The sequence below is a fragment of the Engystomops pustulosus genome, chromosome 6 (genome assembly GCF_040894005.1).
Source record: "Engystomops pustulosus chromosome 6, aEngPut4.maternal, whole genome shotgun sequence".
NCBI classification, from domain to species: Eukaryota; Metazoa; Chordata; class Amphibia; order Anura; family Leptodactylidae; genus Engystomops; species Engystomops pustulosus.
This window is the reverse complement of record NC_092416.1, coordinates 123,959,295-124,031,383: the sequence shown is the minus strand read 5'-3', so window position 1 is coordinate 124,031,383 and position 72,089 is coordinate 123,959,295. Positions and strand designations below refer to the sequence as shown.

The 72,089-nt window shown below is 43.5% G+C and overlaps 1 protein-coding gene, 1 long non-coding RNA gene and 1 pseudogene across 2 annotated transcripts; 1 reads left to right on the top strand and 2 right to left on the bottom strand.

The window, feature by feature from the left end:
- Positions 1-1,121: 1,121 nt before the first annotated feature.
- Positions 1,122-2,756, top strand: LOC140064207 (ammonium transporter Rh type A pseudogene; annotated as a pseudogene).
- A 17,411-nt stretch (positions 2,757-20,167) lies between these two features.
- PRPF6 (pre-mRNA processing factor 6) lies at positions 20,168-43,323 on the bottom strand. The gene is made up of 21 exons (XM_072110880.1): positions 43,091-43,323; positions 42,544-42,709; positions 39,868-39,986; positions 36,113-36,191; positions 35,724-35,900; positions 35,380-35,535; positions 34,859-34,953; positions 33,821-33,977; positions 29,673-29,835; positions 29,468-29,586; positions 29,094-29,312; positions 28,837-28,959; positions 27,815-27,936; positions 26,164-26,302; positions 25,967-26,086; positions 25,323-25,499; positions 25,087-25,220; positions 24,323-24,414; positions 23,595-23,709; positions 22,746-22,872; positions 20,168-21,109 (listed from the first exon to the last, which is right to left on the bottom strand). The coding sequence occupies exons 1-21, from the start codon at positions 43,255-43,257 to the stop codon at positions 20,957-20,959; spliced, it is 2,919 nt and encodes a 972-aa protein (XP_071966981.1). The 5' UTR covers positions 43,258-43,323; the 3' UTR covers positions 20,168-20,956.
- A 12,372-nt stretch (positions 43,324-55,695) lies between these two features.
- Positions 55,696-71,453, bottom strand: LOC140066056 (uncharacterized). The gene is made up of 4 exons (XR_011848092.1): positions 71,410-71,453; positions 71,093-71,167; positions 69,336-69,956; positions 55,696-56,037 (listed from the first exon to the last, which is right to left on the bottom strand). It is a non-coding gene; the product is annotated as an uncharacterized lncRNA (long non-coding RNA).
- Positions 71,454-72,089: the final 636 nt, after the last annotated feature.

Below are 72,089 nucleotides of genomic sequence, written 5' to 3'. Positions count from 1 at the left end.
TCCGATCGCGTGTGCCAAAATTCTGGGGAAATCGGCGCAAATCGGAAATACGTCGGGAAATGCGAATCGGGTCCTTAGTAAATGACCCCCAATGTGTTATTGCCCCCTTTAAGGGGGCGTTAGTGCTCTGTTGTTGGGTTCTCCTCCCCCTCCCTGTTGTTTTCCCCTCCCTTTGGGTTTATAAGCTGGGTGCCTGGGCGAGCTACTTCCTCTTGCCCGTGCCACTGGTGAAGCTGTCCCTCCCTCCCTACGGTTACTTGTTTTGTGTTTTTTGATAACACTCTTTTGTATTACATACTGTAAGTCACAGCTGGCGGTAAAAAGGAAGAGATTTGTGGAGATGTGGAGACATTGATCAAGATTTGCCCGGAAAACGCAGTGTTGGCAGGGAGTCCGGCCGAGCAAACCGCTTCGGGCGGCTGTGGTTTGGCACCAAGAATGAACATCTTAACAGTGCCGTATAAGTTTTGGAGTTTTGTTAAAATAAATAGCTGTGACCTTTTTACACCCAACAGGAAGCCTCATTGCCTTTTTTATTCTTGTGGGGATGTTTTGGTAGAGTTTATAACTCTGTTTAATATTACGGGTCTGTTTAAAGTGCCTTATTACGAAATTTGTGTTCAAGTTTACTACTTCCCAGTCCCTCCTCTCCAGCATGCCCGCCTGGCATACGGCCATGTGAATGTACCCTTAAATACATGTATATTGTGTGTGATATTGCAGCTTGGCCCCATTCACTTTACATACCTGAGCTGCAGTACCAGACACAATCCATGGACGCGTGTGACAGGTGTAGAAGAAAGTAGCGAGCTGTTTTTAATAATGCAGTTCTTCATGAGCTGTGTTAGAGTGCCTGATATTCAATACTGTGAGTCCCAGATAAATAAAGGTCTAATCTGATTATTTGGCATTCTGGTGTGTGTTCACAGTGAAGCAATGCTTGGCTACAGCCTGGGGCTCCGCTGCTCAGCAGTGCATTCATTGCCAAGGTCTAAATGTAAACACAGCCTGTAACATGCTAATAAAAGGTAATATTTAAGCAATGTATATTACTACTGCACAAAGGTCACCGCACTTAGATTCACAGAGCTATGATTGGACAAGACAAGCAACCAGTGAGTGAGAAGAGCCTTTGGGCTGTTGTTGTGCACAGGAATCAAACTTATAACAAGCTGCTGATGAAAGAGGAGCACATCCATCTCTGTCATATGTATAATGTCGATTGTCTTCTCACCAAGCCTACGATGTCAACTACCTATTCTCCTTATCCTTCTAGAAGGAACCTTCATAGCCATTTTCATCTTGTTTTTCAGCTTTGAAGACCTTTCCAGTAATGCAAATCCTGCTAATGTGACCGCAACAGACAGAGAGAAAGACTTCAACGTCATATTCCCTCTCTTTAAGGATGTCCATGTTATGTTATTTGCTGGCCTAGGACTTATGCTATCCTTTCTGAAATTCTATGGCTTTGGAGGAATTGCCATCAACTTTTTGATTGCCAATTTTGCCATTCAGTGGTCCATGATTGTTCAAGGCTTCTTCTACCATTTCAAACATGGGCAAATCCTGCTGGGGCTAAATAACCTTCTTGAAGCCGAATTTGCAGCTGTCACAGCTCTTATCTCAGCAGGGGCTGTTTTGGGAAGGACCAGTCCTGTTCAGTTAATTCTCCTTTCAGCCATGGAAATCCCACTCTTTGTGGTCAACGACTGGCTAGTCAATGAATATTTTCATATTATTGATGTAGGTGGCACAGTAGCCATACATATCTTCTCATGTTATTTTGGCTTGGGAGTATCTCAAACCCTATACCAACCATCCCTACGAAGAAGGCACATTAAGGAGGAGACAACCTCAAACTCTGATCTACTGTCCCTATTGGGGACTATATTTCTCTGGATTTTCTGGCCAAGCTTCAATTCTGTCCTGGCAAAGACCAGTGAAGATCAGCATCGCGCCATTGTGAATACCTTCCTGGCATTAAGTTCAGGGACAATTACTACATTTGCCATGTCAAGCCTTATTGACAAACGGGGCAGGATAAGCTTAGTACATCTCCAAAACGCCACCTTGGCAGGAGGAGTAGCTGTGGGAATTTCGGCAAATATAATTAACCCAGGAGGGGCATTTAGCATTGGGTGCTTAGCCTCCATGGCCTGTACACTAGGCTTTCAATATCTAAGCCCTTTCCTTGCCAAGAAAATCAAGTTACAAGACCAATGTGGAATCCATAATCTACACGGCTTGCCGGGTATCATTGGTACTGTCGGAAGCATTGTGGTCATAATGCTTGGACCTTTTGATAGCTATGGATTAAGTCTACATGGGACTCTCTACAGCAATGATCTGAAGGGACAACAGCCTGTTTTGGAGATTCTTGGAAGTAGGGATACTTGGACACCACAGGGTCAAGCTTTACAGCAGGCTGCAGCCCTTGGTGTAACCTTTGCGGTATCCCTATTTGGAGGTTACATAACCGGATTAATGATGAGACTGCCTTGCTTTGTTCATCCATCCAAAGATGACTTTTTTGATGACCAATTGTATTTCCAAGTGACTGAAGACACAGAAAACAAATGGATTTCAAATGACAATCTCCAGAAGCACTTGCTTGTACCACTAAAGCATATATAATAGCCTCACTGTATTTGCTGTCTGTCATCCTGTGACATATTTGAATAATTCTGCACCTCTCATAGTCAATAGTACATCTTATTATTACTTTTATAGACTAAATAGAGTATTTTGGATCTGAAGCTAATATTTGTACTTTAGTGTTATTGGACTTTTTTAGTTGCATCATTGACATAGAAAGAACACAGTGGTTGCCTCTAGGTCTGTTGAATTTTGGGGTGTAATGACAGTTTATTTTCTCTGTTAACACTGCAAGATCAATTTAGCATAAATTGAGGGAAAGTGGGTGGGAACTGTTTGATTTTAACGTATTATAATACATGGCAGCCATCAGGTAAGCATTACATTGACAAACACATTTAATTTAATTTAAGAGTCTCCAGGTGATTCCTTATTTTGACCATGAATACATGCAGATGCAGATTATATAACATTAACTTTAGCATAAATGCTGTCTCCTTTTTATTCTACAATTTGTTGAAATATTTGTCTGTCCACAAACAGTCAGAAATTTTCCAATTTGTATTCAATGTCATCAGTTATTCTTGTGGATGGTCCCCGTACAGAAGAAGTTTTGTTTCTAGACCGCTTTTAGATGCTGCAGAATATATTTGTTGTCTGTGGGAGCAATATTGAGTTAAAAAATTAAATATATACTACCACACTTTAGCCACAGCATAAAAACTACAGATTGTGTCCCCATATTACCTGGTCATGTCCATTCAACCATATAGTTTATGATCCGATAAGCATAAGTTTACTGGTGACCTTGATTTATACCAATATCGCTCAGGATATATTGTTAGCTGTTGATAACTGTAGTGATACCCAGATAGCATTCAGACAATGGTAACAACTTTCTGTTTATTCAAAAATTACATAGATTTAACTGTGTGTTAAATCAGTAGTGGATTATGATATAGGCGGTAGCCTGGGGCCCAAATCACCCACCAAATTTATACTGAGAAGGACCTTCGCCAATGAAAGAGTAATTTCAGGACCTTTGAATGTTCTCCAAAGGTTCTGAAATTGCAGATTGAAAGCAGGGAGAAGGGACACATCCTCCAATCCCCAAGAAGCTTGATTCTAGTACCATATGTAGGATTTGTATGGGGGTTTAAAGGAAACCTACCAGTTAGAATGGCAGGGGTAAGCAGTAAATACCGACCACCAGCTCAGGGTGAGCTGGTGCCGGTACTTACTTTTGTTAGTGTTATTAACCGCTGTATCGTGGTTTTAACACTTTTTAAACTTTATAGCAGAAAAGGCTTCGGCTTTTTACTACATAGGAAATGCCGGAGATGATGCGCGCGCATGGTCGCGCGCAGCACCGAAGCCTCTTCTGCTATAAAGTTTAAAAAGTGTTAAAACTGCGATACAGCGGTTAATAACACTAACGAAAGTAAGCACCGGCACCAGCTCACCCTGAGCTGGTGCTCGGTACTTACTGCTCACCCCTACCATTCTAACTGGTAGGTTTCCTTTAATAATAATACAGCCCATAGCCCATGGTGGTCTTACTGTGCATTCACATGCGGTATGCCGCCGTGCGGGCATACCGCCGTGTGCTGGAGAGGAGGTGGCCCCTCCATAGGAAACAGCGGCTCACAGCCGCAGACCAGGGAAAAGATAGAGCATGTTCTATCTTTTCCTGGTGTGCGGCACGGAACGGTGCCTCACATGTATGGCACCGTACCGCCGCAGTGCCGCCATTGCCGTCTATGGAAACATATATGCATGTACGTCCCCGCAGACGGCCGTGTGAATGAACCCTTATTCCTCCCTCACTATAATCCATAATCATGGACTTTCCCACCATAAAATTTTTTATCACCAGTGTCCTCATTAGGGTCCTATGTTACACGTGCTTTGTTAGAGGGAAATTCTCAATGCCCACTTTAAGTGTTTGTATAACCCTTAACCAGCCAACTCATTTTGCCAATAATGTTGTAAATCTCAGTCAACATAACCCCATTACTCAAATTCTCCTCAAAGCAAGCACCAAATGTGCATGACTGAGGCTTAGGAAGAGGGGAGGCCAAGTCAATGGGACACATGTAGCTTTTATTTTGCTTGGCTTTTTCTCATTTTTGTGACTTTTTTTTGCATCAAAGCAATTCTTCTTTCAAAGTTCCCCATTGGTGGGTTTTCTGCAGTGTTAGTAACCTTTAGTAACTACCTGAATTCAGATATGGAAGCTGCAACTTTTGTAAGAAGTCACAAATTTTAACACAAAACAATGCCCTCTCTTTCCAGCCATAGCATATAGCTTAGAGTTGGTTTGTTTGTGACTTTTTTTATTTTTTTTTTCACTCAAGCCACTCTTAACACAGATATTTTAGAAGTAAAAACTCTTAAGACACAGCAGAAAAAAAGAAAAAATACAGATGCACAAAGCCAAAACTATGGCTCCATGCATTAGTCCACAAATAACGGCCATGAGCTAGCTGCTAATACGCCAGGTAGCTCACAGTCACCATAGACATCCTATTCCTGCCCTGATTTGCTGTGCAGCCGCTCAGATTCTTATGGAGAGGGGAGTAGTGAGCAGCGCTTACCCCCTTCTCCCGCTGGCTTGCATATCATGGCAAATGTCTGCTCATGATGTTTGCATGGAGCCTAAGATACATGTGTCCAACTGCCTTGAACTATTCCTTAACCCCTTAACGACTTGGCCTTTTTTAGTTTTTTCACTTCCATTTTTCACTCACCAACTTCAAAAATCTATAACTTTTTTATTTTTCCACATAAAAAGCTGTGTTATGGCTTATTTTCTGCGTAACAAATTGCACTTCGTAGTGACGGTATTTAATATTCTATGGCGTGTACTGGGAAGCGGGAAAAAAATTCCAAATGCAGTGAAAATGGTGAAAAACCACATTTGTGACGTTTTCTTGTGGGCTTGGATTTTACAGCTTTCACTCTGCGTCCCAAATGACATGTCTACTTTATTCTTTGGGTCGGTACGATCACGTGGATACCAAATTTGTATAGGTTTTATAATGTTTTCATACATTTAAAAAAATTAAAACCTCCTGTACAAAATATTTTTTTTTATTTTGCCATCTTCTGGGACCAATAACTTTTTCATACTTTGGTGTACGGAGCTGTGGATAGTGTCATTTTTTGCGAATTTTGATGCCGTTTTCATTACTATAATTTTTGGGACTGTGCGACCTTTTGATCACTTTTTATTAATTTTTTTATATTTTTCAAAATGGCAAAAAAATGCCATTTTCGACTTTGGACGCTATTTTCCGTTACGGGGTTAAACATAGTGAAAAAACATTATCATATTTTGATAGATCGGGCATTTTCGGACGCGGCGATACCTAATGTGTTTATGATTTTTACTGTTTATTTATTTTTATATCAGTTCTAGGGAAAGGGGGGTGATTTGAATTTTTAGGTTTTTTTATTATAATTTTTTTTTTTTAAACTTTTTTTTATTTTTACTTTTACTATTTTTCAGACTCCCTAGGGTACTCTAACCCTAGGTAGTCTGATCGATCCTATCATATACTGCCATACTACAGTATGGCAGTATATGTGGATTTTGCTCCCCATGCATTACAATGTGCAATTAGCACATTGTAATGCATGGGTTAAAAGGAAGTAGCCTCGGGTGTTCGGAACACCCGAGGTTACCATGGCGACGGATCGCCGCTCCCCGTGACGTCATCGGGGAGCAGCGATCCACAACAAGATGGCGGCGCAATGCTGCCGGCGACGATCACGGAGAAAACACCCGCGATCGGTGCTAGCAATATGCAGCAAAGACTTACCGGCTATGGAGAGGGCTCAGCCCGTGAGCCCTCCCCATGCACCGGGACCCGGCGCGCGCCGTACTAGTAGGGAAGGGGTTAATCCACAAATCATGTTAGTTAGCTGAAAGAGTCCACTACTGTTAAAGGACAACTAAAGCCAGGATGATGGATTGTAAAGTGAGCATACTGACATACTGCGGTGTCTCCCCTGTGGCAACATCTGCTCTTCTTTAAGCACCCAAAAAAAATTTTCCTGTGAGAAACACATACCATATGGGAAAAAGCATAAGAGGAACAAGAAAAAAATAATGTGGTTAATTAGTACTGTAAGGCGAGCAATAAGCAAGAAAGATAAGGTGTTTAAGGTGTTAAAACACAAAGCTAGCGATGAGGCGTTACAGGATTATAGACAAAAAAATAAATCCTGTAAAAAGCAGATAAAAGCCACAAAAATAAAGACTAAGAGAAATAATACCAAGGAGAGCAAAAATAATCCCAAAATATTTTTCAAGTATTTAAATGTTACAAAAATAAAAAACAGAGAGTGTGGGCCCCCTGAGGAAGTAGGTGGGGGTCAAGGTTGAAGGAGATGAGGAAAGGGTCAATCCAGTTAATGTCGCCTTCTTGACTGTCTTTACCCAGGACTATCCCATGGTGGAAGACATGAGGGGAAATTATGTAAATTCTTTTAGGAATGTCAACAGTTTAACCCAGGAAGATGTACAGTACTGCCTCACAACCACTGAGATAGACAAATCACCAGGACCAGATGGCATACACCCCCGGGTTTTGCATGAACTATGTACTGTGATAGACAGACATAATATTGAAAATAATGAAGATTCCCTGAGGACTGGAACTGAGGTCGCAAAGCATACATGGCACTAACATACAAAAGAGGATCAAAAAATGTTCCTATAAACTACAGACCTGTGAGTCTAACTTTTCTAACCTGTGTGTTGTGGGGAAAATATTTGAGAGGTTTGTTAGAGATGCTATCCTGGAGTATCTCCAGGGGCGTAACTTGAGGGAGTGCAGAGGTTGCGATCGCACCTGGGCCCAAGAGGTTTAGGGGGCCCTTATGGTGTCACTTTCCCATATGAGAAAACTATTACTATAAACCATACATTATAGTCGGGGGCCTGGCACAGACTTTGCACTGGGGCCCATCAGTTTCTAGTTACACCACTGAGTATCTCACTATACATAACCTAATAACAGCATTTGTTTATGAGAAAAAGCAGTCTGCAGGTGTTCTGTCAGTCCGATGTCACAGGCTCTGACGTCAGCCGCTGCAAAAGTATTTTGTATGCCGGCAGTGGACTCTCGCATCGCATGTAAGACCTGCAGGGGGTGTCAATTAATCAATTGTCTGTACAATGGGAGATGGAAGGGGGTTATACAATGGGGCGGGAGGTCGGCTGTAAAACTGGGCGGGGCTGGCTGTACAATGAGATGGGGGGTGCAGCTGTATAATGGGGCAGGAGGCCCAGCTGTATGATGGGTGAGGGGGCTGCCTGCATAATGGGACAGGGGACTGCCTGTATAATGTGGCTGGGAGCTGCCTGCATAATGGGACAAGGGGCTGCCTTTATAATGGTTGGCTATATACTGAGATGCAGGGGCTGCTGACTATATACTGGGGGATATGGGCTGGCTATATACTAGGGAGCGGGGTCTGGCTATACACTGGGGAGGCAGGGGCAGGCGTGCTATATACTGGGGGGAGGCTGCGACCAATGCATTTCCCACCATATGGTTATACTCGAGTCAATAGGTTTTCCCAGTTTTTAGTGGTAAAATTAGGGGCCTCGGCTTATACTCAAGAATATATGGTAATAAGTTTTCTATAATAAAGTAAGTTACAGACTGAATCTGGGGGACGCTGTGAATGTTGTATATCTGGACTTTGACATTTGACACAGTGCCGCATAAAAGGTAGGTACATAAAATAAGACTGCTGGGACTAGGGGAAAATACAGGCGGTCCCCATCTATGAGGTTTTCTTAGGTTAGCTACAAACGGCCCTCTGGATATTGGTAATTTACTGCACTTTAGCCTTATGCTACAATAAACAGCTACAAACCTACAGAACCTTGGGACCACATCTTTTTAATAATTTTATTAATGACCTTGAAGTGGATTTACACAGTTAAGTCAATATTTGCGATGATACTAAGCTGTGTAAAGTAATTAATAGTGAGGTCAATAGTTTAGCATTAGAGAGGGATGTGCGGAAGCTTAAGGATTGGGCGGAGAAATGGTTGACGAGGTTTAATGTAGATAAATGTAAAGTTATGCACTTGGGCAAAGGAAACAAAAAGTACAATTATGTTCTAAACAGTCAATTACTTGGTAAAACAGAAGCTGAAGGAGACTTTGGTGTATTGGGGGATGGTAAACTTAAGTTTAGTGACCAGGGCCAGGTGGCTGCTGCCAAAGCAAATTAGATTATGGGATGTATCAAGAGAGGAATAGATTTTCATGATAAGGACATAGTTTTATCCTTGTGCAAATCACTGGTCAGACCACACATGGAATATTGTGTACAGTTTTGGGCACCAGTGTAAAAAAGGATATAGAAGAACTGGAACGGTTGCAGAGGAGAGCAATGATAGATTACAAAATTTGGGATTATTCAGTTTAGAAAAAAGACGACTGAGGGGAGACCTAATTATAATGTACAAATACCTGAATGGACAGTACAAGGATCTCTCCAAAGATCTTTTTATACTTAGGCCTGTGACCAGGACAAGGGGGCATCCTCTACGCATAGAGGAGAGGCGATTCTACCATCAACATAGACAAAGGTTCTTTACTGTAAGAGCTGTGAGACTATGGAGCTCTCTGCCGCAGGAGGTTGTTATGGCGGACTCTATGTACATGTTCAAGAGAGTTTCTGGAGACCAGAAATATTGCGCATTTGTTTAATTCTTAAAGGTTGGACTTGATGGACTTGCGACTTTTTCAAGCCTTATATACTATGATACTAAGCTTCCTATGCCCTTGTTTTTACGGAAAAAAAGGTTTGAAAATTATGCAAAGGGTCCCAATTTACATAATTTTAAAATAATATAATAATATAATATAATATAAATTTTTTTGTAGAAACCAGGGCATAATAAGCTAAAAGAAGAGCAAATCCTGCCAGAGGGGACTAACACCTGACTGTCATTGTTCTGGGTTTACAATCCTTGTTACTGGTGGTAAATGTCCTTTAAGGACATAAGGGGTGCACTTGATGGCAGACTGGTCAGAGCTTCTATGCTGACCTCAGTGCACAGCACAAAATGCTTACAATAGGCATGTGAACATCAGAAGTGAACAATGAAAAGGTGATTGGTGTTTGTCCGTTTCCCAGGACCCAAGGTTTTCCAGCAGTAAACTTCACCACTGTACCTTCTTCTTTCCAAGGTAATTTACCCAGCTATTCACTTGATGTAAAAAAAACCTGTTGCATCAGACCACTCCGCTGTTACATCCCTGTATGCAGCGGCATGCTGCGCTGGCGTAAAACACTTGTACATTATAACTAGTGTTCTGGGCAAGAACGCCCACTCAGCCTTCCAGCACAGCTATCTACGCACCTCCTCCATGCCCACGCGTGGTGGGGGAAATCATCACAATTCCTGGCGTTACGCAAGGAGTTGCGATTATTTCAGAAAACAGGCGTACAATTGCTGATAGATCTCCCCCTATATGAGATTATACTTTAATATTTAGTACACCTCTGTCTGTTGCTTGAGTGCTCCAGCAATACTAGGCAGGTGCAGTGAAGAAATCCAATGGTGCCCCATACCAGGTGACGGCCTAGTATGGTATGGCATTATGCAAGAGTTATACAGTCTCTTGCCGCTGAGCCCCATACAAGTATGGCAGCACTGCACCAAGTACCTGCATGACTCTTCAATAATGCTTCTCCTTTCCCGCCATTGCCTATTTATGGTATGGAGTGCTATTGGAGTTTATTCTCCACAACTACCACTACATCTCTGATGTTTGATCTACATCCTAATTCCAATAGGACACACATTTACAATGAAAAATACAGCAATTATTTTTTTGTCCACTGTATTTCACACCACGGACAACCCAAGGTTTGCCAAGATGGCGGAAGTAGAATGGACTAACACATCAACACCAAGATGTGTAGCAGCAGTCATTGACACCTATGGCAGCTACATAAAATAATGATTTAGTTCCTCGAGTGGAATGGAGCTGAAATTACAATTTTTTCACCCTTGAGTTATATGCTAATTGTATAATATATATGTATGCTATCCTTCATAGTGCTGCATTTTCCAGCATATACACAAAAATACATCCAGTATAGTTTAGTCCACAGAAGCATTCCCACTTACCACAATTTTTCCTTTGGAACAGTTTTTTATTCATTTCCATGTATTTGATCTCAAACACAATACTTTGTGTATACCTGGATGACCCGCCAGGAAGTGTCAGCCCTGAGCCACTATCGTTTGAACAATAGGGAAAGTCACCCAGCTTTCCACTGTCTACAACCAGCATATGAAACTGCATTCATTGCAAAGCAGCTTCTCTTACACTAGAGACCATTCAGGAGTAACCACATTCACTGCTCAGATGCTCTGGTTTTTTCCACGCTGCTCTGTGGTTACAGATTAACTTTTGGTGCAGCTGGTTATCTAAACATATCTACTTTAATGCTGCAACTTTATGATGCTGGAGATAACGCTATTATTGCTTTAACAAAAACTGATGACAGAGAAAGTGTCATTTTTGTGTAAGGTCACATCAGTCATGTAGTGATTCACAGCAAATGGATAATATTTATTAAAGAGAACCCATCATGCAAAATAACCCCCCTAATCTAAATATATTTTCATAAACTGCCATTAGAGAGCATTGCCTCTATCCCTTCATTGTCCCTCTACATGCCTGTAAACTTAAGCAATGAGGTCCTAAAGCTGTCCAGCTTATTCATGAGTGGGAGGCACAGCCATACCCCCAGTGCATGACTGACAGCTGTGTAATGATGTGAGGCTGTATAATGATGTAATGGCTGCTCCATGTGCTTGCTGGTGGCCACACCCCCTGCAGCCTGTGTGTGCATGTGTGTGTGTATAGGAGAGATACAACAGCACCAGGCAGTCATGTTATAGCAGAACATGTCAGGTACTTATGTAGCTGATGTCTGTGTCGCTGTGTATTAGGAAGATGCAGCATGTGAGCAGATGCAGCACACACACTAGCAATGCTTTACTATACATTACACACAGACATGAGCAGGGGAGGAGAGGAGAGAGGGAACAAGGGTGACATCACTGCCTCTGAATATGTGACCAGCCTCATTTACATAATAAAGAATAGATGATTTTATAATGATTAATGTATGAATTGACTAGATAAAGGCTGAGATGGAATCCTTGTGAGCTGCTCCAAAAGGTAGTAGTGACAGGACCAGTGACAGAGACCTGATGACAGGTGTCTTTTAATCTTTAGAAAAGAAAGACATATTTTTTGTAATGAATTTAGTTTCCAAAAGTGCTAGGTGATCATCAATAGACCAGTTTGGCCTGAAAACTCGCTAAGTGCATGTTCACACGCTGTCTCCGTACCTAGTCATCACTCTATTTAAATGCATTTAAACTTACCAGGAAATTGTAATGTTTCTCATATTGCCGATAAGCTGCAATTGATTGTATATATTGCACTTGAGAGTTAAATAAAATTCACTTTTGAAATATGCAATTGATGTGCATTGCTTTTCTTCTATTCATGTAACATGATCAGCAATAGAGCCTGCTTATAACTCACACCAAGTGTTGTCAACCAACTTTCCTGGGATACTGAATGACTTAACCACTGCCTTAGAAGGGAGGTGGTTTCCTTTCAGGGTGACATAATGGCAGCCATATTGGTTGTCACCCAATTTAGCTAAAAACAAATCTAGATAAGAAATGACTGAATAGAATATTTAAAACCATCAGACAAGGCTGCTTAATGACTTATATTTATAGGTTTTAATACAATGCATTCAGTCTCTGAAGACAGTTCATTCATATCTACAGGAATACATACTCAGACCCTACATGGATTTAACAACCCTTTCCATTCTACCCTGCTTTCCCTCGTCGGCTAAGACTACCATCCGATTTTGTCTCCCTCTCTGACCTCTGCAAACTATTTATAAACCTTTATTTTTCCGCTTGTTTTTCTCAAATTTCAGGCAGGTTTCTGACCTCACCACCTCCTCTCCCGCTCTCTACATTTCCTCCTTCCTTCCCTCTCCTCCTGCATCATATCTTCCACATTTGCTCACTAACAACCAATAGGTTTATCCCAATAAAAATCCCTTAGGAGTGAATCGAAATTATTTTTGTCCCAGATACCATAGGGGAGTAATCCTTAAACAATATGATGATGCAGACTAGGGCAGCGGTTGGTAATGAGTTAAGTAAGGGTTCAGCACAATGATGACATAGTTTGCAGTTGGATTGTTAAAATTAAATCATGGAAAACCCCTAATTTTATGACCTGGAGTAGAGCTGTACCGCGAGAATCATAGTGTGCCCACCATACTGGCCACATCAAAAGGTCGTAACTTCTAGATAGATCTGGTGGTGCCAACATCAAGTGCTGGCACATTCTTTTACAATGCTCTTCAATCCCACTGCTTGTAAGATTTGACAGGAATACAAATATTATAAGAGGAAACGTATTCATGGTAAATTGGGGCAATTGCATATTTTTGTGCCATTTCCCCACCAAAAAACTCACACTTTATATACACATGTATTCTTGACGCTGCTTGAACGTCATATGTAAGGCCAGAATTATGCCTTGTGACCTTGTGAAAAAGTTGCATTAAAAAATTGCAAAGTCGCTAAAGTCCCTGGCTGTGATGTGTAAGTATTTTGCAACTTTGTAGCGGACATAAAACAGAAGAACACAGAAGACAGATTTATTAAAGGAACAGCAGCAGAGCCTGCCTAATGATAAATGACCCCCAGAAAGAGTGTTCACTACTTCTCTCTGATAATCTACAGCCACGATAAGACAGGTAGCCTGCATTCTGGAAACTATAAACTGCAAATTAACTAAGACACAGAGTTTTTATAATACAGACGGTCCCCTACTTAAGGACACCAGACTTACAGATGACCCCTAGTTAAAGAGGGACCTCTCTGCTCACTGTGACCTCTGGTGAAAGTCTCTGGATGCTTTACTAAAGCCTCAGACTCCAATGATCTGCTGTAAGGGGATTATGATGAAGCTTTATTGATCTTGGTCCCATTACTGCGAAAAATTTTGAAACTCCAATTGTCACTAGGGCAAAAAAAAAAATTTTCTGAAGCTACACAGATAAATATAATAAAATAAAATATACAGTTTCGACTTGCATACAAATTCAACTTAAGAACAAACCTATGGAACCTATCTTGTACGTAATCCAGGGACTGCCTGTATTCTTGAATAACGTGCTAAGCTATATATACATGAAGAAATATAAAAGTGGTTTAGGTGCTATAACAGGTAAAAAATTATTGGGGCATATAGGCATCATACAGACTACAGCAGATTTACAACAGAATTCTGTCCATATATGTAGATGGCCACATTTATTAAGGTTTTAAACGGAGTCTATCGACCCCTAACTTACACACAATCAATATTACATTGTGTAGAGCAATCTGTAAGCCTTCCAGACCCATCTTTTCTCTTTACCAGTAATCCTTTTAGAGAAAATGTTGCTTTTATTCTCATGCAAATGAGCTTCTCAGTGCACCACAGACGTGATCATTCTTGTTGTTGCACCAGTTTTCTTTTTTTCAATGCTTCCGCTAAGCAGGGCCAGCGTTAGGGGGTGGAAAACTGGGCATTTGCCCAGGTCCCCCTATGCTAAAGGAGCCTCCTGCGTGTGATCTTTTGTTTAGCCTGATGGGACAGAGAACGGGTCCATTGCCTTTAGTCTCTACCAGAAAACCAGCGGAGATTATAGTTTAACTCTCTGCCAGGTCAGATCTACTACGAGGCCTGAGCCTACACACAAGATGCCAGCGGGGAATTTTAAGACTGGCATTTAAAATATTAGTCTTAATGGACTGCCCCAAATATTCAGACGGTAGTAAACTCTCTTTATGACAGTTTTTAGAAAATGTTCCGCCCAGTACGACAAATGAAAAAAAAATCATAAATTTTGTTGCCCTTTTTTGGAGGGCCAAGGTACAAGGTACGACTAGATAGTCTCAAATCACAGCAGATATATCACCAACATCACACACAATTATAAATTCGGTACACTTTGGAACACTTTTGATAAATCTACCCTACAAAGTCTCTCCAAAAACAGACCAGCAAAACTAGAATAATAACAGTAAATGTGTAGTCGAATTTACTGCGAAAACTATCATTACTTCTGACTGGCAGTAGAAGAACTGTGATCTGAATGCTTCTGATATTCGCTATGTTTCCCAAGCCAAAATGTCATATCCTTCAGCAGTCAGGGGCGCAGTGGAAGTGCAGCCAGATACACATTGTAAATGTCCACATCATTTCTAATTTGATACCATTCCATAGGACTGCAGTGAATCTGCTGGTTTTATGGACACTTCACCTGACCATGACTCCTCTCTCCATACATATACACTGGAGATCAAGAGCACAAGACACATTTTCCTAAATGTCAGGTGGAGAAAGTGCCATAGTTTGGGGAATGTTTTCTGCAGCAGGAATTGGACCTCTCATACAGCTACTTGGCAGAGTGAATGCAAGTGTGTATCAGAAACTTCTTTAGCAACACGTGGTTCGTTCCTTCATAATAATAATAATAATAATTCTTTATTTATATAGAGCGCACAGATTATGCAGCGCTGCACAGAGTTTGCCAAATCAGTCCCTGTCCCCCAATGGGGCTCACAATCTAATCAACCTACCAGTATGTTTTGGAATGTGGGAGGAAACCCACGCAAACACGGAGAGAACATACAAACTCTTTGCAGATGTTGACCCTGGAAACCTAGTTTCCCAGTGCTGCAAGGCTGTAATGCTAACCACTAAGCCACCATCAGCCAACAATTTTCATGCAGCACAATGCTCCCTGTCATACAGCAAAACAGGTAAAGCAGTTCCTTGATACACTAAAATGCGTTTAACGCATGCGTTTAAAAATGCATTGCAATAGCTGAAGAGTGATTTAACAGTGAACAGCTGTTAACACGTGTGTTTACAAAACGCAAATGCATTAACGGACGTGTTTTGTAAACACACGTGTTAACAGCTGTTCAATTAGGCAAATCACTCTTCAGATATTGCAAGGCGTTTTTAAACGCATGCGTTAAACGTGACGTGTGACCGCACCCAGAGTCCTTATATAACATTAATAGAAAACTTCCTGTGTATATTTACCGTATATACTCGTGTATAAGCCGAGATTTTCAGCACAAAAAATGTGCTGAAAAACCTCGCCTCGGCTTATACACGAGTCAATGATAAAAATAAATACATTAATACTCACCCTCCGGTGTCCCCGATATTCCTCGCGGCTCCCGGCGGCTTCTTCACTCTTCACTGGCCGGGAGATCGCGCTGGCCGTCGCACACTGTGATGCGACGCTGTCGCCGCGGATGACGTCATCAGCGGCGACAGCGCGGCATCACATTGTGCGACGGCCAGCGCGATCTCCCGGCCAGAGAAGAGTGAAGAAGCCACCGGGAGCCGCGACGAACATCGGGACAACGGAGGGTGAGTATTAAGTTTATTTCTTTATCTGTATAGGGGCTGCTGTATACTACTGAGGGCAGACTGTATACTGATGGGGGCAGGCTGTATACTACTGGGGGCTGTGCTGTGTACTACTGGGGGCAGGCTGTATACTACTGGGGGGAAGGCTGTATACTACATGGGGGCTGGCTGGCTGTATACTACATGGGGGCTGGTTGGCTGTATACTACATGGGGGCTGGTTGGCTGTATACTACATGGGGGCTGGCTGTATACTACACCCTCGGCTTATACTCGAGTCAATAGGTTTTCCCAGTTTGCGGTGGTAAAATTAGGGGTCTCGGCTTATACTCGAGTATATACGGTATATTAATTGACACCGAATACAAGAAAATAGTGTCCAGTTATATACAGTGGGTATGGAAAATATTGAGACCCCTTTAAAAGTGTCATTGCAGCCAATTGGTAATATCAAAAAGTTATTTTTTTGCTCATTAATGTACTCTATACCCCATTGTGACAGAAAAATCCCCAGAAACGTAGATAATTTTGCTACATAAGAAAAGCGGAAATATCACATGGTCATTGTACCGCTTACGGCGCCTCCCTCTCCTCCTTAAAGGAGCAGGGATTTCCCAACTAGACTGTTGGCAAAGGTTCCTAGCTTGCTAGTCCTGCTGTATGGTGTTTGCTTCTGTCGGCTACCCATGTGTGACCCATGTTCCTGACTCTGATTTGGTCTGCGCTCCCTGGTATACAACTCCGGCTTGTTTCTTGAACTTGTGCTGCCTGAGACGACTCTATACCTGGATTCTAATTGAACGCCGCCTGCCTTGACTGTGGACTTACACAGACTACTCGCCTTGCCTGACTCCTTGGTACCACGTACCGGTGTCTTTGTGCCCGCTGGGCCAGCTGCTATCTATACTGGGGCCACCACAAGAGGGAGCAGCCTTGCGATCCAAGACATCCAAGAACATGATGTGTGGCAGCACCCTCAGTGTGTGGCCCAAAGTCAAACCTGTGAGATAGCATAGTGGGTTCACATCCCACTGCTTGTCACAATCATAAGTATTCAGCCCCTTTGCTCAGTATTGAGTAGAAGCAGCCTTTGTGCCAGTATAGGCATGAGTCTTCTTGAAAGTGATGCAACAAGTTTTTCACACCAGGATTTGGGGATCCCCTGCCTCTTCCTTGCAGATCCTACCCAGTTCCCTCAGGTTGGATGGTGAACGTTGGTGGACAGCCATTTTTAAGTCTCTCCTGAGATGCTCAATTCGGATTAGGTCTGGGCTCTGGCTGGGCCAATCAAGAATGGTCAGAGTTATTCTGAAGCCATTTGTTTTGTTTTTGTAGCTGTGTGCTTAGGGTCACTGTCTTGTTGGAAGGTGAACCTTCAACCCAGTCTGAGGTCCAGAGCACTCAGGAAGAGGTTTTCATCCAGGATCTCTCTGTACCTTGCTGCATTCATTTCCTTCAATTGCAAGCAATAATCTGGTCTCGGCAGCTGAAAACCACCCATCGCACGATGCTGCCACCATGTTTCTCTGTTGGGATGGTATTTGGCAGGTGATGAGCAGTGCCTGGTTTTTCAACACACATACCGCTTAGAAATAACACCAAAAGGATCAATCTTCATCTCATCAGACGAGAGAATCTCATTTTTCATATTCTGGGAGTCCTTCATGATTTGTGGGGTTTTTTTGCACACTGTATGCGACTTTCATGTCTTGCACTGAGGACAGGCTTCTGTCGGCACACTCTACCATAAAACCCAGACTTGTGGAACTATACCTGGAGCTCAGTCACAGTGATCGTGGGGTTCTTGTTTACCTCTCTCACCAAGGCTCTTCTCCAACAATTGCCTAGATTGATTGGCAGGCCAGGCTGAGGAAGAGTTGTGGTCGTCCCAAACTTCTGCCTCTTAAGGATTATGGAGGCTACTGTGCTTTTAACCTTGTTTGCTGCAGAAATTTGTTTGTAACCTTGGCCAGATCTGTGATGTGCCACAATTCTGTCGGGCAGCTCCTTAATGCATGTCAGAGCACATTAGAATTATGAGGTCTGTGAGCTCTTCTATAAACAGGTGTGTGCCTTTCCTAGTCAAGTCCAATCAGTTTAACCACAGCTGTACTCCAACGAAGGTGTAGAACCATCTCAACGGGGTCTGAATGCTTATGGCCATTTGACATTTTTGTTTTTCTTATTGAATAAATTAGCAAATATAACTGGATTTTGGTTCTTTTTCTGTCAATATGGGGCGCAGAGTGTACATTAGTGAGCCAAAAAAAATATATATACTTTTTGGATCTAACCAATTGGCTACAAAGAAACGAGTAAAACATTTAAATGAGTCTTAATACTTTCTGTATCCACTGTATGCATATACCCATAATGTCATTGCCTGCGCTGAATGGGTTAACACACTGCATGACAGACAGTTACGCAAGGCTGACAATCCAGTTCCAATACTCCATATATAGAAGAGCTGCTCTGACAGGAATGAAAGGAAAGGGGGTGACATGGAGACAGAATATAAATTTATAGACATTCCAGCGCCTGTCTCCCCTCACACCCCCCTGATCAGTAACATACAGCTGTCCCCAGGCTCACAAATAAAGCCACAATTACAGCATGCGAGACATTCAACCAGTGCGGCATGTCTGACACATACCTAGCATCATAGTCACTGGCTCCACCTGGTGGTGGAATGTAAACATTGCAAATTGTAAAATTTAATAGCGATTAGCACTATCAGTACATGTGATTCAGAAGACTAAGGCAGCAGCACTGCAGATGTTGGAGTAAAACATAAGTTTTCTTTTATTCACATGGCATAGAGCAATGTTCTGACATTATATGTCTTTTTCAAAAAGCCATAATGTCTAAGAGTTGCTGGAAGAAAGGTGAATAAAAGAACATTTGTGTTTTACACCAACATCCGCTGTGCTGCTCCCTTTGTCTTCTGAATCATTTGCTGGGATCCATGGAACCAGGAACAACAGGCTACATGCACCAGCTTTGAAACTGTACTACAGTTTTAGACTTTACTTGAAGATTGGCGCTGCCTGTATTTGTGGGAAAAGATGCACTGTCTGGAAGACCCCAAAAACACAATCTGTTAGTGTGACAGCTGCTGTATCAAGCTCTGTTAGAAAAGCTGTAAACTTTCAGAATGGTTAAGAGGTTCTCATATCATCTGGAGGTGAAACAAAAGAGCTTTACAGGAGACCGTATGGATTCCAAGGAAGGACCAGCACTGGATGGACCACAGTGTCCTGAAATCTTAACAGCCAAGGAGACTGCTTATATTACCTAGACACCATCAGGTCTAGGTCCTGGGAGCATCATTCAGTGCATAGCTTCTTGAATATGTCAAGAGGAATATACCCTACACCTGGAACAAATTGCTGGTCAATTTTCCATGGCCAGAACATGAACTGTGAAAAGAAAAAAATCAGGAACTTGTAAGTGGGGAAAAAAAAACATATTGAACTCCTATGCATTCTGAAATGGGGTTCCACACATTCCATAGGTTGGTCCAGGCCCAGAGACTTTTCATATAGAAAAAAAGCCAAAGTGACAGAGAGAAGGCAGGCAGAGGCCCGAGTTGGGGGGAGAGGGGGATTCCCTCCTAAAATCTGTATGGACTGGAGGAAGAGAATATCCATGCCGCCGAAAGGGATGCCAGAAGAATAAGCATTACCCTTGATGTATGCTAGTCTTGTATTCATCTTCTTTGCTTTAGATACTCTACCAACAGTAAGTTAAGAAAGTAAGCTGTGGGGTGGGGGAGTAACAAAGGCAACAGAAGAGCGGCTCTAATTAACCTCCTATCTTGGTGGAGGTTGAGGGAGGTGCAAAAAATATGGCCCAAGCATATCCTCCTCACTGGGGATAGTAGCCAAAGTAAAGAGGGAGAAAGGAAAATAAAAAGTAGAGATGTGGAGGTAAGTGTTAGGTGGTAAGTGTTAGGTACAGTAGTATTTTTGTGTTTTCACATGGAAGCAAAAATAAGCAAAGCATATAGAACTGCAGCAGACTATAATAAACACACATTATAGGTTACATAAAAATGTCTGTATTGAGAATCATCACTTTATACATATCAATCACAGTAAGATGCTAAGATACACAACACCCATAGTGAGGGGAGGAACCATTTGTGATGCACACAATGCCTTCAAATTGTAGATATCAAATGTATGCAAAGGTAGCATGAAGCAGGTGGAAATAGAGCAGCAACTTTACATCACATCTATCCTAGCCACAATACCAGACTATAGAAAAGGTGCTACCTCCAAGATAGTTGTACAACACTGAGGACACCAGCATGCCTAAAGAATTGCTAACGGCACGGTGCATTGATAGCTACCTCCATGTGTATGTAACAGATCCCTGTGATCCAAATTTTCATAGAAAATCCAAAAAACATTGTCTGTTCTGATAGACATCCAACTTTTGATGTATTCATTATAAACAGAGGTCTAATTGACTGTTGGAATTAAAGTTCTCTGCTCACAATGCTTGAAAATAAGGAGTGGATGTTACACTGCAATAGCAATTAAAAAAAATACACAATTTAAAAATACAATAAACTGCAGGTAAAGGGCAGTTCACATCTCTGATATATCAACAGTTTTTGGATCAGTTATTGTGAGCCAAACCATGGTGTGGAGACCACAGAGAGACAAGGTAAATAGGGAACACCTCTGGTTGTGGGTTTAAAGACGCAGACACAAAACACTGATGAATTAACAGAGACATGAAATGGCCCAAAACAGGGGCTGCACTAAGAAAGTCAGTGCAGCGTTCTCTGGGGGCAGAATTATGTACAACAATGTGGCAGAAAGACTAGAATGTGTTCTTTATTTTTGATGCTACTAAGGTGAGAATTTCTCCAAGTTTATTCTGCCAGTTCTTTATGTCCTTCGATACAGCGCACCATAGCTCCCCATGCCGCGGCTCAGCATTCTCACATCGCTTCCTGATCTCCTCCTGTTGCTCCTAATGTGGAGAGAAAAATACAATATAGGCAGTTTGTTTGTGAAACAAATATTTTTGTGTACAAAAACAAGGTTAGAATGTTCTCTGTATTTGTTTTTCTCTTGCCAATGAGTGTTCAAATCAGTGCCCAGTACTAGGGCATGGCACTCTGCCCTGCAGGTAAAAAACAACATACACAAGGACAGCAATCAAATGCATTCTTTATACTGGGCTACTTAAAAGGGTCCCCTAAAAATGTAAGTGCTAAAACAAAGGTCTGCATTTAATAATTGCTGCTGTACAGTATTGATTTTCAATTAACTGAGAAGAAAAGTACACTTACCCAAAGCCAATCACCTCCACATTGTATATTACAAAAGTTTAAAAGTAAACCTACCATGAGAATTCTACCATCACAAGTAGATCGGATGGTAAATCCCTGCTGCTTGATTCTTTCCTAATCCGTAATTTAATAAACCTGGAACCTAACCTACCTAATTTTAACACATAGTATATAGTATATAGCCAGCAGCCGTCTGCCCCCCCCCCAGTATATAGCCAGCAGCCGCCTGCCCCCCCCCCCAAGTATATAGCCAGCAGCCGCCTGCCCCCCCCCAGTATATAGCCAGCAGCCGCCTGCCCCCCCCCAGTATATAGCCAGCAGCCGCCTGCCCCCCCCCCAGTATATAGCCAGCAGCCGCCTGCCCCCCCAGTATATAGCCAGCAGCCGCCTGCCCCCCCAGTATATAGCCAGCAGCCGCCTGCCCCCCCAGTATATAGCCAGCAGCCGCCTGCCCCCCCAGTATATAGCCAGCAGCCGCCTGCCCCCCCAGTATATAGCCAGCAGCCGCCTGCCCCCCCAGTATATAGCGAGCAGCCGCCTGCCCCCCCCAGTATATAGCGAGCAGCCGCCTGCCCCCCCAGTATATAGCCAGCAGCCGCCTGCCCCCCCAGTATATAGCCAGCAGCCGCCTGCCCCCCCAGTATATAGCCAGCAGCCGCCTGCCCCCCCAGTATATAGCCAGCAGCCGCCTGCCCCCCCAGTATATAGCCAGCAGCCGCCTGCCCCCCCAGTATATAGCCAGCAGCCGCCTGCCCCCCCAGTATATAGCCAGCAGCCGCCTGCCCCCCCAGTATATAGCCAGCAGCCGCCTGCCCCCCCAGTATATAGCCAGCAGCCGCCTGCCCCCCCAGTATATAGCCAGCAGCCGCCTGCCCCCCCAGTATATAGCCAGCAGCCGCCTGCCCCCCCAGTATATAGCCAGCAGCCGCCTGCCCCCCCAGTATATAGCCAGCAGCCGCCTGCCCCCCCAGTATATAGCCAGCAGCCGCCTGCCCCCCCAGTATATAGCCAGCAGCCGCCTGCCCCCCCCCCAGTATATAGCCAGCAGCCGCCTGCCCCCCCCCCCCAGTATATAGCCAGCAACCGCCTGCCCCCCCCCCAGTATATAGCCAGCAGCCGCCTGGCCCCCCCCCCCCCCAGTATATAGCCAGCAGCCGCCTCTCTGCAACAATTGTGCTACATAAAAACATATGGTATATAAACATTACCCATTTTTTTGTGCTTAGTGGCAAGCACAAAAAATGGAGCATTGAGGGTGGTCTAGTCAGAGGATACAGTTGCTTAGGCTCGGAAGTACATGAAGAAAGCCCTTACCTCTGTACCATGCTGCAGCTCAAATTTGTAGAAAGTTGCCCAGGCATCACCAAGATCAGAATCAATTTTCACAGTGCGGTGGAACCAGTCACGAGCCTTAGAAATTTTCCGCTCACTCCAAAAAAGTCTGAAAGTGAAAAGGTGAATAAGAAGCATAACAGCATACAAACAGGTTCAGAAGCACGAGCACTTTCTAACAGTCAGAGAAGGTAACCCATTAGAAGACCAAGTTTTTAATTTTTTTTTAAATTTCCATTTCTTATTGTGCTTCTTCCACAAGCTGCTACTTTGAAATGTTTTCATTAATAAAGCTATATGAGGGCCAATGAGGTCAATGCAAGAAGCAGAGCTGTTAGCACCGACAGCCGCTGTAGAAAGTGCTTAGTCTGCGAGTCCTCTCCATACTATGCTTCACAACTGACCAACATATATTTACATTAATAGGCCATAAAAGGGTTAATGTTGTGTATCAATTTCTCTGCTTGCTGACATTCTATAGGAAGATTTGTGGTTAACATCCTGCGGTTAGAACTCAATCCATTGTCGTGTGATTATTCTCTGTATTTGTCTGTGAGCCCACTTCATACATGCTAAATGGCCCCATGACATACAGGTACGTCATGGAGCGTTAAGGAGTAAAAAGACCAATTTTTTGTTTTTTGGCCTTCACATTTTAAAAACAAAAGCTTCCATGTGAGTAGGAAGTAGTTCAAGTTATGGGACAACCCCTTATGATTTGTAAAGTGCTACAGAATTTGCTGGCGCTATATAAAGATATTATGGATATACCAATTTAGTAGTAAAATGTATTCTGTTTGAAACTAATTTCACAAATAGGCATCCACCTACTTGGCAACGGCTAGCAGAACATGGGGATCATGCTCGCACTTCTTGAGGGCATCAACACTCTTGGTCTTCCTCTGAGGTCTGGCCTCTAGGAATATTGCTTCAGCCCACAGGATACCTGAAAAGGGACACAGTACAGCATGAAAATTCCAGCTAAAACACAAACATTGCATACTCAGCCAAAAAACAGAAACAAGGGTATTTCTAACAGAAAATATAAAATAATGTAAAAGAAACAACTCAAAGGAAAAAAAAACAATTTTCTGGAGAATTAATATAAAAATCCTAACACATTATTTATCTTGTCACTAGTATTATATTGTGGATCTGCACTAATATTCTTTAAGCTCCATTTTAGAAATCACAACTAATGCTATTCATTTACAAGGTTACAGAGGTCCAATTGTACGGTGAATGATAAAGGATAACGCTGACTGTTCATTAAAAATGGTCATCAATTTAAGAATGGAAACAACAGCAAAATTCCATTCTCAGTGGACGAGCAATGCTAAATCACCACAAGGCAAGCTGTGATAACTAAACAACCCTGCCAATCCAGCACAGGAGTGTCCTTGTGGCAAGGTGCAAGGTGTTGAGATTCATATTTTCTTGTCCTATTTTGAGAATTAGTCATCAATATCTTCATCATGGAAAACCCATTTAATGGTTCACCTCTATCAATATATTTCCCCAACACTACTTTTTATAGTACAGAATATGACAACTCGCACCTGAATTAGGACATTCCTGCAAAGCCTTAGCCATCAGGGTATTTGCAATATTTTTCAAACCAGCTCTGAACTCCAGTCGCACAGACTCCAACCTGCAGAAAAGAAAGTCATCAGAAGGAAGTCAAAACCTAGAAACATAACCTGAACTTTATAACACTGCAGCTACTGACAGATATTCCACTGGATATTTCAAGACAAAATCCACTTGTGGGCTTTCCAATGCAGAGTTTGAGTGACATGAACTATATTTGTACATAATAAGATTTGGAGCTGAATATAGGACACATGACTTTTTTTCCCCCACTGTCAGGCAACAAGCCCAATGAAAAATTAGTTTGACCTTACAAAATATATGTTCTCTTTGGGTATTTGTTGGCATCTAGTGGCAGCAGCTACCTTCAACATCTTAGCTCACTCCCCTAATGAACATAGCGAGAAGGATTAACTTTTTCTCACCACAAAAATGAAAAATCCACTTAGTGTGAAAACCTAACATTTGAACTACTTGAAAATCTGCTGAAAAAGGAGTCCAGGACTTCTATTCAGCAAAATTTCTACACAAAAATCAGTGCTGAAAAAACATGTATAGTACACAACATGTGCATTTAGCCTAATGGGACAAAGTGTTTGATAGAGTCTTTTGTAAAACTGACATGGTTAACCAGGTATAGGGATGGTTTGCTAGCCCTAAACCTAGTGGTTGGTATTAATACAAAGCACTTTGAGTAGTTAATGCGAAGAGTTAACAAGAAATATAAACCCACCATAATTCAGGGACCCTAGGGTTTTTCAAACGCGACTTCTCCAGGATAGCTCGAGCCCTTGTCAGCTGCCCCACATTTTCCTCCAGTCTAGAGAGCAATAACCAGAGCGGGACTGAATGGGGGCATTTTTTCAGCTGCAATAAAACAAATTAGACAATATTACAGACAAACCTAATCAAGAAGAAAAAAAAGTAATTATGTTTCTATAAGATGATTGAAAAATACATAGACTTTACCCCAAGGTTATATGCCTCTCTGGCCTTCTCAGTTTGCTGCCTTTGATCTTCAATCTGACCCTTCATCATCCACAGTTTGGGGAAATCTTCATAGTGGCTCAGAGCCTCCTCGCACAGATCCAGAGCAGCTTCAATGTTCCCCAACACCCACTCCAGCTTCACAGATTTCATGAACACCTGCAGGATTTCAAATGTGTAAAATACAGATTAAAGACCTCCATGTAACAGACAATTGCCCATATAGTTGTCAAGATTCAAGAGGCGCTGTATATAATAATATAAACATACAGTAAGTTTTACCATTGTCTAGATGCAAAATAATCATATTGACGCGAGATATCCAGAAATATGACATGCCTCTGGATGCCAATGGTTTACATTGTACCGTTTTTCTTTTATCACAGAGAACACAGAGAAGTGGGCTACAAATCCAAGCATTCCCAGGCGGATATTAAAAGGGCATCAAAAGACAATGGGGGTAGATCTGTTACGATTTGCACAAACAAACCTCCAAAATGCCTTGTACCTGCTAAGTGCAGCCTAAATTTGAAGATTCCAAATTCCTGGTCTTCAAACTGTTTTGAATCAAAAATGGACTGAACAATTGATGCACAGTGCAACCCTATTGGGGTATAGTTACTTACCCTAGCAGTTGCAGCGCTGCTTCTAGCCTTTGCCAGTAGTCTTCGTGCTCTCTCATACTCGTTATTTTCAGACTCCAACTTGACGGCTGCCAACCAGATTTCCTCACTATTAGGATTAGCCTGTGAAAATAAAATGCTGTATAAATAACCCATGCAGACTAGTATGCAGTGTATGAATAAGAAGCAAAAATGCTAACCTGGAAAGCAAGTGCAAGAATACTCCTGGCGGCAGGCACATCGCCAGCAAGCCACTTGGATTTTGCACCCATCAACCATAAAACTTCAGCCTTAGGACAATGGGCAACAGCTCTCTGTAGCAGGGTCTCCAGTGATTCCCTGAAGGAAAAAAGCAAAATGTATTCTTCAAGTCAAAAACAGACTCATTTTAGTAGTGAACAGTGGAAAGGACCCAATGACCAAAGAAAGGGTCCTGAGAACCAGCAATATCAAGTCTATAGTAACTAACACAAAAAAAAAACCTGCATGGAGAGGACCAGGTTGCAGCCTGGCAATCTGATTTACTGACACCTCCCTAAATCCTACCTCATATTCCCTACAATGTACAGGTGTTTAACCCCTTAAGGACGCAGGGTTTTTTCGCTAATTTGATGACGTTCGGGGGAGCAATGATTTGAATAAAGATGGCGGCCCATGCGCCATCTTTTAAATGCCGCCAGCAACAGACAGGTTAATAGCCGCGATAGTGCAAGCAATATGCAACAACCCCCAGCATTGTATGAAGAGCCCTCTTCAAACATTCCCTGCACTAACTTGCCCACTTCCTGTGATCACAACAAGGGGCAGCTGAGGCACTGAAAATGGAGACACACTGCCACACTTGAAGTTACATGATATGCAGTATGGCGTGTGTACCAATGAGACTGCAGCTTTCTGCAGATATTTCTGACGCAACAAGCAGCTCTTCACAAAACCCCCGGTCCTTCAATCACTGCAGGCTGCCACAACCAGGTAGGGGACCTTTCCCCCTAGCGAAGTGATGGCGAACCTTTTAGTGACCGAGTGCCCAAACTGCAGCCCCAAACCCTCATTTATCGCGAGGTGGCAACCAAAAATTAAAGCAGTAACTTATTGGTGCCTGTTCTTCAACAACGTTCAATCACACTGGCCTCCTGAGGACACCAACACAGTAGAAAGAAGGAGGTAAACTTTGCATCATTGTAGCTTCTTTCCAGTGTCCCTCTGTACACAGAGAATCATGGGGCCAGCAGGAGGTCCTCCAAAGATTAATTAGGCCTTGTCTACACGTTCTCCCTTTTCCTACATTCCCAAGTAGCCAAGTAAGTCACTTTAAAATATCACTGAAAGCAGCATCTTTGCTTCCAAGTTGCTTGGAACGGCAGTAAAATTCTTTGAGTCCTGTCTGGTGTGCAGGGGCGATGACCTGGGTGCCCACAGAAAGGGCTCGGATTGCCGCCTCTGGCACCCGTGCCATAGGTTCGCCACCACTGCCCTAGCGTCATCTTCAGGAACCCTGACTGAGGTTCCCAAACAAGTCCATCTAGGAACAGAAAACCACTGTGGCAGGAGAGGATGAGTCAGCTTTTTATGCCCATGGTTTCCTTTCCTAGGTGGTGGACGCCGCTCTCTGGTGGCGAATACTTTATAATGCACCATGTCAAAATTAGCATACATTTAAAAACATAGCTAGAGGAATAACATACATGACCTCAGGGTGGAACAATAGAGGAAAAGGCCCGTCAGACCAAAGAAAAAAAACAAAACTGTTGAATGGACCAGATTACAGCCTGCCAAGCGGAACTGCTGACCTAAAACAGTACAAACATATAGCTATAAGCAATTAGGAAGTTATTAAGGCAAGCATCATACCTTGTACCATGGTTCTTTTCAAAATAGGCTGCTCGGAGCCACACACTTTTCTTGCTGGGGAAAACCTGGAGGGCGTGTGCATAGATGGCTCGTGCACACTCCAGTGCACCATGAGAGACACACTGCAATTTAAAGACGACATATGTTATTTGTACGTTTTTAATTTAGTTTGTTTTTTTGATGCTCTTGGACATCCCTTAAAGTGGCAGGAAGCCCTTGCATCATATTTCAGTATAACAAAAGGACTCCCTTTCGGTTTAAATTTATGTAGTCAGTGGGATCAGGCCGACATACAGGCCCATTTAAACTGGCTGCACACATTTGTGTGCATTCGGCCCAACACTGCAGACAGCGCTGTGTAGCATTAGTTATAGAAAACCTCTGACTGCTCCCTGATCATGTTATCACAGGTCATGTTCACACCAACACCTCATGCTCCAGCCACTGGACAATCGATGGAAATATTAAAAAATGTTCTTTTATTAGTTGGCATCAGAATTTACTAATATTCATAATGACAAGTTTTCATAGCACAAAACTTGCTTGTGCCCCCATTGTATTTAGCTAAATGCATTCTTATTTCCAGAAAATGAACTTTGTAAGCCTACCTGGCATCCTGAAGAAGTAGCAAAGTCCCAAGGGTGTGTGTTATTCATGCAAATCATTGTATATCTCCCCACATGTCTGCCACCAAGTCCCTCTTCCCCCTCCATTAGGCTAATGAGTCATCCTCTGCTTTGCAGGGCAGAAGGGAGGGGGAAGAGCAGACATGAGGTGATAGAAACACTGCATTACATGAATTGCACTCGCCGCTGGGGCTCGCTGATCCTTCAGGCAGGGTATGCTTACAAAGTTTTATGCATATTTTATTTTAGCTAAAAGTAACGTGGGCACAAGTTCGTATACTGCTATAGGAACTTGTTATTGGGCTTAGTGAAAATCTGGAGAAATATATACAAAAAAAACTTATGCAACCCAAAATCAGTAAATGAATACACAACACACACTAATATTACACTTACACTATCAGCATCTTCCATCCATGTGTGCTTACGGTCCTCCTCTTCTATGCCAATTCCAATGACTGCTCTTACTACTGCCTGACATGTCACCACACTGCCAGCTTTGTCACATTCCTCCGCATCCTAGGGAAAAAAGAAAAAAAAAAAAAAAACACATTGATGATAAAACTTTACCACATGTAATATAAAGTGAATTTTTATGCTGAACCAAAATATTTGCAGGAAAACAACAAATGAATTAAAAGAATCCACCCAACCTGTATCCACTGTTCTCGATTTATCTCAACACCATTGGCTCTAAGAGAGGTGATAGCTCTGTCTACGATCTTCTCCACCATCTGAGTGTTCCCATTGGCTTCTTCCAGCTTGGCAGCTGTAATCCAAATATGTCTGTCGGTGGGAATATTTTCACGTGCCTTATTCAAGACCTTGCGGGCATTCTCATAAGTCTCAAGCCTAGCAAGGGCCAACCAAAGCTGGAGGATAAAAAAGGAACATGTAAACAAGTGTAGGGTTTTGGCATTTCAGACATCTAACCATATAAAGCAATAAAGTAAACTACCCAGTGAAGCTAAATCTAGTAGAAAATCAGACGCCTACAACAGATTTGGTTGATGGCCTTTAGACTTACTTCCACACTCGTAGGGCAGCACTCCACAGCACGACTCAACATGATACGAGCATCCTCTGGTTCCTCTAGCTCCACAGCAGCTTTCCACAGACGCACAGAATTTGGAACATGTTCTAGAGCTGTGCAGATTACAAGGCAGGAGCTTAGATTAATGTATAACAAATAAAATCTTGACCAAACAAGGCGACTACGTTGCACCACTCACCCTTCCGCAAAACACGTTTTTTAGCTCGGAGATCAGTTTCTAGCTCTGCGGCTCGGATGTAGATGCGTACAGACTGTGGAAGGTGACAGATAGCCTGAGCCACCACAGCTTTGGCCGTGTCTCCAGGCTGCAGCCGAGCAGCCTCCAACCAAACATCTTCACTCTACAGAAAAGAAACATTAAAGGGGAAAGGTCGCTTTATTTTAAGAAATAATCCTTCATATCACCATCCTTCTCATCTTACTCCTTAAAATTGAAAAGGGAACCGGCCATTCAAATTAACAACCAAAAATAAATACATTAAAAAACACCTACAATTAACCCCTTAACGTTCTGCGCCGTAGCTCTACGGCGCAGAGGTATAAGGAGTGTATGAAGAGGGCTCACGGGCTGAGTCCTCTTCATACAAGAGGGGGGGGGGGGGTTGCATATTGCAGAAAACCCCCACCGCTAATAACCGCAGTCGGTGCTTGCACCGATCGAGGCTATTAACCCTTTCATTGCCGCCGGCAAAGTCGCCAGCAGCGTTTAAAAGATGACGGCGTGTGGGTGACGCCATCTTTATTACGATTGTCGCGCCCCCGAACGTCATCGGGGGGCGGCGATCGGTTGCCATGGTAGCCTCGGGTCTTCGTTTGACCCGAGGCTATCTGGCTTCTGCAGATTCGTTACAATGAGCCAGTGGCTCATTGTAAGGAATGTGCTGCAAAAATGCCATATATTTTTTGCAGTATTGCAGTATATGGTAGGAACGATCTGACCATCTAGGGTTAATGTACCCTAGATGGTCTAAGAAATAGTGGGAAGAAAAAAAAAAAAGTTTAAAAAATAAAATTAATAAAATATTAATAAAAAATTCAAATCACCCCCTTTCCCTAGAACTGATATAAAACATAATAAACAGTAAAAATCACAAACATTAGGTATCGCCGTGTCCCAAAATGCCTGATCAAAATATAAAAACTGTTACGGCCGGCGATGACCTCCGAGGCGGGAAATGGCGCCCAAATGTCCGAAATGCGACTTTTACATCACATAAAAAATGAAATTAAAAATTATCAAAATGTCGCATAGACCTCAGAATGGTAGCAATGAAAACATCGGCTCATTTCGCAAAAAATGACACCTCACACATCTCCGTGCGCCAAAGTATGAAAAAGTTATTAGCGTCAGAAGATGGCAAAAAAAATTTTTCTTCTTTTTTGTACACATTCGTTTAATTTTTGAAAATGTATTAAAACACAATAAAACCTATATAAATTTGGTATCACCGCGATCGCACCGAACCAAAGAATAAAGCTGAGGTGTTATTTGGAGCACACAGTCAAAGTCGAAAAAACTGAGCCCACAAGAACGTGACGTGCGGTTTTTTTTCAATTTTTCCACATTTGGGATTTTTTTTTCAGCTTCGCAGTACACGGCATGTTAAAATAAATAACATTACGGGAAAGTAAAATTTGTTACACACAAAATAAGCCCTCACACAGGTCTGTACACGTAAAAATTAAAAAGTTATGGATTTTTGAAGTTGGAGAGCGAGAAATGAGCGGAAAAACCCTGTGTCCTTAAGGGGTTAAAAAGCATTGCCCTTATCCCTAAATGGTTGATGCTTTCCGCAATGTTACAAAAACCAGTTTGTAAACTTATATGGAACTGACCTGATGAGAGTCCAATAATAATAATGGAGTCCTGCACATGCCTCAATGCTACCAGTACTTGGGGACCGTCAGCCAATATTCAACTACAGACATACTCTCACCGCCACTTTATTAGGTACACCATGCTAGTAACGGGTTGGACCACCTTTTGCCTTCACAACTGCCTCAATTCTTCGTGGCATAGATTCAACAAGGTGCTGGAAGCATTCCTCAGAGATTTTGGTCCATATTGACATGATGGCATCACACAGTTGCCGCAGATTTGTCGGCTGCACATCCATGATGCCAATCTCCCGTTCCACCACATCCCAAAGATGCTCTATTAGATTGAGATCTGGTGACTGTGGAGGCCATTTGAGTACAGTGAACTCATTGTCATGTTCAAGAAACCAGTCTGAGATGATTCCAGCTTTATGACATGGCGCATTATCCTGCTGAAAGTAGCCATCAGATGTTGGGTACATTTTGGTCATAAAGGGATGGACATGGTCAGCAACAATACTCAGGTAGGCTGTGGCGTTGCAACGATGCTCAATTGGTACCAAGGGGCCCAAAGAGTGCCAAGAAAATATTCCCCACACCATGACACCAGCCTGAACCATTGATACAAGACAGGATGGATCCATGCTTTCATGTTGTTGACGCCAAATTCTGACCCTACCATCCGAATGTCGCAGCAGAAATCGAGACTCATCAGACCAGGCAACGTTTTTCCAATCTTCTACTGTCCAATTTCGATGAGCTTGTGCAAATTGTAGCCTCAGTTTCCTGTTCTTAGCTAAAAGGAGTGGCACCCGGTGTGGTCTTCTGCTGCTGTAGCCCATCTGCCTCAAAAAGTTCGACGTACTGTGCGTTCAGAGATGCTCTTCTGCCTACCTTGGTTGTAACGGGTGGCGATTTGAGTCACTGTTGCCTTTCTATCAGCTCGAACCAGTCTGCGCATTCTCCTCTGACCTCTGGCATCAACAAGGCATTTCCGCCCACAGAACTGCCGCTCACTGGATGTTTTTTCTTTTTCGGACCATTCTCTGTAAACCCTAGAGATGGTTGTGCGTGAAAATCCCAGTAGATCAGCAGTTTCTGAAATACTCAGACCAGCCCTTCTGGCACCAACAACCATGCCACGTTCAAAGGCACTCAAATCACCTTTCTTCCCCATACTGATGCTTGGTTTGAACTGCAGGAGATTGTCTTGATCATGTCTACATGCCTAAATGCACTAAGTTGCCGCCATGTGATTGGCTGATTAGAAATTAAGTGTTAACGAGCAGTTGGACAGGTGTACCTGATAAAGTGGCCGGTGAGTGTATACATCTCTGTAGAAAATACTATGTCAAAATGTTTTACACTGTGCCTTGCTGGAACGTTGAGAGAGCTCTGTTATATCATTCAGTCATGTCATGTGAACAGGGTGATGTCATCTAAGGTCCTTTAACCCCCCCACCCAACATTTGCAAAATATACCCCATGTATGTACCTGATCACATAAATTCACAGCATAACTCCATTGACTTTAGTTGTCCCCATGCCTCCATGGAGATATCCTGTGATTTCCTTTGATTTTGCAAGTGTTAGGGGGTAAAAGACCTTGGATGACATTACCCTGGTCATATGACATGTAGTGCTGAATGGTGGAGAAGACCTGCCGTACTTGGGCGAGGAGGCCATGCCTCTTCTGCCCCGCAGCTGTATGCCAGTTAAGAGAACAAAGTTGATTTTACGGCGATATAAGGGAAACAATTATCTAATAGAATGGTGGCATTTAGCTCATAGGGTTCTGTGAAAACTTGTCACTACATATATTTGTGAAAAATGTGGTGACAGGTTGCCTTTAACAAGATATGACTGGGTGTGTAGCGACAAAACAATTATGAGCTGGTAAATTTTAATATCCAATAATCAATCACTTTAATGATTGTCTAGAAGGCATAAACCACACTTAAGGCCCTCCCCTGACTAAACCATTTCCCAGCACTGTTACGACAAGCTGCAAAGACATCAAGACAGCACTGTGTACAGTTGGGTGTCTTTTCATTGTAGCCAGGGCCAAATTAGAGTTGGTGGTGGCCCCCATTGTAGTCCAGACAGGGAACAGCAATCTCTATATGCAGCTCCTCCCAGCAAACACTATATATACGCAGCCCCCCTTTAAACAACAACAACTATATATACAGTCCCCCTATAACAACAACTATATATAGACTCCTTTTATAACTATATACATCCCCCCCATAATAACTATATACAGTCCTAGGTAAAATAATGCTCGTCAACCTCCTTCCCTTCCTTGTGGTGTCAGGATAGTGCATATTGGAGGTGTACCAAGATGGAGGCTTGTTACACCTCCAATCGTCTATGGCAGAAAAGGGAACTTATTGTTCCCCCGCTCTGCCATAGACGGAAGTAGGGGCACGTCTTATGGCCCAGGGAGCCCAGACCCAAATACATGTTTTAGTAAAGGGAATAAAAATTGTATTATCACAATCTTACCTTGGGACACATCTCTGTGCCCTTCATGATGAGGTTGCGAGCTACTTGCAGTTTGCCTGTAACTTCTTCTAAACGGGCAGAGGCAATCCAGGCTGGTGGATGGTGGGGATTAGTCTCCCGTACAGATTTGAGAAGCAGACGAGCCTTCTTAATATCACTAGTGCAAAGAAATTTTTTTTTTTTTTTTTTAAATGCTCCAAATATAATCAAGTACAATCCAAGCTTTTCAGCACCTCTGCTTATACTCAAGTACCCCAAAAGTATCGCTTTTAAGTACAGAATTTATTTCTCTTGTATAACGAGGAGCCCTGTGTGTGAGGCTGCTCCAGGGCATTTCATGAGTTGGGAAGGGGGGCGGGGGGGATTCTGCAACTTTTTATACTGAAATACATTTTTTCCAATTTTTTTTTGTGGTAAAATTAGGTACCTCGGCGTATTTTTTCTGCAATGGTCTGTGGCGAGTGCATAACAAACTGCTTTTGTGACTACTGCACTTCTGGCCCAGAAAACAATCCAAGAGTTAAAGGGCTTTTCCCACAAACATAAATTAGACCTCATCTGCTGATTGGTGGGGGTGTCAGTGAATAGACCCCAACAGATCACGAAAACTAGGGGCCAATGGGGTCCCACGTACCTCCATCGGACACCTCCTCTCTCCATCAGAGTAATGGAGCAGACGGCCGTACATGACCGTTCTGCTCCATTAATCTCTACAGAGCTGACAGAGATCAGTGATCACGGCGCTCGCAATTTCCGTCAGCTCCATAGAGATTAATGGGGCAGAACTGTCATGCGCAGCCGTCTGCTCCATTAGTCTGACGGAGCAACTAAGGGGTCCGACAGAGGTAGGTGGGACCCCATCGGACCCCTGATTTTTATGATCTGTGGGGGACTCATCACTGGCACCCTCACCGATCAGCAAGTTAGGGCCTAACTTGTCTTTGTGGGTAAACCCCTTTAAGACTAGGAGCCACTCCACAGAAACGTGAAGCTGGTGGAGGGTAAGTAACTATTTTCTCTTATAGCTCACACACTTACTTTATGTCTCCACCATGTGTTGGGATCATGGAGTTCAAGTCAGTCAGGTAACCTTTAGGATCCACCACTGTTTGACCGCTGACAGAGTCTGACACCTATAAACATAAGGGATAAACAGGTAAAGCCATTTCATAAAGCATAGACAAATCAGAGAAATACACACACTGATCCTGAGAATTACAGGTCCCCAACCCTAATTTAACATGGTTTCTGCTCCTATTTTTTAGGCATTTACTTGCTTTAGGACAACTAACATTGAAGGGAACAGCAGCCTGCTCCATATTTTAATGATGCCACACAGACAAGTTCAGACAAGGCCGTCATACACAAAAAAAAAAAAAAAAAAAAAGTGAAACAACTCAATCAGTACATTTAACCTAAAGTTTGATTATTCAAGCTATACTCGTTCTTACTGAAAAGGAACTAGCATTCACAATTACCTATTAATATTATTATAATGACATTTGTGCAGGGGCCAATTTCATAAGAATGCTAAATTCCCCTTTTAAAATGACGCTCACCTGGCTCAGCCTCATGTCCATCAGAGTGTTTCTAGCCTGACCAATCTTCCTCATGTCCAGATCTCCAGAACCAGGTGTCATTAGCCCAGGAGTCATTCCTCCTGGGTATGGGGTGTTCAGTCCTCCAGGGAAAGGAGTATTCAACCCTCCAAATTGCTAAAAAAAAAATAAAGAAAAATTTGTTGTAATTTATAACTTGGAGAAAAAAAATATTTGCACCAAACTAGTTGTCCATGGGGTCCTGCTGCTTAGATTCCATGGTCAGTTTCAACCACGGCATTTAACATGTTATCAGCCAGCCAACACCATACATTCTTATTAACACAAAGAACATGCATACTCACTGTCTGCCGCGGATCAACAGATGTGTGATTCTCTCCAGTCTGTAAATGCTTGGCGAAGAAGCTGTCAGGAACAGGGGTTAATTTCTCATGGCGAGGATTTCTCTGGCGCTTATTGCGAGCATCTCCAACCTCAGGGATGCTCAGCCATTCCTCTTCTGTCACTTCAGCCAGTTTCCTCTTGAAACAAAGAAAATACCAGAGCTGATTTATGAATCCCATAATTTAGCTTTCTTTTCACACCGAGCTCTTTTAGAGTGGTTGTCAATTGTAATATGAAACATGAAATGGTAATTATCAGACAGTTACTTTCTGACCAAGTGATCGAAGGCAGGAGTATTTTGAACAGCTAAGCATCCATACACATTATTTTTGGATTCAGGTTTGCTCACCTTTAGATCAGAGAATTGTTGCTGGATTTTGGGCCTTTCCATACGGTATTTCTCAATTTCCTCTTTCTCTCTCTGTTCTCTGTTAATTAAAAAAAAAAGTCAAGTCTAAAACTTTGTTCACAAGAAGAAACATATGGTATATCACTTGGGTATCCCAAATTCGCCAGTTCAAAAAGAACCATGAAGCACTAAATTGTACTATTGAGTACCACAGGCATAAGCCTTTATGCTGTTAAAGGAAACCTCCCACTTTAAAATGGTAGTTATAACCCTCAAATACCTTGCACCAGCTCAGGGTGAGCTGGAGCATATCTTCATTATTTGCAGAAAGCGCTGTATTGCTTGTAAAACTGTTTTATGCTTTATTTTTCAAGCACGCTTCAGTGCACCATGCGCGCGACCGTGAGTGCGTCTGATTAGGAAGTGCCGGAGAGCATGTGACGTCACCAAGGTCTCGGGCACATTCGCACTTGCGTAACTTCAAATTTTTATCCTGGCTAGCTTCACACGTGAAGTTGCGCAGGCGTGAGTGTACCGAGAGCTTGGTGAGCACCGAGCACATATCATGGTGCGCCGAAGCGTGGTTGAAATATAAAGAATAAAACAGTTTTACAAGCAATACAGCGCTTTCTGCAAATAATGAAGATATGCTCCGGCACCAGCTTACCCTGAGCTGGTGCAAGGTATTTGAGGGTTATAACTACCATTTTAAAGTGGTAGGTTTCCTTTAAAGGAAACCTACCATTTAGAATGGCAGGGGTAAGCTGTAAGTACCGAGCACCAGCTCAGCGTGAGCTGGTGCCGGTACTTACTTTTGTTAGTGTTATAAACCGCGGTATCGCGGTTTTAAACACTTTTTAAACTTTAGAGCAGAAGAGGCTTCGGCACTGCGTGCGCGCGCCTACATAGGAAGTAGCGAAGATGTTGCGCGCGCACGGTCGCGCGCAGCGCCGAAGGCCCTTCTGCTCTAAAGTTTAAAAAGTGTTAAAACCGCGATACCGCGGTTTATAACACTAACGAAAGTAAGTACCGGCACCAGCTCACCCTGAGCTGGTGCTCAGTACTTACAGCTTACCCCTGCCATTCTAAATGGTAGGTTTCCTTTAAGTTATGTTGTCATAGGATAATATCAATAATATTTAGTCCTTATATATTGTATCAAAAATTGGAAACATGAACGGTGTATTAGTTAAAGGGGTATTCCCATCTGGACATTTAAATTTAATTTAATTCATTTGCCATAGATAAACATTTCTTCATTTAGATGTTATTAAAAAAAAAAAATGTTCCTGTGTGAAGATAATTTCTCGTAAATGTAGTCATGTTGTCCCTTAGAAACGAGATAGCTTCCTCAGATATGACCACTACATATTCCGGCAGAGATGGCCAGACATGCGCTATAAAGTCCTGCCCGAACCACCTGGATTCAGCAATCATTACCACAAGGCGGCTGTGGGACATGTACTGTATTTTTCGGACTATAAGACGCACCTAGGTTTTAGAGGTGGAAAAATAAGAAAAAAAATTTTCCCCCCAAATAGTGTGCTAAAATATTTAATAAAGTAACAGTAAAGTAACTGCGCTGTACGGGGCGATACAGCCATGTTTCACTTTGGAGAGGGGTAGGGGGCGAGCAGCCCTCACCCCCTCCTCCTCTCCTGGGGATCAACGTGTGCCAGCCGTGCTATGGTACGGCGGGCACATGTTCATGTGAGTGTAGCCTAAGGGGACTGTGTAGGGGATACTTTTATTAGGAGTCATTGAGTGACATTTGGTGAAGTTTTAATAGTGTACTGTGTTTGGGGAGAATTAATGGGGACACTTTATTAGGGGACATTTTATGGGACACTGTTACCTGATGCTGAAGGATGACTCCCGTGCCAACACTACAAGTGTTCTATCAGATACAGCTCTATACAGAACACTTGGTGGTTGGGGGGAAGTGTTGTTACTTTGACCCAACACTGATTGGCTAGGGCTTGGCTAGCAGGAAGCTCAGCCAGTGTTGGTGGCAGAATTAGTGATGGGAATTATAGAATTATGTTGACACGTAGTCAGGGGGTCTCAAGAGTTACCAGGGCTGTATGTATGAGTATATGTGACAAATTCTCACAAGAGCTTACAATCTATGAGGAGGAGGACGACACAGGGTGACAATGCTTGTACAATGGTCACAAGAGGTTACAATCTACTAGGAGGAGGGGCACTGGCAGTGACAATGCTTGCACAATGGCCACAAGAGCTTACAATCTATGAGGAGGAGGAGGGAACACAAGAGGTGACAATGTTTGTACAATGGTCACAAGAGCTTACAGTCTATGAGGAGGACGACACAGGAGGCGACAGTGCTTGTACAATGGTCACAAGAGCTTACAATCTATGAGGAGGAGGAGGACACAGGAGGCAACATAGACTGTAAGCTCATATGACCTTGTACAAGCATTGTTTAGGAATTGTTCAGTTTCACACACCTGTGAGAACAGCACAGCTGGCACAGGAGCAGAGAATTACTGGTCACATTTCCTGTCTTATCTTTAGTGTTATTTGATGCTGGGTCTCTGGGAGAAGATAGTGATCTGTCCGGCATCAGTCACAGTGAGAGCTCCGTGCTGAGGGGGCGTGGCTTGTGCTTCCCTTCATCACCTGGAAGTGGTGTCAGTCAGTGTGTATTCAATGTGATTACTGAGCTCCGCTGCTCACAGAAACCAGCAGGCGGCAGCTGTGTGTGGAGCCGAGCTCAGAGCAGTGTGCTGCTAGAGCCGAGCTCAGCACTGCCCCTGCGCTTACTGCCATGTGCTCACTGCTCTATTCGGACTATAAGACGCACCACAGTTTTTTCCCCATCTTCTGGGGAAAAATGTGCGTCTTATAGTCCAAAAAATACGGTAGTAACTCCTGGACATTTCATATGCAAACACCCTTTGTTTCTTTGTCCAATCCCTCCAGCAGAGGTGGCCGTATCCATGGAGTCAGTCTTGTTTCTAAGGGACCATATCACTGCATTTATGAGAAATTATCTTCATACAGGTAATTTTTTTAAAATAACATCTAATTGAAGAAATGTATATGTATGGCAGATTAATGAAATTTAATGTGAATGCCGAGGCGAGAAAAACCCTTTAATGTCAAAAGGTAAACGTCAAATCCCAAATAATAATTTTTTTCCCCAATTACCCTTCAAAAAAATTGTAAAAGTCAAATGAAATTTAACCTCAGAAAATTAAAACGGTAGAACGTAGACTTAAAGGGGTTATCCGGGTATAAAAATTTACTCACGGCCGGGCTGCGGCAGGCTATTTAAAAATAATAAACGGGTACTTACCTCGTCTGGTGCTGCCGATGTCCCGCACCACAGTCTCATCTGTGCGCCGGTTTGTTTACAACACAGAGATATTGACGGGAGGAGCTGGCCACGTCGCCGGCTGGAAGCTCCCTGTGCGCGGCTTCTGTGCCCCTGTAAACAAACAGGGGCACAGATCAAACGGACCGCGGCGCCGGAGGAGTTAAGTACATGTTTATTATTTTCAAACAGCCCGCCCCAGCTAGGCCATGAGTAACTTTTTATAACCAGATAACCCCTTTAACAAAAATGTTAAGCTAGGAGATTTCTACAGAAATCATAGATGGATGGAAATGCCAGGGGAAACATTACAAGTCTCTATTGGGAGTGCTTTCATCTAGAATCCCTGAATAACAGATTAGCCCAAGTGGTTAACATTTATGCACCATCATTCCCTGTATTATTGGTACTTCACCTTCGTTCCTTCCTCCTCTCATCCATCCTCTTGTCTAGTGCAGCATAAATAGCATCAGCTTCCTCATCATCCTTCTCATATGGGCCACTTGAGAACAAGCTTCCGGCATATCCATTAAACTGGAGATTGAGACACAAAATAGATGCAATAAAGATCACTGCTGGGGGTATAGTCATTTTCCCCTTTAGAATACCTTGCTGCCCTTTTACTACAGAACAGACAAAGTGAACTGAATCAAAATGCACCACAAAGCTACCATGACTTCAACCAAGTAACAAAATAAAGAAAAGGACTAGGCCTCCATGTCACAGTCATTGCAATCCGAGGTGCACTTCACTGGTTTAGGTTTTGCCATTATTATTGTAATTTCCCAAAACCCATCTGACCCAATATACAACCATATATTTCTATTAGAGCTGTAAAAGTAACATTACAACAAAGTTTTGATATTCTAAATTAGCCACATGGGAGACATTAACTGCAATTTTTACTTTGTATGAAGACACCAATAAAGAATTCATACAAATCAGTGCTGGAGTCATTTTTTTTTTCCTGATCACTATAGTCAAAGTAGAATTATTAGCATTATTAGGGCACAATGGATATGGTGATAAGTAAAGATCAGCACAGAGATTGCACTAAATTTGTTCCAGAAGAGTAATAAAACTCCCTGTTCCATTTTTGAGTATAAAAATTTTTACAAATAAATAACTCGGACAGATAGTGTTATAAGACAGCTATTTATAAAAGACAATCATTACTGTGCATAAATATTGTAGTAATGGTGGTGCTACTCCTTGCTCACCTGGGAATCTTGGACACTGGGACAACAGTGAGTGGGATGCTGTTTTTACATAAACCATATACAGTAGAAGCAAACACACACCCACAACATTATACATTTGATCATTCTGTAAATGTTTATTCACATGTAGACACTGTTTCTACCTAGCATGATGTAGAGCAATCAAGATGAGGGCAGTGCAGGGCTAGAAGCCATCAGATGTGTTTCCCCGCCCCCTCCCCCCTCTCGTTCCGACAGATGTGTCAAAGTTAAAGGGGTATTCCCACAATGACAAGTTACTTAACCCCTTAAAGACCACCCATACAGATTTCTTCATCGGTCAATAAAAGGGCCTTAGGCTAGGGCAAAGGGCTTCTCCGTCGGCCTAACCCAAGGTCTGCACGGGCACCCCGTGCAGAGAAGCGCAGTGGGACCCGGCTCTAACAGTTCTTATCCAGATGTTAACCCGTTCGATCCCTCGGTCAATGCTGTGACAGCGGGATTTGTGTACCTTCAGAGACAGCCCACCCCCCATGCATTGCAATACATGGTTATTTCAGGGCATTAGTATGAACTAGTGATCAGATGATACAGTGGAGACAGGTATATCACATCTGATAGTGTGTGTAGTTAACATGTAGCAAGAGCTGGAGAGTGGCTTTGTGTGTAATAGACATCTAACAAATCTCATTTCTGTTCTGTCTCATATCTCTTTCTATGTGTCAGACACTAGTGAATGTTCAGAAGCTAAATAAAGATAAAGCCTGTACCCTGATAATCTAAGAACATTGTCAGCACACAGCAACTCATAACACAGAGGAATCTTGAGGCATCTGATTAGAGAGTCCCTGCCCACACTCTAGAATCTTACATTGATCATTACGGAGTGTGTAAAAATTACCAAGGGATTAAAAATTTTCTGTAAAGGGAAAACACGTTTAAAGGGTTTTCTCACGGACAAAAGTTAGGCCTTTTCCGCAGGATAGGGCCTAACTTGCTGATCAGTGGGGGTTTCAGTGCTCAGACCCCATCGGACGCCTCATGGATAGGGCCTAACTTTTGTTCGTGGGAAAAACCCCTTTAAGTACAAACAGAGGCAGAGGGGGGGGGGGGGGAGGGGGCTGCCAAAGCAAAACAGAGAAGGAAGACTTCTCTCACCTTTGGCTGACAAACGCAGTTGGGTGTTGGTGCACCTGCCCTACACCTGAGAGCAGGTTGCCTTCCACATTATGGTCTCGAGCGTCAGAGGCGGCCAGTGGGCATTTGCCCCATTTAAATGTCCCTAATGCCAACCCTGATTCCAGCTCAATCTCCACTGCTTTAGAAGGTCATGTGACCGTTACTTGTAATGAGTTACTAAGCTCTGGACATGTGTCCTTGTAACAGCCAAGGAGCAGAGAGAAAAGTCCTGTGAGGATTTATCCACATGGGGCTTTTCCAAAAGGGTAAAACTGCCTGTACAAGCATCAAAGACGCTTGTAGAGGCTTTGACTAGACCTCAGGAAAAGCGGACTTGAATGTTATGTTTGGCAGCTTTGCATAAGCCGGATATGTTGCTTAACAGGCTGAGAAGACAATCAGGCAACTGTTTATGCCCATAACATTTAGGCATAGCTGTGATTGACCAGGTGTATCCATCAGCACCTCAATCAACACATACGCATGATGCAGAGCATGCCTAACCAAAAGTTCAGGTCCACTCATCTCTAGCGGTGAGCTGACATTTTCACATATATATCTTATACATGTCTCGATAATGTTTGCACCGTGGATGGGGGGTTCAGTTGAGTATAGTGAAATTGCATGACAGATTCCCTTTATCCAGGTAATGGAACGATGTCCTGTCCCATGTAAAATTTGCGACAGAAGAAATGTAATTGTTTTATAATCACCTCGTCATAATTTGTGTCATTCAAATCTTCATCATCATCATCTGCTTGATTCTTCTTCATCTGGTCGCCCACCGTTCTTTTCCCTGGCGGTGCATGGCGATCGTCCACTGGGTCATTGGCATCACGGGCCGGACCAATATCAGAACGGGTGGTGAAACCTGTAGCACTAAAGAAAAAAAGGAAAATCTTACAAGCCTCTTGTTCCAACTAAGCAGCGACTGTCAACTCCTGGAAGAATAATATAATTGTCAGCCATTGCAGTTGCTTCCTCCCAGCGCCAAACTCTGCAGCAACCCGCAGTCTCTGCTCAAAGCTTCCTTGCGTCCAGCTCCGTGGCAACTCACCGCCTCCACACGGTAAGCTCTGCAGCCACTAGTCACCAACCATGTGATAAGCCCCTCTTCATCCAGCATAATGCCCCCTCTAAGGCTGCGCTGTGCAGCCACTGCTCCACATCTCTGAGCAGGACAACCACTTCATAATTTACATCAAACCCTAACAGCTCCTAATATCAGTATCTCTAAAACCAATCAGTCTGATCCCTTACCCTCTGCCCAGACCCGGCACATAGCCTAGCGGGGCGGGCATGCCCAGAAACGGCTTCTTCTTTTTGTTCATTGTGCCAGTGATGGACGCAGTTAGTCCAGAGGCTCCGCCAGGATTACCGCCTCCTGAGGACCCGGGGCCGCTTCCCGAAGACGAGGAGGCTGCCATGTTTCCAGAACTGAGCAGCAACACCAGCACGTAGCCCACAATGCACTGCGCAACTTCAATTTCCGGCGCCTCTGTCACGGAGTAACCATAGAGGTGAGAGCACTGGAGGGAGACAGCGCCGCCTAGAGGGAGGGACGCGCACGGCTAGATTAGTGGCTACAGTGAATATGAAGTAGATGTTTTCTTTTATCATAAGCGTTTACTGCAGACTGAACACAGAGAGAAGGTATCTTTATGTGAACTATCATGCGGGTGAAATAATATTAATAAATAGTGCCCTCACCATTTCCCCCTCACATTGTGCCTCCCTTAAATTCAGGCCAACCTCATATTGTAGCTCCGCCAGCAGGTTCCCTTCATACTGTGCCCCCCCCATCATCTCCCCTCCATACAGTGTGTCCCCCAACAGCTCCCCCCATATTATCCCTCCAGCATATCCTCTCACATCCGCCCAGCACCTCCCGCTCATGGTGTCCCCCCAGAAGCCCCCACATATAATCCCCCCAGCACCACCCCTTCATAGTGTCCCCCCAGCACCACCCCCTCATAGTGTCCCCCCAGCAGCATCCCTTCATAGTATCCCCTCAACAGTTCCCCTTCATATTATTCCCCAGCACCTTCCCCTCATATTTCCCCCCTCAGTAACCTCCCTCATATTCCCCCCTCCCATCAGCCTCCCTTGTATTTCCCCCAAGCAGCACCCCTCATGTCTCCCCCCCCCTCCCCAAGCAGCTGCCCTTATGAAAGTGCCTCTGTGCCCCCCGCCTACACCTTTATTGTGCCCCTTCTCTGCTCTCTGTCTTATGGCCCCTCTTTTGTTTAAAAATAAACAAACTGTACTCACTGTTCCTCGTTTCACGCTGCTGTCCTGCCTCCTGCCTCCTCATCCACCGCATCTGCCTGTAGGTGTGCTGTGATTGCATCAATATTGGGGGGAGATTTATCAGAAGTGTGTGAGATAAAACTGTTCTAGTTGCCCATGGAAACCAATCAGAGCTCAGCTGTAATTTTCGAAACCTCTGCGGGAAAATGAACGCTGACGTCTGATTGGTTGCCATGGGCAACTAGAACAGTTCAGCTCTCAGACACTTCTGATAAATCTCCCCCAATAGGCGTGCCAGGCGCTGCTGTGTACAGACACTGCAGAGCTGATTGCTCTCTGTATAACCATAGTAATTCGGATGCGGATAGAGTTGATGTCCTCCCGGGCCATACCTCCTGCCGGTCAAGGCAGCGGGACACATCCCAAAACCCAGGATTGTCCCTCTGGATCCGGGGCGGTTGGAAGGTATGTAACATATTGGGAATAAGAGCAATGTATGACTACGGCAGATTTATCATTCCGCATCAGATTTTGTGTACAATTTGTGTACACACTGAGCACAGGGGCTGGCTTCTCCACATGCTGTCTTCTCCAGCTCCTGAAACTATGTGGCTCATTCCATGGACGCGTTCACAAGTGGAGTTTTACGCCTCATTCACATAGCCGTGTGGGAGACGTATATATACGGCTGACGTATATACGGCGTATATATGTCCCCCATAGTCGGCAATGGGCGCACAGCACCGTACGGGACTTGTGAGAGATATCATATTTCTCTCCAGGCGCCATCTTGTTCACCCAGACGCCATCTTGTTCACTGCCAGCCATCTCATAATTAAGACTCCATCTTGTATAATCTGTTTAGAGTATTTGTCCTTGCTGCTGTTTTCCTGTTTTCCATATTCTCTGCAGCACCTGAAGGCCACGTTTAACAAGTGGGGAGGGGGGGCCTTCACAGTACATTTAGTGATAAAACCCTGTTTCCCATTTGGGAAAAGCACTTAATGTGGTTTCTAGGAGGTGCTCAAAGTATATTCAAGCTAACCTATAGCTTTTCATTATTTTATCAATGTTTCACGCCCTTTACAAAGCATTTCTGTTTTCTATATGCAAGGTGGTTCTGTAGGCAAGGTGGTTGTTGCAGAAAGCGCCCTCTCCATGTTAGGAGCTGTTAGGGAGACCTCTAGGAGATCTCTAAATGGTGGAGAACTTTGTTATTGCAGCTACAGCCACTGCCTTGTAAGGAGGGAGTTAATAATGTGAAATGTTGTTATCCAATAAGAATCTTTATTCTATTGTAAAGCAAGCTGTAAGCTGGTTGGAGGGTGCTACCACCTGACCAAGGCAGTATAAAAACCAATGGCGTGCGGAAGCACATGGTCTGTCTTGGATTCTAGTCAGCAGAGAGAAAAGCAATGTCCAGTGTGAAGCTCCTGCAGAGCTGCAATCCAGACTCACTACCAGGAAGCAGAGTTGCCTCCGGCCAATGCCTGACACCCTTAGGGCAAGTCCAGAGACTAAGCCCCTGAGCAGAGGTCCACCATCTGGACTCGACTCCATCTTCACCAGCCCAGTCTGAAGTTACTACCAGGCTGTGTGCAATCCTTCCTGTGGATCAGCTTCCCAGACTGCTGAACCTGCTGCTGCTAATGTTAGGCTGTTGCCTGCTGTGATTTGAGTGCAGCTTATGACCAGGTGTCTGTGTCTTTCTGTGCTGCTTATCCCAGCGCTGGGAACAAAGACCTATTAAATCGCCCTGGGTAAAATCTGTAACAGCCCGACCTCATAGGGTGATGTCACACATGGCGTTTTTAGGCCGTTTTTGGGCCGCTTTTAGTTAGTGCGTTTTCAGATTGAAAAAAACGCATGGGTTAAAAAACGCCTCAGTTTTTAAAAACCGCATTCGTTTTTGTCCGGTTTTCTGAATTTGCACAATATAAAATGGACAAAAATGCATGCGTTTTTTAAAAACTGAGGCGTATGCATGCATTTTTAGTTTCTTCATTGGCCCCTTTTGTAGGCTATAAAATTTTAGCTTTTTCCTTATTGGGGCCACGTGACGGCATTTTTTTTTGCGGGATGAGATGCTTTTTCCAGTGTTACCATTTTGGGGTTGGTATCCCCTACTGTTGAAAATTTAGGAACTTTGGAGGACCACTGAAAGAGAGAAGACCCCATAAGTACACGACTGGATGAAGGAATAGGACATGATATGTTATGTGTAACCCCTCTGATGCCACCACTCAGCAGCCCACTAGCCCGGTCCCCATCTTGTCATGGATCTGATACTGCATTCCTAAGTGCAGAGCTGGCTGGTATTCTAGTAGACAGCTCTGTGCGGAGGACTTCTTTATATCGGGAGCGACTGATCTGTGAGACTAGAGCTTTCCGTCCTATGCAGAGCAAGAAGGAGATAACAACAATTCAACAGAGATGAAAGGATGTGAGGCCCAGGGTGTGGGGTGACACCTGTTAATCTTTGGAAATTACGGGGGTACCAAATTTTTACAGGTTTTATTAGGTTTAAAAGGTAAAAAACCTTTTGGTTGAAAAAAATGATTCCATACTTTGGAGCACTGAGCTCATTTTTTGCAGGGCGACATAATGTTTACATTGATGCCATTTGTGGGACTGTACTACCTCTTATTTTTATTTCAATTTTTATGAATTGCAATTTAGTTTACATTGTTCTTTCTGTTTTTCTATTCCATCAGAAATTGAGAAAGCTGAAAAATAATGAAGGAGATTCATTATGGCTTCTCCACCAGTTTTCCCACCAATTTTGGAGTTTCTCTGACCCACACGCCACTATGGGCGGATCAGGGCAGAGAACGTGCAGGGCGAGTGGAGGGTAGGCAGGGGCTGAACGCCATTGATTTCAATGAGTTTGTAGATCCCTCTGCTTTCATCAGTCTCTCCAGGCTTCAGTATTTTCTACATATTCCTCCTTCCTTCCATAAAAAATCTAATGTTTTTAAACACCTATTGAAAACACTTGTTGGTCAGGAGGTGATATAGCAGCACTCCAAATGCCCCCCAGTCTGCAGATGAACCATAGGCATTCCCAGTCAGCATCTCAGGTGGATTGTAGTATGGGGCTCCGGCTAATCCAAAGATCGTCATGGCTCCAAAAAAGTTTACTGCTACATACCCGAAATCACATATCCTTCTATTGCCCTGTCGGTCAATGAGGATGTTTTCTGTTTTTAGATCCCGGTGAATTACGCCAATATCATGCAGATGTTGTAAACCGCAGATCACTTGTGGTGTACATTGGGCAGCAGTATTAACATGTAATGGTCCCCTAGCTTCCAAAACATCCTCCAAGCTGCCACCAGGGAGATACACCATGACCAGGAATGCATAAGATCTGGTCTGGAAGGCTGCAAAGGCACTGCACAGGTAAGGTTTTCCAGATGTGTTCCTCAACACTTTGTTCTCCCGCAGGATGTTGTCTACTTGGTTCTTGGCAATTACTTTAATGGCCACGGTGGTATTTTTGTTCTTGACTGATGCCAGGTAGACGATCCAAAACACCATTGCCAAGTTCCTTGTGGAAAATGAAGCTTGATACACTATTTTCATCAAGGTCTGCAAATTTTCTCTTCTGTCCTCTTTTCAGATGGGTTGAGGGAACCTGGTCTTGGAGACCCTGAGGAGTGATGGTGTTAGATGATGCTACAGCTCCATTTTCATCAATTTTTAATTTTTTCATGGCTTCAATCAGGTCTTCGATTTTTGTCTTCTGTTCTCCGTCAGGATGGTTTGAGGGGACCTGGCCTTGGAGAGACAGGGACCTACTCACTGTGGATGTTCTGAAGTTTGAGGTCTCAGATGATTTCTGTTAATGGGTTGATCAGTTTCCTCCGTTTCACTTTTCGTGTTATCTCCCTTCTTCATGGTAATATTTTTGTTCTTCACCGATGCTAGGAAGGCACATCCAAAAGCCGCTGCCACCGCGGGCTAGTCGCACCTGTGGAATGACCTGGTGGTACCCCGACTCAGCAAGACTATCCTGCTTTGCGGTGGACTCTGGTGAAGACCAGATGCCACTTAGACTCCGGTCCCAGGTGTCGGCTAGTAACATCTCCCTCGGTGGTCCAAAGGGTCCACTGACTCAAAACCCTAACACCACCTACTGCTACATGTACATGTAACCTTTATCTTCTTAGGCCGCATTTACAGAATGCGTTTTCATTGTGTTTTGAAAGACACAGCAAATATCCCAAAACACTTCAATATTAATGATAGTAAAAGCATGAATGTATTGAGATGTGTTTTGGCAATGTGTTTAAAAACACATAGGGAACATATTTACTTAGCCGTCCGCTTTACTTCACCGAAATTGTGCGCCCGATATCCTGCATGTGTTCCCCACTCGGGTCCGACAGAGTTCACCATCTTTTTAGTGGTGCATAAAAGTGCTTGGGCTTGCGACACAATTTGAAATTTAAATCCCGCACTCAGTCCAAATCGGTCGGATCGTGCGACTGCACGGCGCCCCTAAATTGTGTTGCATGGAAGCCAGCAAAGAAAGGATCGTGTGCGCCAAAATCACAATGCAGACACCTATTAAATACCTGTCCAAGCTGTGTAATCCCCGAAAAAAGACGAACAGTCCGACAAAAGTGAGCAGTGCAACCGTTGGTAAATGAGCCCCATAATGTGAACGCAGCCTAATACCATATTCACAAGATGCGATTGAATTGTGTTTAAGGGGGCATCTGGAGACTCCTCCTGGGTCGCAGATGTGTTTTTAAACCTTAATGTTTGTTGGTAAGTAGTAATTGTAATTAAAGCTAAGCACGTCTTCATTAAGAGATGAGATTCTCCAGATGTCCTTAAATGTATTTCAATCCAGGCTTGTGATGAATATAAATACAAATAGTTTCACACAATTTGGTCAAGCTGGCTTAAATTTTGGTCTACGTGTCCTTTAGATCATGGGTCTTCAACCACTGAGCCGCAGTGAAAGACTGGGCTGTGAAACAGCTATGCTCTCTGCTGTGCACACCCACTATGACAGTGATGGGCAACCTTTTGAGCTTGGTGTGTCAAAATTCGCCAAAAAACCGAGCATAAATCGGGTGGTGTGTCACCTTGACAAAAAAACATAATTTTGTGATATTTATAGTTTAAATAACAAATATGTATATTATTTAACTTCTAGGGTACTTTAACCCTAGGTTGTGTAATTGATCCTACCATGTACTGCCATACTACAGTATACTACATTATGGCAGTATATGGGGATTTTCCCAATCATCTATTACTATGTGCAAATCACACATTGTAATAGATCGTTTACAATCAGACACGTGTGGAAATGCTTAGTAACCTGTGAACTTTCTGTCATGAAAGTTCACAGGTTATAGGGAGGGCGCAGGCGCCACGGTCTGCATCTCCCTCATGCCCTCTTGGCACGGAGAAGGTGTGAGGAGCAAAATAATCGCAATGTCTTGCGATTTGAAAGGCGTTGCGATTATTTCAGGGCTTGTACATCACAAAACTGACACACAAGCCCTGATGACTGTCTTCTATCATACAGTGCACTGACCTTACTTACTATATGATGAGAGTGGTTGTCCTTCCTTGCCCCTGCTATGGAGATGGTCAGTATAGAGGTGGCAGCTGCTGGGACATCAAACAAGGCAGCAGCGATGTGACCTCTGACTGTGCTGCCATCTTCCCCCCACCACAACTATCAGGAGCTGCAGAGAAGCCTCCTGGGTGTATGGCCGGGTCACCTCTCCTGCTGTTCCCCATGCTGATACCTGTGCTGACTGGAGACACTAGGCACAGCTCACACATGGGGAGGGGCTGGCCCAGGGGAGGAGGAGGAGGGGGGAGTGCTGGAAGCTCAGTGCAATCTCTCAGCCTCCCAGCTACTGCACCTGGTCATGTAGGATGAAACTTAACTCTCAGGCAGCCGTGTGTCAGTGAAAATGGCTACGCGTGTCAGCACTGACACGCGTGTCATAGGTTAGCCATCACTGCGCTATGATGATGCAATCAGACGGCGACACGGCCGCATCATAGTGGGTGCGCGCGGCAGAGAGCATAGACGTGCCTCTGTCGGCACTGCAGGGAAGCGGAGGATAGAAGAAGCCGGAGCCGTGGGGTGAAGAGGAGCGTGGAAGGTAAGTGTTTTTTTATAAGGGCTCCGAAGTGGATATTTCATATGGGGGAAAGGGGAGAACTGCAGAGCACATCTTCTGGGGGGAGAAATTCTGGGGACATTTTATGGGGGGACACTGCTGGGCGCATTTCATTGGGGGCCTCTGATGCGGACATTTCATTAATTGTGGAGAGGCCGCTGCTGGACATGTTATTAGTGAGGGGAGGCCGCTGCTGGAAATGTTATTAGTGAGGGGATGCCACTTCTGGACATGTTATTAGTGAGGGTAGGCCGCTGCTGGACATGTTATATAATAATTTCCCTTTTTCTGTAGCCGTCATCTTATCAAGACATTAGAAGGATGGTACAGAGAAAGGATAGCTCAAGGAAAGGGGGAATTTTAGACCAGGGGCTGCAGGAATGGGGGCATTATATGGGTTGGGTTTAGATATGGACTGTTTGCGGGGCACAAAATTTTCCAGGGACCATGATAAGAGGGTTACCCGGCCCGGTCACTGGTAAAAAAAAAAAAAAAAATGTGCGCAGCCAGTTCCAAGATACAAAAAGGTTGGGAAACACTGCTTTAGATGACTGGTTGGCTGCGGGAAGCAACCTGTATGGAACAGGCAATTTGGCATTCAGTAGGGATCAGGCCTTCCATCCCTTCCCTTTCCCCTCCCAAGTTTGCCTGCTCATTGTTTTGTCATGTCATATTTAACCCTTGTTTACGGGACTCAGCCTATTTTGGCCTTTAGGACACGGCCCCATTTTTCAAATCTGCCCTGTGTTACTATAAGTGCTTATAGCTTTAGAACGCTATAAGATATCCAGGGAATTTTGAGATTGTTTTCTCGTAACATATCGTACTTAGTTTAAAAATTTGGATGGAATCTTTTGTGTTTAGTTATGAAAAAAAACTAAATTTGGAAAAAATTTAGAAAAATTCTTTATTTTCAAAGTTCTAAATTCTCTACTTCTGATGCAGATAGCCATAGATAGAACATGGATAGGGCCTGACTTTTGTTCACATTACATGACAATTTGCCACAACTGTAAAATTTCTGCTTTACTGATACATTTCAGTGAACTCTCTGATTAGTAAAAACCTTTGTTCCACTGAAATATTTCTACATGCCTGGTGACAGGATGCCTGGCACAGTGCTGCAGTACATGCATTGAAAGAGGGCATCCATTTACAACCCCCCCCCCCCCCTCCTCTCCCTGCCTATTTGATGAGTGCCCTAGATTACCATCATCAACTGGACATATATCGATATACAAAGGTACAAACTCCCAGTAAGTAATGTCCCCCACACAGCGCCCCCAGTAAGTAATGTGCCCACACAGCCCCCCCACTATGTAATGTCCCCACACAGCCCCCCAGTAAGTAATGTCCCCACACAGCCCCCCAGTAAGTAATGTCCCACACAGCCCCCCAGTTAGTAATGTCCCCCACACAGCTCCCCAGTAAGTAATGTGCCCACACAGCCCCCCCACTATGTAATGTGCCCACACAGACCCCTAGTAAGTAATGTCCCCACACACCCCCAGTAAGTAATGTCCACACACACACCCCCAGTAAGTAATGTCCCACACACAGCCCCCCAGTAAGTAATGTCCCCCACACAGCCCCCCAGTTAGTAATGTCCCCCACACCGCTCCCCAGTAAGTAATGTGCCCACACAGCCCCCCCCACTATGTAATGTGCCCACACAGACCCCTAGTAAGTAATGTCCCCCACACAGACCCCTAGTAAGTAATGTCCCCCACACAGACCCCTAGTAAGTAATGTCCCCCACATAGCCCCCCAGTAAGTAATGTCCCCCACACAGCCCCCCAGTTAGTAATGTCCCCCACACAGACCCCCCCAGTAAGTAATGTGCCCACACTGCTTTCCCCGGCAGTTCATGTGACCATGACTTCATCAAAGGTCCTTCAGCCTCTGGGAGTATTATTCTCCCGGAGGCTGCAGCTACTGCTGGGGAAAGTAAGTACTCGTTCTCATCACGATCTGTGTCCTGAGGACACGGATCATAATGAGAGAGGGGAGGATGCCCAAGCAGCAGATTTCCTGCTGACCCAAGGAGATCCAGGGCACCGGCCAAAAGATTTTTTGACCTAGCGACGCCCCTGTCTATCACTAATATCAAGCATGATAAACCAGGGACACTTAGTTATAGATCCAGGCACTGTTACTGTGGTAATCTCTTTATATTTTTATCCACGGTCTCCTTCCTGCTAAACTCGGCTTTTAAAATTGTGCTAATGAGGTGGAGGTGTTACCATCCATGCTTCACAGAATGTTACACTGTCTTGTTTCCGCCTGATTCGGAACCCCAAACCTGTACCTCAAATCTTGTATAGTGTCTAAACTGGAACATCAAAAACAACCTGATTCAGAGCCACAAAACTTGTATCCTATTGGAAACCCAGTCTGATCTCATACCCCAACCTGCATCTGAGTCTGTTCTCTTGACTGTCACGGGTGTCCCCGCGATCCATGTCTCGGATTGTGGGCACACTCGTACCCCTCCCTTTGGTGCTGTGTCTCGGGTCCCGGCCCGCTCTTACCTCTCCACGCTCCCATCCAGCCTAGGTCACGCCAGCGTCAATGCTCCCTAGGGCACGCAGTCACCAACACTCAAGGATTTCAAGGTTCAACGCACCGCTGATTGGCGCTGGTACTTCCAGGTTTTCTTAAAACGCGGCTGATCCCAGGATTCCCTGCCGGATCTTTGCACTCATTAGCCCTAGAGAAAGCGTGTCATTCCTTGTTCCCGTCCCCTGCCTGTGCGTTGACCTCTTGTTGTGACTTTGGACCTGACCCCTGCATCTCTGCCGCCTGCTCTGACTTCTTGCCTGTTCCTGACGTTTTTGCCTGGATCACGATTCTGTACTGCTACCTCGTTTGCCACTGTGGGCTAGTCGCACCTGTGGAACGACCTGGTGGCACCGCTGCAGCAAGACCATCCCTCTTTGCGGCGGGTTCTGGTGAAGAACAGGTGCCACTCCTGTGGTGGCCTAGGGGGTTCACTGACCCCGAACCCTGACATGGACCCTGTACCCTGATCCTAAGTCTAGTAAAAGCTTTGCAGCTTGGTGTGATAGAAGTGCTACGGGATAAGCACCCTGTCCCTGAAATATTTCTGCTTTATTGGCATACATATAAAAACTATTTTTATAGGGATGGAGTGTTTCCAATTAATGTATAAAGGTACACCTGGCACACCTGCTCTTATATCTCCCAGGCAGTGGTGATGGTTTATGGTGAACAAAACGATATGATAGTTTCCCTTTAGAGCAACTCACAGGGACACATTTTTCAAGCTGTCTGAAAGTCAGAATATTCTTAGTTGCCCATGGCAACCAATTACAGCTCAGCTTTCATTTTACCAGTGCTCATGAATATGTTAAATGTGAGCTGTGATTGGTTGCCATGGGTAACTAAGAATATTCTGACTTTCAAACAGCTTGAAAAATCTGCCCCACAGTCTTAGATGACAGAAAAGAAGTAGGAACTAAATTAAACTAAATAGGTTTTATGACTATTAATGTACTAGTCAGTCGTTAACTAAAAGATGTAGTAAAATACAATGTGGCTCTGCCATGGTGGCAGATTAGCAGATATTCTGAAGTATCAGATACCCATTTTATACATATTTTAAGTCATAGGCCTCTAATAATTCTAAGATAGTTCTGTATTTACGTCATAATGATCTCAAGAAGTAATTAAGTGGTATAGATTTCACTTACCTGCTTCTCAAGAACACTATGAAGTCCCTGATACCAGTATAAGCATGGGTCTATTCTATGCTACAGCTGCTAGCTATACATAGGCAGTGACAGCGGCCGCTCCTTCATTTAGCCACCAGGGGCACTATTGTCCTTTTTGCTTTGGAAGATAACTCATGCTAATTTATGCAAATCTGTTGTTCTTCTTGACTACTGTTTCATTGAATATTTATAGAATTGTAAAAAACAAAAAAGTGTGAAAAAACCTCCTGGGGGACAGCTACAGTTTTAGTGTAAAAATATTAAGGAAGTTAACCATATATTGTCAGTGTATGTAATTAAATAACTGTGGAATGTTCTGTCATAAGTCTTTCTCTGTGCATTGACCAAAGAATATTAAGAAGCATATTAAAAACACATTGAAACGCCAAAAAGGAAAGGGCAAATGATTGCAACGTTTAGGTTTAGGGCTCTATTCCGCTGTCAGAAAGGAGGTATGTTCTCGCTGCTGGGGTTGTCATGATAAGAGGGGGAGCTGTTGGGGGGGGGGGAAATGCTGAGGGGTACAATAAGAGGAGGAGCGGCTGTGGGGGTACAATAAGAGGGGGGTTTAATGTGAGGGGGAGTTGGGGGCACAATTTCAGTGGGGCTACAATGTGACAGAGAGCTCTGGAGACACAGTTGGCAGATTTTTCAAAGTCAGAATATTTCTAGTTGCCCACAGCAACCAATCACAGCTCAGCTTTCATTTTACCAGTGCTCATGAATATTTTAAAGGGGAGCAGTAATAGGTTTTCATGGGCAACATAGAAATATTCTGACTTTCAGACAGCTTGATAAATATGCCCCAATGTGAGGGGGAGATAGGGGCGGAGCAAAATGGCAAAACATTCCCATCTTTTGTCCCTCTTTCTGTGCTTTGAACATTGGGATCTATGCAAGTGTGAAAGTGACCTTAGGCTTCGTTCACAAATGGCATTTACATTGTATTTTGAAACTCAACAGCTAACAGGAGATTTGCCTAATTACATTGCTGTTAACATTTACATATACAAAACGCAATGCTAACTATCTGGCTGAGATTTCTGCTTTAGTCAAACTAGTGCGCGATTTGGGGAAACCGGTAGAGATTTGTGTGCCTGCTCTGCCTGAAAACTGGCAAAGAAGGCCTAATTAATTTTCTGCATTAACAGAATGTTAACGTGATGTTAACACATTGTGTTAACATTACATTATGCAAACACAAATGTATCTCAGGAGTTCTAGTGATAAGCGAATATGAGACTTGATTGTGCACTTCTATCTGTTCCTGTTCTCTCCCTAAAATCCTACCACTGTAAGCTTAAGAAATTTAAGAAACTGTTGTCACCTAGCAACACAACACTCAATATATTATGAACAGGTGCTCTGTAGGTTGTTCTGTTAACACCTCAATAGAAACATTTATACCTTTAGAACCATTTTGTACTATTATGTGGGGAAATCTATTCTCTACATATACCTTCAAGTATAGCCAGTACAGCAATCAGAATGACGTGATCTTACTACTATTTAATCTGAGTGACCTTTATGGTCCATACTTAAACAAAACCACCAATGAACCCCACAAACCCCGAAAAAATAACTTGTATTGATTCTTTTGGCTTCTAAAAAAATAGGCATGTAGTCAATCTCCCTCGCCTCCTCACATCTGCTAACATTCTTAATCCTGCCCCTCTGCGCTATCCTCCCTTGCTGCCGAAAACTAGTACAATGCGCCTGTGAGTATGTGCCCAAGCAGCTTCACAGGAACACCACACATGCGCCGCTACAGGAGTCAAAATTTGCTTGACTATAGCTAATGAGGTAAAAGGTACTGCCCGGCTGATTCTAGCCCTTTTGTTGCCTGAGGCAATAAGTGAAAATGCTGCCCCCTCCCCCGCACCGAAAGATGCTACCTTACACACTAGTAGTCAGACACAGACATTAGTGACATCTAGTACCTTACAGGTGATGATCTGCTCCATCACGAAGAAGACTTCTTTACGATTTCTCCTGCCCATGGTTTATCTCCGCTGAAATCACAATCAAATGTCAGCTCCATGCAGCACATCTCCACACTGTGCTCCTGAAAAAACCACAGTCACTTACAGTATAATGGATTGTGTTCCTAAATACATAAACAATGAAATCGGGGGTTGGAACGGCACCATGCAGAGGTCTTTATTGATAAGGCGAAACGTCGCGTTGATGGTGGAATAAATCACTTAATTTTTCACTACTACCGGAGTGCTGCTTCAGATCGCTTTCCGTTCCTAAATACATATTATCCACCATTCCCTACATAAAACATCCCCCAAATAAATTATAGTATGTACAGCAGCCAGAATTATAAATACCACATGTCCTGAACTACATCTTAATTAATATACAGTTCCCCTAATGTATTTATTACAGCCCCCATATACATACTCACAAATTAAGTTATATACCGTGCTTCATAAAAGGCCACACTGTTTAATTAAAATCCAGCCACTATATACAGATACTGCGAGCACAGCCTCCCCCCAGTATGCACAGCCTCCCCCCAGTATGCACTGCTGTCTCTCCAGCAGTGCATAGGGATAGGACATGTCCTATCTTTTCCCCGTGTACGGAGAGGTACGGTGCTGCACGTGTGTGGCACAGGAACACTCCGTGTGGCCATTTCCGGCCTATGGAAGATGTATGTATGGCTGCAAGCTAGCGGTCGTACATACGCCCCCCTACGGTTGTGTGCATGGGGCCTCCAGGGTGACCCTGGTCAGTTTAGGTGGATGGCCATGTATAGCAGCTGTCCCATACACCTACCATTTAAAAACAAGATGTTCAATATATTTTTTAAACATAAACCTGTAATACACTTTTCCACGATTTTATCCCTGAACTGTGTGGCGTGTACCTTGGTTTTCATGATGCTGTTTGTACACTAATTTTCTCTATAGGGGTATAAATACTTTTACATTCAACTGCTAGAAATGAATATCTGTGGTCCCCCATCTTCTCTATATTGGGTATACTCAGGTGTCCTTACAGTGTCGCAAAGCAGCTCAAGGATGGCAGATCAGAGTATACTGATTGTCTGCATGACCTAGTACCCCATATGAATGGATTGTCTACTGAGCTGCAATCTCCTGCAATCGCTGGTGGCTTTTCTATTAAGAGGATTGATGTCTGCCTCTCTGCCGTATTGCTTTAAAGTCTGTGAATGAATTATTCCTGCTGTGTCCTAACCACATCTGTTAACACTTTCACTGTTCTTAGCCACATTTCTTGTGTGGCCTTCAAATATTAATTTAATGTATATTTAGATAAAATGATTTATAGTGAAATTCCATAATTCTGCATTTGCTAATTGAGAATTAAATTCCGATTTAAATTATTTTCTTACATGTATTTAATGGGAAGAGTTCACTTTTCTAAGATGGAGCACCAAATCTCCTTAATTTCCTATCACTCCGATAAAACGCTGACAGCCAACACTTAAGATTAAGTAATGTCTGATTGATCATTAAACTTAATGGGATGTATATACAGGCGGTCCCCGACTTACAGACGACCCCTAGATACAGACGGGCTCCCCTGCCCCCTATGACCTCTGGTGAAGCTCTCTGGTTGCTTTACTATAGTCCTAGGCTTCAATGATCAGCTGTAAGATGTCTGTTATGAAGCCTTATTGATAAATCTCGGTCCCATTACAGCAAAAAATTTTGAAACTCCAATTGTCTGTGGGGAAAAATGTTTTTTTTGTCTGGAGCTACAATTATAACATATACAGTTTCGACTTCCATACAAATTCAACTTAAGAACAAACCTATGGAGGGGGATGGTTTTTGTAGGGGGGCCGTTGGGATCATGTTAGTGCTATATGTGGATTGAAATGCAGAAAATAATACTGTAATATGGAAATTTTGTATTATCCTAGCTGTGAAATGTATCTATGACAAAGTATATGTTCACTGCCTGCAGCAGATATTTTATTTGTATGTATATAATTTTATGGGTTTATGGGCGAAAAAACCTCTATTAAAAATACCTGATTTAAAAAAAAAAAAAAAAAAAGAACAAACCTATGGAACTTATCCCGTATGTAACCTGGGGACTGCCTGTATACATCTATGCAATGAGGTCCCCCTAGTGGTAACTGTAGGAAACCACTATTTTTTCTTGTTACCATGGTTTTGTGAAGGGAAGCAGAGGAGTTGCAATTAAGCAAACATATGCAACAACTTCTCAAATTCTTGATGGGAAAACGGGTGCCAGTTATATCTCACTAACTGACACCTCAAATAGGTCTGCCCACCCTCAGAAAGAGATTTTCACAAATGTAGCCCCTATTTAGGCCAAGGTAAGTAAAACTTGGGGTGATTCCCTCTGAGGATCTGGGAGTAGGAGCAAGTATGCATTTTTTGGTATAAGTATAAATGTATTTGGTGTCCTATTTGACATTTAGCCCTTTTGCAATTCATTAAAAATGCCTTTTCTGCCCCCATAAATGATGCTTACTGTGACATTTTAAATAAGTGCCCATATTCATGGTGAATTTTTTCCTTCCGCATATATAAATATTCAGCAGCTGACTATTCATTCCCAGAGGCTCTTGAAAGGCAAGATAAGGGCATTCTGTCGCAGAGCATTTCACATTCTGTCCTGCTTTGCGTTCCATTCAGGAGCAAATCTGCCCTCTGCAGTTATCCACAGGTCCTTACCCTAATAGCAGAAAGCAGCAACAGGAATGGGAGGACGGGATACACAATGCCAGGTCTTTGAGTGTTGGATCCGGAAGTAAGCTTTGTATTAATAGCCTTCATAGCCCCCAGCACTGCTTAAGCCTCTTCCAGATGACTGGAATAGTACTCGGATCAAGTGGATGATAATGCAAATCAGGCTTCTTCAATATGGAGAGAGCTCTTGAGATGTTTTGTGCAGTTTCCAAGGCCATCTTCTCTAGTGTACTCCCCAGCCCCCTTCCTAATACATCATACCACATCCCTCTATAGGAACTGAGGAATTATCTTGCTCTACCACGTGGAGCAGCTTTTTGTACAGTCTCTTTGAAGTGTCTTTAAATAGCTGCAGTCCTATTGACATGGCTTACAGACGGATTATTTCTAAGGAAATTCAAATTATGCGTAGCTGTGAAAAATTATTAGTCAAGCACTTGGTATAGCCATGGCAATGGCAAGTGCATGGGAGAGAATGAGTGTTGTGCAGCTCTGCTATGGAATGGGTTAATTTTGTGTCAATACAGGGTAAAGATTGATCAATTGATCATTACGGATCTCTTGCCAGTTTTTGCGGTTAGTGTGGCCTAAAGGAAATCTACCACCAGGATCAAGGACTGTAAACCAAGCACACTTACGTGCTGGTAATTACCCCCTCTGGCAGGATCAGCTCCTCTTTTAGTTTCTAATGCCCTTGTTTTAAAGAGAATGTGTCACCCCAAAAAAGACCCCCACCAAATATGACCTCTATAATCCCCACCCCAGCCCCTTTCTAGATCTGCCATTTTTTTTTTTATGTTGGGGAAGTTGGTTGTAACAGATCCGACCTCTTACCAAATAAGGGTATCCCTTGCGCTGGAAGTCGGCTTTATTCATGAGGGGCCGGCTGACACTCCCCCAACACGCACCCGGCAGCATCATGTATATTGCGTAATCGATGCCGGCTCTCTGCGGCAACACTGACAACAGCTGCGGCCACGGACTTCTTATTCCATTGCCGCCCGGCTGCGCCGCACTGACTGCGGCTGTGGCATGCTTATTCACATTCTGTCAATAAGCACGTGCGGCACGGCCGGCCGGCAATGGGAATAATCAAATCTGTTACAACCAACTTTCCCAACATAATTTTTTTTTTAAATTGGCAAATATAGAAAGGGGCTGGGTAGAAGATTATGGGGGGCATATTTGGTGGGGGTCTTTTTTTGGGGTGACAGGTCCTCTTTTCTAAGGGGTATCTACAAAAACGGCAAGTGCATCATCCATATGTCATCTGGTTTTGCAGATCCCCAACAAACAAAGGCAGGCAGATTATGTCACTGGCTTGTTCCTTTAAGTGTTAGATGATTGTGTAACTTAGCAACTGATCTGCAAAAAACTGATGACACCTGTGTGGCATCCATATTTTTCAAGTTCCAATAGACAAGTGTTAGGGCTGAGCCACAAACATGGGCAAAATCTGATCTAAGTTTTGTGGCGCTTTCACAAGACCCCGGTGTAGTATTTCCTTCAAAGTCTACCATTTGGTATTGGAAACAGTCGGCAAACTTTCTAACCCTTTCACAAACGGCCAACATAAATATGTTGGCCAGTAGTGAAGAGGTGCATGATGAGTGCTCACGGACGTAACCCTCTTCAAAAGTGCTGGGTGTCAGCTTTCCAGTAACTGCTATCTAAGGAAGTTAACCTTTTTTGGATGTCGCCTTCAAACCCGACTGCAGCACCTAAGAGGCCTGCCCCTGCGCGCCGCCATCTTTAAACGCCCTCTGTGACATAATTTGAGGGTGCCGATTGGTGCAATGACAGACTGTAATATACAGTATATTTACAGTAAAATAAATTCAAAAAAACTTTTAAAAAATCGGAATATGTTTTTCAAAAACCTAAACATTCAAGTAAAATCATAAACATGTTTTCTGTCTAACATTGCACATAAAAGAAGGTTGAATCGGCTTATACTGTACATGTATTTATAAAGTGTCTGTGCCAGTTTTGTTTTGCGGCTGCACTTTGTCCAACAAGAATTGTGTCACACGCTGTACGTTAAAGGGACACCTAAAAAAAAATAGTGCACACTTCCAGAGCAGTGCAGGATGAGCCAGATAATTGAAGACCATGCACCAGTATTCAATAATCTGGCGTACCCTGCACACTCAGAATGCAAACTGCACTAAATCTGGCCCAAAATGTCATATAGTTCAAAATATAAAAACAATTGTGTCCAGTGGAAAACACCATAGCGCCAAAATGTCTGAATTGCAACTTTTTTGCCATTTTGCCTCCAATTAAAATTTTAATAAAATGTGATCAAAAAGCTGTAGAGTTTTCAAAATTGCAGCAATGAAAACATCACCCCATCCCACAAACAATGACACCTTACACACTGAATTATGAAAAAGTCACAGGGGTCAGAATATGGCAAGGCTTTTTTTTAATGCACAGTATAAAGACATAAATGAACTATATAACTTTGGCACTTCTGCGATTGTACTGATACAAACAATAAAGAAAAGATGTCATATTGACTGCACATTGAAAGCTGTAAAAATAAATGCAATCCGAAATGGCGCAGATGTGTTTTTCTTGTAATGTTGGATTTTTTTCCAGCTTTCCAGTACAAGCAGTTCCCTACTTAAGGACACCTGACTTACAGACAACCCCTAGCTACAGTTGGACCCCTCTGCCCCCTATGACCACTGGTGAAGCTTTCTGAATGCTTTACTATAGTCCTAGATTGCAATAATCAGCTGTAAGGTGTCTGTAATGAAGCTTTATTGATAATCCTTGTACAGCAAAAAAATCCAACTGTCACTGGTACATCAATTTTTTTTTCTGGAACTACAATCATGAAATATACAGTTCCAACTTACATACATATTCAACTTAAGAACAAACCTAAAGAACCTCTCTTGTACAGGGGCTGCCTTACATGGCTAAGAATATTAAATGGTACCACTAGAAAATACAATTTGTCTCACAGATAACAAACCCTCATAAATCACTGTAAACTTAAAAATCTAAACGTTACGGCTTGTGGAAAACACAGTGAAAAACTGTGTTTTAACAGGCACATTCTAATGTTTGGCTTAGTTCTGTACTTTTTCCAAAATGGTGCTTGGTTTAAAGGGGGCTTTTCTTAAGTTCTACAGAAATTTTTATTCAGAAAAGAATGGTGGTAGTTTATTTGTACACATTAAATTAAATTACATATCTTTTATACCAGTGATGGCCAACCTTTTGGAGATAGAGTGCCCAAATTACAATCAAAACCCATTTATATGTCGCAAAGTGCCGACATGACAATTTAAGCAGTAACTTATTAATCCCTGCTGTATCACAGGTTTCAATCGTATTGGCGTCATGAGTTCACCAATACAATAGAAAGATGGTGGAGAAATTTAGATTTTAGCTTCCCTCCAGGGTTCCCTGAAGAAGGAGAATCAGGCTTCCCAGAGCAGGAGCTCCAACAATAATCTGTCTCTATCCAAACCTTCTTGTTTCTGCTGTAACCCTGGCAGCCAATGATGGCACGTCCTGGGCTGTATTGGACTACAGGAGGAAGCCTTGAGTCCTATCTGTCAAACTCTGTGTTGGGGTGAAGGCCTGGGTGCCCACAGAAAGAGCTCTGAGTGCCACCTCTGGCACCCGTGCCATAGGTTCGCCACCACTGTTTTATACCATTGTATATTTGAGTGACCTAAATTGACCTAACTGTCCTACTATTATGTGATCGACTAAATCATTTCCATCTACATCTAATTATACCGTGAAGCAGCTGTGTATGAAAAATGCAACTATTCTAGGCTGAAAAAACAGTAACTCCAAAGAATTTGTACTGAAGTGGAACTAAATATAGATAATGGAGCAATTATGATAAACGACATCTGTGCTAGACTAGTGCTGCTGTATAGTGCCTCCCATGGCTGCTTCCAAATGCCAATTGTCCCAAAACTGACTTAGCACTTCTCTAGAATGTTGTAAATGTCAGTCAGGGACTTAAAGGAAACCCGTCAGGTAAGTTTTCCACCCAAAACTGGCTCCAGCATGTACAGCCCTTTCCTATGGAGATCCTCACTAAGCTTTCTGACTGAAAAGTCAGGTTATAAGCTTTTAAAACTTAGAAGAGCATATACAAATTTACCAAACCTAGTCACAGGGGCGAGGAGCAGCGTCATCTAATCATACAGTCAACCTCCTAAATCACATACTGTGAGATGTGATATACTGTAAGGGTAACTCACTGTCCTGCATTGTGAATTAGTTAATGGATATGGATAATATGGATAATGGATATATAGGTCCTATTTGCACATGCCCCGTACAGAAAGGACATTTATAAACGTTATGATAGTAGCCAACTTCAAACTGCTATATCTCCTGATCCCTGGCACCTAAAAAAACATATTTAACAGCAGAATCCCATTTAATATGATATATGGATTTTGTATGGATGCTTCACAGAGCCAGAGCTACCCAGTATTAATGTACAAAAAATTGTGATTTTAATAAAGTGCTTTCTATTTCTGATTATTACTTTAAGAGTGGATTTTTCTATTCTTTTAAGCATTCAGTTTAATGGCACCAGAATTGTGTTTGTAGGTGCCAGGGTTCAGAAGATATAGGCATTTGAAGTGTGTCAACTGAAGGCAGAATGTAGAAGAAGCTGCAGGAAAGATTTTCACTTGCACCGTGCACCGTACACCCTCTGAATCTGTAGCTAAATCTGTAGCTAAACCTGGGAAAGGGTGATGAAATAATGCTGTACATATTTATAACATACGGTACTTTGGTAAACCTTACTACTTATTGAAAAAACTTTAATCAAAAAAAGATTATATTTTTACATTTGTAGTCAATTTTTGGCAAATTTTATAATGAATAAAATATGTAATTAACAAAACTATCATAGCCACATGTCATGAGAAAAACAAAGTAAACATTGGTATGATATGTAAAGCTTATACAGAGATATTGGGGCAGATTTACTTACCCGGTCCATTCGTGATCCAGCGGCGCGTTCTCTTTGCGGTGGATTCGGGTCCGGCCGGGATTCACTAAGGTAGTTCCTCCGACATCCACCAGGTGTAGCTGCTGCGCTGAAGACCATCAGAAAGCACTGGAGTTCACCATCCTATCGTGGGTGAAGGTAAGGGCGTGTCGAGCGACACTTTTTTTTTTTTTTTTAATGCGCCGGTGTTTCCAAATCCCCCAGGTTTTTTAAGCGGTTGGCTCATGTATGGGGATGTTCTGCAGCGGTTGGCTCATGTATAGGGATGTTCTGCATTGGTTGGCGTCTGTATAGGGATGTTCTGCAGCGGTTGGCGTCTGTATAGGGATGTTCTGCAGCAGTTGGCTCATGTATAGGGATGTTCTGCAGCAGTTGGCTCATGTATAGGGATGTTCTGCAGCGGTTGGCGTCTGTATAGAGATGTTCTGCTACGGTTGGCTCATGTATGGGGATGTTCTGCAGCGGTTGGCTCATGTATGGGGATGTTCTGCAGCAGTTGGCATGTGTATAGGGATGTTCTGCATTGGTTGGCGTCTGTATAGGGATGTTCTGCAGCGGTTGGCGTCTGTATAGGGATGTTCTGCAGCGGTTGGCTCATGTATGGGGATGTTCTGCTGCGGTTGGCTCATGTATGGGGATGTTCTGCAGCGGTTGGCATGTGTATAGGGATGTTCTGCAGCGGTTGGCTCATGTATAGGGATGTTCTGCATTGGTTGGTGTCTGTATAGGGATGTTCTGCAGCGGTTGGCATGTGTATAGGGATGTTCTGCAGCGGTTGGCATGTGTATAGGGATGTTCTGCAGCGGTTGGCATGTGTATAGGGATGTTCTGCAGCGGTTGGCATGTGTATAGGGATGTTCTGCAGCGGTTGGCATGTGTATAGGGATGTTCTGCAGCGGTTGGCTCATGTATAGGGATGTTCTGCAGTAGTTGGCGTCTGTATAGGGATGTTCTGCATTGGTTGGCGTCTGTATAGGGATGTTCTGCAGCGGTTGGCGTCTGTATAGGGATGTTCTGCAGCGGTTGGCTCATGTATGGGGATCTTCTGCAGCGGTTGGCTCATGTATGGGGATGTTCTGCTGCGGTTGGCTCATGTATGGGGATGTTCTGCAGCGGTTGGCATGTGTATAGGGATGTTCTGCAGCGGTTGGCTCATGTATAGGGATGTTCTGCATTGGTTGGCGTCTGTATAGGGATGTTCTGCAGCGGTTGGCGTCTGTATAGGGATGTTCTGCAGCGGTTGGCATGTGTATAGGGATGTTCTGCAGCGGTTGGCATGTGTATAGGGATGTTCTGCAGCGGTTGGCATGTGTATAGGGATGTTCTGCAGCGGTTGGCTCATGTATAGGGATGTTCTGCAGCAGTTGGCGTCTGTATAGGGATGTTCTGCAGCGGTTGGCGTCTGTATAGGGATGTTCTGCAGCGATTGGCGTCTGTATAGGGATGTTCTGCAGCGGTTGGGTCATGTATGGGGATGTTCTGCAGCCATTGGCATCTGTTTAGGGATGTTCTACAGCCGTTGGCTCATGTATGGGGATGTTCTGCAGCCGTTGGCTCATGTATGGGGATGTTCTGCAGCCGTTGGCGTCTGTATAGGGACAAGCTCGAATGTAAATTATCTATTTTTTATTTTACAGGGAATTACCATTGTTTCGGTCCAGTGGAAGCTTAGTACAGGGGGGAGGAACACTCCTTGCTGTACTAATGACTGCTGGAGCCATTGTTCTGTCAGTGACCCTTTAAGCATATTGTACGGCTCTCGCAGAATTATATTTTAAAATATGTGGCGCTTATGGCTCTCTCAGCCAAAAAGATTCCTGACCCCTGGATTAGAGGGTCTCCACTCAGTACAACTCATTTTCCTTTTGTAGGTCCCAATCAGGGCTGGGACGACAGTAAGGCAAACGCCTAGGGAGCCATGTTCTGGGCATGTACTGGAGGCATGTGTAGGACTGTGCTACCTTTTATACATGTGCTGGTACGGGCAGGGATGTAACTACAGAAGTAGCAGCCATAACAGCTGCTATGGGGCCCGCGGTGTCAGGGGCTCTCAGCATCTGATCTGATACACTAAAGAATAGAGCATGTCCACTATTTACTTGGTAAATGCAGCTGTAAGTCTCTGCCTTGAAGGCGAAGTGTTAATTGTATTGTCCGATTATATGCTCTGTATTAATGGAAGGAGCAAGCTGGTTGGACCAGGGAGCTGTCAGCTCACAAGGGCAGGTTATAAAGCCCCTTGTGGCCGGAAAGTTCTAAGATCTTCCTGAGATCAGGAGGAAGCAGTGTCTGAGGCAAGCTGCCCTGACACCAGAGCAGAGCAGAGATCCACCATTAGGACTCTGCTCCAACACAACTTAGCCCAGCCTGAAGCTATCTTACCAGGCTGCGTGCACACCTTCCTGAGGACCTGAGCTCCAACCAGATATCTACATCCAAAGATATTATACAACAGGCATTCAGATCAAGATGCTCTTAAGGTGAGCACCCTTGTTATCTTGATACTCTTGGGCTTTTCCGAAATGCTACATTTGAGTCTTTGCGCCTTGTGTCTCTCTTCCACTTTTTCGTTCAGTGAAACAGTCCACCCCTGTATATGTTGGGGGCACAATATAGTCAATTTGAGGAATGCATAGTTTTTATCTAGGGGACTTTTTTTATGACAATGCAGCCCAGCCCATGTCTAAAATGCTTCATGGTTGGTCCATGAATCAAGTTTTAAGTATCCTGTTTCACATTCTCACCACAGTGTCCAGGATGGGAATCCTTGTATTATAGTGATATATGATACAACATTTATCATTGTAGTTCAGCTACCTCTGTTGTTGTTGTTGTTGGCACAAGTGTTTTCTTATTTAAATCTCAAGGTGCAGTCACGTGACATTTTTGATGCATTTTTAAACGCATTGAAAAAACATGTTTGGCTGGTTTGAAAGGGTTTTTCTTCATTGCTGAAAGTGTAAGCAGGTATGAAAATTTTAACACAACTGCTTACACTTCCAGCAATGAAGGTAAATGTTTTCAAAGCAGCAATACCCATGATAATATGTAAAAATGCATGCTTTTTAATGCATCACAAATGTCATATGTGAGTGCACCCTCAGTATTTAGTTTTGCTTTTTTTAGGAGCTGCAAATTTGCACATTTTTTATTTTTTGGCTTATTTAAAACCATGTAACTCCTCAATGTACCACATAAACTGCCACTAATAACACTAAATTCAAGAGTGAGGAATCCTGTCTCTTTAGTTGAACTTCATATTGTGTATCTGAAAGTCAAATGCATTGATTTAAAAATGCCTATCCGATAGAAAGACATTTGACAGCTGTTTGAATTGCAAATAAAAAGCCAAAGCAAATGCAGCATAAAATATAGCCCTTTACTCCAAACACAGGTTCACGTTTTATAAAGGGAAGAGTAAAGAATGGCAAATGAAGTAGCTGCATGAAGCCAAAGGGTCAGGTGTAACAACCTTTCTAATATTTTATAAGAACTAAAAGAGATTTCAGGTTCCCGTAAAAATCAAAAATAGATTTTTTTGGCCTAAATGTTTTAGAATTTGGCTCCAAATTCAGTAAATCTAGATTTAAAAAAAACTAATAAAAACAAAAGCAAGCCCCACACCACCTCAAAAATGCATTCAAAATCACAACCAAGCAAAAGCACAAAAAAATAGGCACCTAAAAAGTTGCAACTAGTTAAAAGAAACCTACCATGAGGAATCTATTATCAGAAGTAGACCTCATGGTAGATTCCTCCTGCCTGCCTCTGCCATAATCTGTAATGCAATTGTCAGGCTTAGAGGTTGTGGATCCTCTGAACCACTGCGGACGATGGCACAAGCCACTACCTGGGACCGGAGTCTAAGTGGCACCCGGTTTTCACCAGAGCCCGCCGCAAAGCGGGTTGGACTTGCTGCGGTGTGGTACCACCAGGTCGTTCCACAGGCGTGACTTGTCCGCAGTGGCAACCAAGGTCGAGGTACAGAATCGGCAGGCAATCTCGTAGTCGGGGTCAGGCAGGAGGTCAGGACGGGCAGCACAGGTTCGTAGTCAGAGTCGTAGCAACAGGTCAGGACAGGCGGCAAAGGAGCGTAGTCAGAAACGGAACCGGGGTCACAACAGGAAATCTCAAGAACAGCACAAGGCATCAAATACAGCTTTCTCTAGGGCGCAAGGCACAAAGATCCGGCAAGGGTAACAGGAAGGGGCAGGGTTAAATAGTTTAAGGGGGAAAGACCAGCGCCAATTAGTGGCGCGCTGGCCCTTTAAATGTGCAGAACTTGCTGCCCTAGCTGTCGGGGACGTGCGCGCACAGCCGAAGGGGACGGAGCAGCCGCGGACGGAGCCGATGCCGGCGGGACAGGAGCCGGGACCCGTGAGTAGCGCTTGCGGCGCGCTGGCGGGGGACCGAAGGCACGGGTGACAGCAATAATCATGGAAACTAACCTAACTTGTTAAAAAAAACTTTATTTTATTAATATGTAAATGAACTGCAGAGGCTACTAGGGCCTGACTAGTACACGCCCTAGTAGCCTCTGCAGTTCATTTACATATTACTAAAATAAAGTTTTTTTATACATTAGGTTCGGTTCCAGGATTATTAAATTACAGATTAGGGCAGAGGCAGGCAGGAGGCATCTACCATCAGATCTACTTCTGATAGTAGATTCCTCATGGTAGGTTTCCTTTAAAACAACACACCAAAATTAAGCTTGTATATCACTATGAGATCTCCCAGTGGAGCTGACCCCCACAGGCACCATACTACAGGCTCCTACCAGCAGTACCTTAATTCAAAACTAAAGTGCTGCTTCTCATTTGAATGCATTGATAGTCACAAAGATCTTAGTCTTAATAAGGATGCCACTTAGTAGAGCACATCTACATTCAAGTTCCCATCATAAAGTAGTTGGACATACCCTTCAAAAGAAAATGGTAGGGATAGTTCACCGTATGTTATATTTTCTTGGCATAAAGAGTGAAGGTTTAGTAAGAGAGACTTGCCGTGCATATGAATGCAGTGAATGGGGGGGGGGGTTCTCTCATCTACTCCTTCTGCTTCTCTTTATGGCTGTAGCATTAGAATTTACCAAGCTAAGAGCTGGGAGTATGTGCCCAGGACAGGAAAATTAAACAATGCCAGGACTGTTCACTCTGAAAGACTCAGATCAGAGGTCACTGAGTATTGGAGGTTCCTGCCAGGCTCTGTAGTCACAACAAAGTCACTCTCAAGACAGACACATTGAGATCTCAATGAGATGGTGTATTTGGGCATTTAATAGCACAAGTAGATTTGTAAGCAACGTAATTCAAACGTCAAATACATCAGAAGGCCGGATCTGGAGGAGCGAGACCTTCATTGTGCTTCAGCGTATAATAAATGTCCCCCAATATTTGTTAGTAATGTCCATTAGTAGAAATTCACTTTTACTGAAGGGATATGGAGATGGAAAAGCCATTGATTCAGGGGGATTCAAATATCCAATTAGTTGGTGCCTCTTTGAAATTACAATGCTGATTCGTTCACGAGTTTCACAGCCTTCAGACACATCTTTGGGGTAATTTGCTACGGGCAGTCCCTTCAAGGGAGCATTTAAGGTAAATGTCTTATTGTATATGTACTGACATTCATCATGTATATGTGTTTAGTACTTACTATGAGCAATATAAAAAGGTCCGTCTCTTTACATTATCCCGATGGGATCCAACAGCTTGTCAGTGACACACATCCCCAATCAGCCTGTAGGGCACAGCGCTCTGCTCTCAGGAGCTTATCCTCCCTCCCCCACTCCATAGCCTGATATCCAGGACTAGGCTGAAACACTTACTATAGTGATGGGAGAACAGCTATATTCTCATAATGTACCAACAGGGTAAAACAAGAAATATATCTTTTTGTAATTTTAAATGCTTTAAATTGTGTGTTATATCCACAGACTGGAATTTGATGCACAGAACAGACTAAACTTTATTTTTAAAGTTCAGTTCTGCTTTTGACAACCTGTCAGATATATCTAAGACAACCTAATAGTGGGGAACTGGCTGATGAGATGCCTTCTTTAGCAATACCTGCTCCATCTTGGCTTTTGACGTTGGCTGTATGTGCCGGTGTTAGAACCTGGGAAGTGTAGTGCCTGGAGCAGGAGAAGGGGAGCCAAGGTGGATAGTTGTTTCGAGTAGCGCCCTTTCCATGTTAGGAGCTGTCTAGGGAGACTGATCACCTCTCCAGGAGGTTGCCAAAAGTGGAATACTTTGGAATTGCAGCTGGGATCACTACCTGGGAGGGCAACAGTTAACATATAATAAATATAATAATATATGAATCACATATACAGAGATAAAGCATTTATACACTCATACACAGAGCTAGCGTTATGGGCAGGCAGTATGGGCATTTGCCCAAGGGTCCCAACCCCAAGAGGTCCTTTGGCTGTTTAAAGAGGACCTGTCACCCTAAAAAAAACCTACCCAACAAACGTGCCCCCCATAATCCTCCTCCAGCCCCTTTCTCCCTAGCCTTTTTTTAAAATTTATATCCAGTAAATTTAATTAAACAGATCCGACCTCTTACCAAATAAGAGGTCGGATCGAGTATCTGGTGTGCTGGCAGTCGGCCTTATTTATAAGGGCGCGTGCCGACACACCCCTAGCACGCCCCGCCAGCGGTCACATTGGTGGAGAAGCCGGCAGCATCGCATCGCTGCTGTCTCTCCGCGGTGCACTGTCAGCGGCTGTGGCCGCGCCGGCTTATTTGCAGTGGTGCGATCCGGAGAGCCGGCAGCGATCGATGCTGCCGGCTTCTCCTACAATGTGACCGCTGGCAGGGGCGTGCTGGGGGTGTGCGCACCGGATACACGATCCGACCTTTTATTTAGTAAGAGGTCGGATCGGTTTAAATGAATTTACTGGACATAAATTTTAAAAAAAATGGCTAGGGAGAAAGGGGCTGGGGGGAGGATTATGGAGGGCACATTTGGTGGGTGGGTTTTCCAGGGTGACAGGACCACTCTAAGGTATGGGACTTTTGTATTATGAATGATATGACTGCTGTGCAGCCTCTGCATGTGCAGTGGAAGCTGCCATACTGCATCCTGTGCCCACACAGAGAGCAGGAGGAAGCCAGAGCATGAAAAGAGCAAAGACCCTTGCAGCATGAAGTAAGTGGCTACATGACAGCAAAGAGAAAGAGTGTGTCTGTGTGGGAGAGTGAGTGATAGAGAGACAGCCTGGAAGAGTGAATGATAGAGAGAGCCTGGGAGAGTGAGTGATAGAGAGACAGTCTAGGAGAGTGAGTGACAGAGAGACAAATGGGGAGAGTGAGTGAGAAACAGGCAGGGAAAGTGAGTGGCCGAGACAGTAATAAATTATGGACGGGCTGATATGGGCTTTTAAAAAAAATAAACATGTACTCACTTCCTTCGTTGCTTCGTTGGTCTGTCTGAAGCTGCGATCAGGGAGCTTCCAGCCCGCTGGCCACACAGGGAGTCCCTGTAAACATATGGGCCACGGAGGAGGTGAATACACTTTTATCTTATTGAAAGCCTGTCCCTAATTTATTGCTAGTCTCAGATAACCCCTTTAAGAAACAATCCTATAGATAGATGTTGAATGTGTAATACCAATAAACATTGAACAGTATTAAAACATTAGAGGCCCCTGTTAAAATTTTGCCCAGGACCCCATTTTGGCTAAAACTGGCCCTGCTCATACAAACATATTTATATACTCACTTTCAAGCAGTTTTCTTATCCTTGGGCCAAGTAGCTGCGAACCACATTGAGGAAGTAAAGAGATTCCTAGTCCTGTTGTTCCCTCCCCTTTTCTGACATTTCTTATCTGTGCTGCCAGCTCACGTAAGTACTATGGAAGATGTGCACTGTTATATACTGTACATATTATGCTTTAGAATTTGCAGCATAATATGTGTATAATGTTGCACATTCTCCAATCTTTAGTATGGCAGGTCAGGAGCTGGGCCCCCTGACACTGTGAGCCCCATAGTAGCTGCTGTCACCGCTGCCCAACCTCCTACACTAATGAGCTCTGCCATCAGTGATGACAGCGCATAAGTCTCTTGAGCAGCAACATGCATGCTGCAACAGGAGGCTCTGCAGGCTACGGGTTGTGAACCCCCGGTGTAAAGAGTGTCATGAACACTGTAAAAGGCAGATATCTGTGGAGATACCTTTACATTTTTTGTGTGTAGACTTGCCAAACATGGCTACCAGGCCAATTGATACACTGCTTTGGACACAGTCACCATGCACCATGTGGCCACCTGTTATTCTTGCATCTAAGGGTATCTTCACACATAGCATAATAGCTGCAGAATTTACCTCAGAGGTAATTCCATAGCCATTACGCAGACATCAGTAAGCCTGCGGTCTGTGACATACACTCACCGGCCACT

Coding starts and splice junctions, on each gene's coding strand:
- PRPF6 (XM_072110880.1), bottom strand. CDS start 43,257: ATGGCAGCCTCCTCGTCTTCGGGAAGCGGCCCCGGGTCCTCAGGAGGC. Junction 34,954..35,379: donor TGGACATGAGGCTGAGCCAG/GTGAGCGTCATT, acceptor TTATGTTTATAG/GTGTCAGACTCTGTCAGCGG. Junction 25,221..25,322: donor GAGAGGCATATAACCTTGGG/GTAAAGTCTATG, acceptor GTTTTATTGCAG/CTGAAAAAATGCCCCCATTC.